We start from the raw sequence: 72,089 nt of genomic DNA on the forward strand, positions 1-72,089 counted from the left end.
AAATTAAATTTGTAGCTAATAATTAAAAGGTTGCAACTAGGTAGGAGAAAGGTGAGATGGATGCACCAGGTGGGTCTGTGTTGGAGGAAGTATGAAGAAAGGAAAACTGGGTTTTTCTGACTTGAAACTCTGTTCCTTCTGGCTATTAACTAATGAGACAGTTCCTACATAACCTAGATTTGGACAAAGCTACCAAGACAAGTGAGGAAAGGTTAGACAGCTTGGTGAGTCTGGATTTAAAAAAAAAAAAAAAAACAGGAAATATAGAATTTTTATTAATTTCTACATTTGTAGAAAGTATCAAAAATTTTGGAAGTGATAGGCTGGAGAGATGGCTTAGTGGTTAAGCACTTGCCTGTGAAGCCTAAGGACCCCAGTTTGAGGCTCCACTCCCCAGGACCCATGTAAGCCAGATGCACAAGGTGGCGCATGCATCTGGAGTTCATTTGCAGTGGCTGGAGGCCCTGGCATGCTCATCCTTTCCCTCGCTCTCTTTCTCTGTTTGTCTCTCTCTCTCTCTGTCTATCTCTCAAATAATTAAATAAAAGTAAACAAAAAATTCTGGAAGTGATTTGTGAGGAGACTCTACCTTTATAGTACTGCTGCAGATAGGCACCATGAGAGCGGATGGTCCAGGGAGATGACTGTGTAGATAAACAACCTACAGTAACAGCATTCATTGTTTTAGGAACACTCTGCCTCTCCCAGATATTTCCCCTCTTTCTTCTATATTTTACTAGCAGGAGCCAGAAAGAGTGAGAGAGAGAAAGAGAGAGAGAGAGAGAGAGAGAGAGAGAGAGAGAAAGAGAGAGAGAGAAAGAGAGAGAGAGAGACAGAGAGAGAGAGAGAGAGAGGTGAGGAAATCGGGTTGCATTCCTTTGTTAAGTATCTTTTCATCTCCCAAAGGTCTAACTGATGGAATCCTGAAAGGTCACCATTGCCCCAGTTCCCATGCCCAAGGACTGATGCCTTCAATGGTCCTTTTTTAATTGCACAAGCTTATTGTATGGGAAGGACCAAGGTGTGACCTGTGGGAGTGTGTAGGTATGGTGTTGTTTATTAGGTAAAGGGAAAGAAAACAATGCAAGAGAGTTCCGAGTTTTTCCTCAGCTAACAGAATCTGCATCATTGTCCTTTTCCCCAGCCCTGTTCCTCTCCTTCTAGGACCCTAGTTGGAAGATCAGAACAAGAGGGATTTTTCTTCCATCTGAAGGATGGCAGCTTAAAAGCTCTGATAGGAGAAGGGAGACCTAGGAATGACAACAGGCCAGTTAGAAATGCAAGGATGCAAGGTTAAAGGATTCACTGCTAAGTGGCGGTTTTTTGAGAAGTGCGAAAAGATTTATTAAGGAAAATCGTCCAAAGGTATGTCAAATGCTGAGTGTGATAAAGCCAGAAGAAATAGGACGGTGGGGGTTGGGGAGATGGCTCAGCATTTCAAAGTGTGCCTGCATAGCCTCCAGCCCCGGTTCTATTCTCCAGCCAAACAGGCATTCCACTCCCCCCAACACACAATTTTTCAAAGAAAAGCAAGATTATGAAAGCTTTCCTGTTTGTAGGTTTTCTGTCAGTCTCTCTAAAGAGACTTCAGCACTGTAATTAATATTAACCTCTTTGTTCCCTTCCTTATGAAGTAAGATTTGCTTTACTTTTGCTTGGTCCATTGTTGTAATTCCAAAATGTCTTTTGTAAAAGGAAAGTAGTTATTCCCATCAAGTATAATTTCTATACCAACACTAGGAACTGTTTGGAGGGAGCAGCTTCTCTCAAGTTCATCTGACTCTCGCTCTATCTCTAACACACTAGCCCGACTTTAATCTCAATTATCTTTCCAGTCATTATTACCAAGACCTCCAGTGCCTCTTCTCCTCCCCTCCTGGTCTCCTTAAGCTATGTGCTGTTCCATTTCAATCTGTCATCAACACACTGATCAATAAACCTTGAACAGTTAGGCATTAAACTCAAGATATTTGAAAATGAAACATCCAGAACAGTGCATATGACTCTATTTTGTCAGCCACATTTAAAGCCACACATCTGAGGAAGTCCTTGGTAGAATCACACTAAATGTATTGCTCAATGTTTAGAAGCCTATTTTGGGTTTTGCTGCTTATTAGCAATGCTGAAAATATGTCATTGGGGAAATATTCAATCTTCCCACCATGAGAAAAAAAATCAGAAAGATGCACAGAAAACAATATGGAAAGAAATAAACATAATCCTTTGTCAGCAGAGTGCAACTAAAAGATAAAGAGAAAACCGTGTTGAAGATTCGAAGTCAGGTGCTAAAAGTCATTATTTGGTGTGTGAGGGTTGCCATACAGCCCAGATGTTTCTAACATCTTTTTCCTCATGGAATTTATCACATGACATGCAGAAAGAATTTTTTTATACTAACAAGTATATGTAATTATACTTCAAGATGAAATATTTTGAGTGAAACTAATATTTTATGAAAGAATTTTAAACTAGTGTATTGGCAGATCAGAATTTTCTTTATAAAAAAATTTCCAAGGGCTGGAGAGATGGCTTAGCAGTTAAAGTGCTTGCCTGCAAAGCCTGATCACTCAGATTTGATTCCCCAGTACCCATGTAAGCCAGATGCACAAAGGGATACACATACATCTGGAGTTTTTTGCAGTGGCTAAAGGCCCTGGCATGCCCATTCTTTCTCTCTCTCTCTCCCTCTCTTACTCTCTCTCTCTCTCTCTCTCTCTGTCTCTCATTCTCACTCTCTCAAATAGTTAGATAATAAAATATTTTTTAAATAAAAGAAAAGTTTTTCAAGAAGACTGACATGAAAGTCGAAGAGGAGGATAAAGGGAGGGCATTGTTAATCAGGAGTGCAGGAGAGGAGGGGACGTGAGGAGTGTTATCCAAACCTGAAGATGTATGAAAAACTAATATGAAAACCTCTTACTTTGTAAGCCTGTTAAAATAACTTAAAAATATTTTTGTTTATTTATTTGCAATGGAGAAAGAGAGAATGGGTGTACCAGGTCCTCCAGACTCTGGAAACTAACACCAGACGCATGCACCATCTTGTGTACCTGGCTTATGTGGGTACTGGGGAATCAAACCTGGGTCCTTAGCCTTCATAGGCAAGTGTCTTAACTGCTGAGCCATCTCTCCAGCTCTAAAATAATGTTTAAATTTTTTTTGTTTATTTTTATTTATTTATTTGAGAGTGACAGAGAGAGAAAGAGGCAGAAAGAGAGAGAGAGAGAGAGAGAGAGAGAGAGAGAGAGAGCGAGAGAGAGAGAAAGAGAGAGAATGGGCATGCCAGGGTCTCCAGCCACTGCAAATGAACTCCAGATGCTTGTGCCCCCTTGTGCATCTGGCTAACATGGGCCCTGGGGAATTGAGCCTCAAACCAGGGTCCTTAGGCTTCACAGGCAAGCACTTAACCACTAAGCCATCTCTCCAGCCCTAAAATAACTTTTAAAAACAGAGTTTGAATGAAATTGCCCTACATGAGTGGATAAAGTGACTCCCAGAAGCCATAAGATATTTACTGGAAATCCCAGTGTCAGGAATGAGATACTCCCCAGTGAGTTCTTACTCATGGTTCGTACAAAATCCTCTCAAACAATATGGGCATTGCTCTTGGTTGCCCACCAAAACTAGACTGTTAGTCTCTATTGCTTAAGGCCATACAATACCCTGCGTTTACGGAACATACAGAAAACAGGCTGGCCTGAGCTAGAAGCTTCCTTCCTGTTGGCCAGCATTCACAGCACCCAAGGGTGCTATACAAGCTGCTGGTGAAGAAAAGCCATGAAGTGTTCTGCATTTGTGGACCATGTGTGCTCTACAACTCATCTGCCAGGCAAAACGTGCCTACCGGTATGATAATGGCATGCTTATTATTGAGATTACACCTATAGATTAGTGCTGCTCTCTGGCTGGCTCCCAGAAGTTTCTTTTTGTATTGGACAGAGGTCACTGCAAAGACACAGCTAGTGAAAGGGCTATGGAAAGTGACCGGTGTGTGCTCAGCCTAAATGAGACAGCTGCACCACCTCCTCCAAAGCTCAGGGGACATCATGACATAGGGGACAGAGAGGTATAAAAACTAACGGATGGGGAGGTGGGCTAGACAATTCTGTCTTCTGGGAACAACGTGACCACTGTGATCATGAACTCACAGCAGCAGTGGCCTCCTGCACAAGACTGTCCACAGTTCATCACAGATGAGGGAGAAGCTCCTGAGGCCCCAGCCCTCTGTTCGGATTTATTGGCAGTTACTGGTTGCCAGGGAGAGGTAGAGCCATTCGTTAGTGGCACAGCCACTGCTAAGTTGCTCAAACTCCAGTAAAAATAACCCCATACATGTTAATGCAAGCAACACTAACTTAACTCAGTGGGACACACACACACACACACACACACACACACACACGAAAATAGAAGAGGGTGATTTGGGAAGAAGAAGGGGTTACCAGGAGTAAGTAAGAGAGGATATTAGAGGATGAATTTGATCAAAATGCACCTTATTTATGCAAAAAATTGACAACAATAAAAGTAAAAGTAAAAATAACTCCAGGTAAGATAACGCAGTTAGGTCTGGACATAAAATTCATCGTGACCAACAAGGAGAGAAAAAGCAAAAACAAAATCCTCAAGACCATGAGTGAGCCAAACTGTTTAAAAGTGGCCATCGATATGCTGAATTTTATAAAATAAAAGATCTTTAAAATTTAACAGGAATGTTATTTTTGTAATGAGATAGTGGCATAAAAATATTTCAAGAGCCAGGTGTGGTGGCGTATGCCTTTAATCCCAGTACTCGGGAGGCAGAGGTAGGAGGATCACCATGAGTTCGAGGCCACCCTGAGACTACATAGTGAATTCCAGGTCAGCCTGAGCTAGAGTGAGACCCTACCTTGAAAAACCAAAAAAAAATCAATATATAGTAAAGAATTTAAATAGCTGATGATGTAAGGTTATTTATTTTCTTTTATAGGTTACAAGTGTTCCAAGTATAGTGAAATTTTATTTTCTGCAATAACACTGGCTTTCAGTGAAAATTTCACCTAACAAATAAAAAGTAACAATAACAGTATTTCTAATAATAAATGATAAGAATCAATCAACACCATCTTTGGCTTCAAACTTAAGGTGGTAATTTAAAACTATAGTCTTCCAGATGAGTGAAATAGGCTATGAAGAATGTGTTTTAAAAATGGATGTTTGGAGAGATGGCCCAGCAGTTAAGGCATTTGCTTGTAAAGCCTAATGACTCCATTTCAATACCCTAGTATCAACATAAAGACAGATGCATAAGTGGTGCATGCATCTGGAGTTCATTTGCAACAGCTACAGGCCCTGACATGCTCATTTCTCCTCTCCCTCTCTCTGATTGTAAGTAAATAAAAATACTTTTGAAAATTAAAGAAATGGAAATCAAGGGCTGGAGAAATTGTGCAGTGATTAAAGATGCTAGTTTGCACAGCCTGATAGCTCAGGTTCAATTCCCCAGTACCCATGGAAAGCCAGATGCACAAAGGAGTGCATGCATCTGGAGCTGGTTTGCAATGGCTGGAGGCCCTGACATGACCATACTCTCTCTCACTCTTTTATTTTTATAAATAAATAAAAATAGACATTAGAGAGGTATAGGTCTATGGTAGAGCACTTACCGAGCATGGGTAAGGGTCTAGGTTCAGTCCCCAGCACTGCCTAAAAGTGAAAGTGAACTGTTTTGAAACATCTCCCTGTTACAAAGTGTGTTGTTAAAAACAATACAAATGTGTTGATTATAGTGCTTTTCATATCCTCATACTTTGAAATGCATACATAAGATCATTTGACTTGCAAAGAATTATTTTAAACCGAATGTAGCAGAAACTGGTGTTGACATTAACCTAAGGCACAACACATTCTGATTAGTTTGTAAAACCATTAATTGACATTGCAAAAGATATTTGCTAGATCATGTTGTGACCTAATTAGTGAATGAAGTGAAATGGGAAAATGAAGGTGAGGATGAGGTAATATACCTCCAGCCACTGCCAATGCCATGCCACAGGATGCACATGCCACTCTGTGCACCTGGCTTATTTATGTGGTTACTGGGGAATCGAACCCTGCCTTCAGGCTTTGCACAAAAGTGCCTAAACCACTGACTCATCTCTCCAGTCCCCAAACAATATTTTTGTTTTCTCTCTCCCTCTCTCTCTCTCTCTCTCTCTCTCTCTCTCTCTCTCTCTCTCTCCCTTCACTCTTTGAGCCCTGCCTGCAACTTACACAATTTAACCTCCTTTCGGCTTCCAGGCTTCCTTTCCTTTTGTCCCTCCTCCACCTCTCCTCGCCTCTTGTTCCCCTCTCACAATCTCCTATTTCAGATTATAGTCCATACTCAGTGTCACATTCCCAAAACAAAGCTGCCAATCAAGCATGGGCCTATGAAATGACTACACAGTCTTCAAAACATGAAACACACGTGTCCGACAGACAACTTTTTAAATGCTCAATATTCTTTGCTGTCAGAGAAATGTAAGTTAAAACCACTATGGGATTTCATTTCACCCAATTCAGAACGGCCAGCCTTAAGAAACCTAAGGACAACAAATTCTGATGAGGGTGTGGGGAAAGGGGAACACTTAGTCACTGTGGGTGGGAGTGCAAACCAGTGTAGCTACGATGAAAATTACCACAGAAGCTACTCAAAAAAGTGAAAAGTTGAGCTACCATATGACCTAGGCATACTACCCCTGGGTGTGCACACTAAGGTCTTGATATCCTGAGGCAGAAGTACCTCCACATCTGTGTTGACTGTGCTCTGCTCACAACAGCAAAGAAACGGAACCACCACAGATACCCATCAGCCGATGACTGGATAATGAAAATTAGTACACACACACACAATAAAGTTTTACTCGGCTCTAAAGAAAAATGAACTTATGAAATTTGCAAAAAACAAATGATGGAGTTGGAAAGAATTATACTAAGTGAAGTAACCCAAGCCCATAAACACAAAACTCACATATTTTTTTTCTTGGTTTGATCTATGGGTCCATACCACTGGGCTTTTGACTTATAACAGGCCACTGCTAGACTTTATTACATCCCGTGGTTCGGCCGTTTAGCTTTCACTGACAAGTCCTTGCCTAGGGTCTCTGGCGCAGTTTGCAATAACCTGCTGCTAGGACCGCCTGAACAACCCGGCTCAGGCTTGCCTGACGCCTGATCTGAGATGACTGTGATGGATGAAATGGTTAGATAGTGTCAAGCGTCTTCTTCCCCAGCAGCCACTGCCCTAGGCCACTTTGGATTCCCTCAAAGCATGGCACACTCGGGACAGCCAGAATTCTCACCCCATAGTTCCTTCCCTCCAAGAGGGAGGGCTGCAAAATACCCAGGTCCATGAGCTGGAGAGATGGCTTAGTGGCTAAGCACTTGCCTGTGAAGCCTAAGGACCCCAGTTCAAGGCTCGATTCCCCAGGACCCACGTTAGCCAGATGCACAAGGGGGCGCACGCATCTGGAGTTCGTTTGCAGTGGCTGGAGGCCCTGGTGTGCCCACTCTCCTCTCTCTCTCTCTCTCTGTCTGTTACTCTCAAATAAATAAATAAAAATAAACAAAACAAACAAACAAACAAACAAAAATGCCCAGGTCCAAGTTCTAAGATTTCTTATAAGATGGATAAGGAATCCCTTGAAAGCTGCTGCTTCTGCTACCTTCTGTTGGTCAAGACGATTGGCAGGGTCAGTTTGGACATTCAGAGTGGGGGAGTTAGACTCTGGGCAGGAGTGAGAAGTGCCAACGGTGCCCAACGAGAAGGAACATAGGCAGCCATCCACTTCTGCGGGGATGAGCCTGGAGCACAGGTCTGGTGCAGCTGCTGCTCGGGATCACCACTGGGGCTGAGATGAAAAGGACAAGCTCAAGTGTTTTCTTAAAGATCACGTGTATTTTTTTTTAATTAAGACACATGTTCTCGCACAGGGTTGGTTTCTCTTTGCTGTTTTTTTTTTCTTTTTTTTTACTATTTGGGGAATCTGATAGTTAAGGTAATATTTGTTGAATATTTCCAAACTACAGAGATGTCTTCATAAATGGTCTAGTTTGAACCTCTTCACAGACCTTCTTGGTAGGTGATTGGTTGCGTTGCATTCTACATGCAGAGAAGAATGAGGCTCAAGGAACCGTGGGAACTTTTTTGGTGGGTCTTTCAGCAAATTGCAGCCCTAGGAGGAGTTACTGCAACTGCGCTCGGGGAGCCTAAGCCAGCACTGCTCAGAGGCTAAACAGCAAAAATGACAACCGTGATAAAGGCGACAGGGTTGGCTCACTAGAAAGCAAATGTTCACTGGTGTGGACACACAGATCACAGTGCAAAAGGAAGGCACCCAGGCCCCATTGCCGCATCTTCACCCTCACCTTCCCATCTCATTTCATTCATCAAATGGCTAAGAGCAATTCCGCACAGCTAACAGCCCATCCCTGCTCCACACTGTGTGGAAAACTTTAAAGTCGGTGTAAAGCTAAACTTGTCCGATGACGTATCATTATACTCTTCACGAATTACAAGTTTTAATTACTTGTCATTTTAATTAGTTAACCTAGTTTATTAAAATAAGCCACAAAAAAATTCATGCAGTATATCCCTCTAAGAAAAACTCGATAACTATCAAAGAGGATGAGGTAGGTGCTTATGCATGTCTTTGAAGACAAAATTATAGTTATAAATACATACATACACATATATATGTATTGGGCCCTAAAGGTTAATGTAAACAATTCATATTCCACTGCAACATTAAAAAAAATATTTTCCCTTCTTTCTTTACAGGCAGAGAGGGAGAGAGAGAGAAAAGAAAGAGACAGAAATAACCACTGCAACACTTTGTAAGAATTTTTTGCAGCTAAAGTGCTCTATGAATTTAGAGAATCTAAAGTGGAAATTCCCATAACAAATATGTTTGTGTTGTTTTTAGCTCTACACATACATATGTAGAGGTGGCAGAGGAGGGAGAGAAAAGAGTGCGTTTGTACAATCGAGCAGAAGCAGTTATATGCAGCTATCACTGGGAAATGGGACTTGGGTTTCATTTCTTTGATAGGAACATGATGGTTTGAATCAGAGGTCCCCCACATCACATCCATATGTTCTGAAGGCTTGGTTCCAGCTGGTGACAATTCTGGAGGTGGACCCTTGCTGAAGGACATGTGTCCACAGACGGGCTCTCTCTCTTACTGCTATTTTCCATCTGCTGTGACCGAGGTGGTGTCCGGCCTCTGCTCATCCATGCCTTCCTTTGCCATCACGAAGCTTCCCCTGAGACTAGAACCCCAAATGAATCCTTTCCTCCCATCAGCTACTTTTGGTCAGGTGCTTCATCCCAGCAATGAGAAGGTACCTACAATAAGAAAGAATCAATTTTCTTTCTTTCTTTCTTCTTTTTATTTTTTAGTTTGATATCTAGCGCCAGGCCAGATGCCTTTCCTTTCCTGCCCATATTTCCTCAGCCTACCTGAAGTCCACCCACAATTTTACCTTCATTGTCCTCATACATGAAACCATGTATTCGACCTTGAACTCCAACTTCAAGTGCTCACTCACTTCCGCCCTCCCTCCCTTTCCCTCTCTCTATATCACCCTCCTCTCTCTCCTTCACTCCCTTCTCCCTTCTAACCATCTCTCCTTCCCCTCCCCTCCGTCTCCCTTTGAACTTGACCTGCTCACTAGGCTCATTCAGACAATTCCCATGGAAGAAGTGTCCTCCTCATGTTTCCCTGAGGGCCTGGGCAGCTCTTCCCTCCAGCAGCATCCTGCCCCCATCCGCCCCTCCTGAACAATTCACACCCTCCCTTCCCTGTCTCACTTCCCAAATACACCACAACATCTGAATTCTTGTCTCAGTGCCTGCCTTGGACAGAACTCAGATTAAGGCACTGTTTGATTTCTTGTTTTGTTTTGCTGTGTGCTCACATTATCCTTGCTTAAACAAGTAAACAAGATGATCCTAAATGTAAGTTAATTAAAAGTCCAGTCCCTGAAGACTCCATGGGTGGTTTTCACCATTGCACATACTAGACTTGAATCTGGGACTCGGAGTCACGTCTGGTCTCCCATGATGAGGACATGTGGGGTGCCAAGGTTGTGCGTGAGGGAAACGGGGCTCTGGTCCAGACTTCTCTAAGGAGGCTTGGAGAGGGCACACCATGCCCACTGTCCTGAAAGTGTGTGCCCTGCTTGCTTTTCTGCTTCCTGTTCCCTCCCCAAGCAGCTTGATTTAACTGCTGTACACTCATCACCGAGCTGTTCCTAAGGGGTGCTTGCTTCACCCAAGCACAGAGGCTGGCCGGAGAGACTGGGGGAACTCATCGTCTGGGACTGACACAGTGCCCTAGGCCCTGGCCCTGCAAAGCTAAACAAAGTCGTCTCAAGATTACAAGCCATTTCAGCACGATCAGGGGTTACGGCCCCAGCTTTTTAACATCTTGCTTTTATTTTCAGGCTATGAAGTGTAATAGTTCACCATTTTGGTTTTAAGCATCACCATAAAAGTCAGTGAGATGGAACAGGCAATGAGTAGTTCTTTTACATAGTGTGGCTGAGGCTGGGAGCTTGCGTCTTCATTAACCCTCAGAAACGGCTTGGAAATAAAATGGAAATGCAACGCTGGGTGGGCGGGCGCTCCTCAATACCAGAGAGCAGCCAGCAAGGGGGAACAGAGCCCATCCCTTCCCGACCCTGTGTGCCTCACCTTGTCCCTTCTGCTTTGGTACTCTGTAAGTTGGGGAAACAGGAAGGAACAGGGCCAGTGACCTTCCTAAGAGTTATTCTGAGTGTGTGGATGAAGCTGCCAGCCTGGGAACACAAAGTGGAAAACTCCCAACCCAAACAGAAGTATTCAAAATGCTAGGACGTGTTCTCGCCTCTTCCCTAAACAGGCTCCCCTTGCACATATGGGCATATTTTCTGTTACCTTGCACTCCGTCGATCCTGGCTTTCTCATCTTTGAATGACCCCTCTGGGGTAGTGAGGCCAGCCATGGGCCTCCCATGTGCAGAGATTAGATAGTGTATTTTCCCATGACGCTACGGGTCACATTTGTCAGTACATATCTTCTCCTGGCGACTAAGAGAGGTTGGCGTGTCTCCCATTGGTGTAAGCTAAAACACAATGAGTTCTTCCAAGGTATAAACAAGGCTTGTCTTCTTCACAGTCCTTCGCAGTAATGACCTCCTTAAATGACTAACTTCATGGTAGTAGTCCATTGCCCTGAGGCCATGCCACAGAGCAGAGCAACACTAAGACCAATGAAGCAAGGCTAAGAGACTCGGGGGTCCAGAACTTCCGACAAACACCAGAGCCCCCCCCCATTCCATTTCTTGAAAATGTCCTACAGAGGTTTCTAAGCTGCAGCCATCTCCCACCATGTTACCAACTGCCCGCCCCCCTTTCTCTGCCCAGATACAAGGAAATGGCTCTCTTGCTGCTCTGTGGCACTTCGTTACTTGACAAGCTTCTGTCCGTGTCTGTCTGTCTACCTCCAGATTGTCTACCTATGCACTGTTCCAGTTGTTCGAGATTTCTGGGAGTCTGAACTCGGATTTACAGAGAGGATGGGGTGATTTAATTCTTCTTGGTTTAGCATGTCACACAATCTGTCCAAATTTAGAAATATCTCAACCCAGTGTCACATAGTACCAGACACAGCCACAGGCCTTGTGTTTCCTGTTTAACTCAGCAACCTGCACAAATGTCTCTTTTACATATTATCAATGTGTCTTTAATAGTCTTGCAATTCTTGAAACAATCCTAGGCTGAATAAACAAAATACAGCAAGCTATGGGTGTAAGGGCCCAGCTACCTCACCCAGCCAAATAGCATTTCAAAATACACTTTCACACTTCACGAAGAGCACATTCTTCATGTCTGTATCTGATCTCTGCTCAAGATTTGTGGTTTGGAAAGAGACCTTCTCACTTTGTTTTCTTTTTTTTTTATTTTTGTTTTCATGTAAGATGGGACTGGATTGACAACTCAGCAAGGTATTCTAACAGAAGTGTACATTTGCACAGTCTGTATCAGTACAATATTTGCTACAAGTAATTTCTACACCCCTCCTTGAAGGCTTCCAACAACTACACAGATGTCTCTCTGTAGCTGTGGAAAGAATAACTGTGCTAAAGACATTTTCCAGTTATAGGGTGAGGCAGAATTACATTCTTAGGGTAAAAGTAATAAATTGAGTCCCATTGTGGTAGCCTTGCTGAGACCTCAATGCCAGAGATTTAAATACCATCTGGTGTCCTCCCCTATCTGCCCAAGCATGACTATCAACGCAGAATATTGGAAATGACACTTAAACAAACTGGAACCAAGAAACAAGATGGTCAGAATTATTCCTTGGAATGGAATTCTTTAAGGAGATTGCTCATGTCCATTCACTAAACAGTTTCTCAATGCCTAACTCAGTTTCTCCTACATAATGATAGCAAAAGAAAAGTAGGCAAGGAGGTTCTTGAGAATAAACAGAGGTAGTTTCCTTACATTGAATGTAGAGGCTATTCTGTTCAGAATCATTTTTCTATGATATATCTGTTTAGTGAGTTTGATTATTATAAGTGGGTTCCAAGTTTGATCATCAGGAGAACAGCTGTTAAGTCGACTCCAGGATGTGAAAACCTTGAGAGGAATGTCAATGAAGATCCCTTCTTGACTCTGACCAATTGGGCTCTCTGGTGGGGAGAATTTGAATCTTGAGACAAGTATAAAAGGTCATAGATCATTGGAACTGAGTATGTCTACAGGTTTCCCCTGTGACTTTCCACGAGTTCTTGCTACTGATACCCCAGAAGTTGCTATGGTTTCTGTCCTCACACTGTGATGGTTCAACTTCTTAGCTTTTATGAGCTGCCCACGATATGCTTTCTAAAAGTACACACGCAAGTCATTGCCTTTTGAATGGGTTTTCAGTACCAAAGCTGTTGGTTACCCATTTAGCCTTCATGCCACTGTTGTACTGGAGAGAAAATATTGCTTGGAGGGTCAGTATTATAGAATGCAGGATTTGTTGCTGGGTGGTATATTCTGTGGTCATACATCATTCTGTTCTAAATAGTTGAAGGGCTAGGGAGGCCAGTACCCTCCCTTATGAACTAATGACAATCAAAAGTTTCTAGGTATCTGGGGAGATTGCTCAATGGTTAAAGTGCTTGCTTGCAAAGCCTGCTGGCCTAGGTTCAATTCCCCAGTAGTCACATAAAACCAGATTCACAAAGTGGCACATACATCTGGAGTTCATATGCAGAGGCAAGAGGCCTTGACATGCCCATTTGTTTTCTCTAGCTCTTTCTCTCTCCCTCTTCCTCTCTCTCTCTCTTTCTCTCTGTCTCTCCCTTTCCCCCCCCCACACACAGAGACACACATTGTCTCTCCCTCCCTCTTTGTAAATAATAAAATAATTTTCAAATCTTACCAAGGAGGGGGAGTCAATCTCTTCTATGATATAACCACTGTAAGAGATGAGAAAGAGGAGTTCAGTAAGACCAAGGGGACTAAGAGAGGTTAATGTGTGGTACATATTATCAAAATGTAACATATAAGCATGAAAATGTCAAAAAAGAGAAAAATCCTATTTAAAAATCATATGGAAAAAAATCACCTTTGTGAGGACTTCCGGCCAAGATGGCGACCGCCTAGCTGCACTCCAGATACCAGGGAGAAAAAGATAGATGCAGATCCTATGGAGAGAGCTGCCCCAACATACCTCAAAAGGGGCCCAACTGAAACTAAGGACAATTGGTGAAACAAGCAAGGGTGATATTTTCCTGTGAACCGGATACCAGCACAAAGGGGAAGGAGACCAACGCAGAGAAAAATCAACTCCTACCAAATCAGAGAGCCAGAGCCTCAGAGGTCCCCAACACCTCAGCACTGAAGCAGACCAAAAATGAACCCAACATGGCTCAGGGAAATTTTGCGGAAGAGGGGGCGGAAAGAATGTCAGAGTCACATGTTGGGTCTTGATTTGCAGAGACACTTAGCATACCAATAACTGGGGACTAACCCCACAGTGCACGACCCATTTACATCAACAAGGAGGGTCTAATGGGAGGGGATAGATCATAGATGAGCCTAAACAATGGTACCAAACTGCCTGTATTTGATGAAAAGAAAACTAATAAATCAAATTTAAAAAATAAATAAATTCAAAAAAAAATCACCTTTGTTTCCATTATCCTGATGTAAATTTGACTTCTTACTCCCTAGAGATTCTTGGGTCCTTTGGGAGCAGCGACACCTTGTATATGCTGGTACCAATCAAGGGACAAGAGAGCTGTGATTTCTTTTCCTGGATTCCAGAACCCAGGGTCAGGACTCCCCAGGCAGAGACAAACCCAGTACTCCACTCAGGCCAGCTGAACCCTATGATTGTCTGAGCCCCATGCAAGGCTCGAGGGGTGGGGGGAGCTGCTGGAGCTTGTCCAGCCAGCCTTGGCTAGCACTGAGCACTGGAGGGCCCTGGGATGAGGACTCCCGCTACACCCTGGGCGGTCTGATGGAAATAACTGTGTCTACTGACTGGTTGTTGCAGCAGTAGCAGCAGCAGCACAGAGAAAGTTCAGACTCCAGATCACACCCCCCCCCCATACACACCCCAAACCCTGAAACAAGGAAATTCCAAACTTTAGCTAAAATTGCAGCTGGCCTCCTGAGTTGAGTTCCTGGCTCACTTGCCCTGCAGACTTGTACACAGAACGGCCCATGTGGGCTGATGAATAATGGAGGGGCAGGACGGCCAAGGCCAGGGCTGTCTATAACTCTCCCACTTCCCGAGCCCTACAGCAAGAAGGATCCTTCACCTGTGGTCTGCATTAATTCTTGGAGGGAGCTGGCTGTTGCTTTTAACCAGAACATACCCATGGGGTTGACCTGCATCCCCAATGAGGAAGGCCCCTTCAGAAAAGGATCACAGAGGAGGGAAAGGATGGTACCAACTGTGATGTTTGCATACAAAATATGTCCATACCTAATAATAAAAATAAATTTACAAAAAGAAATAGGAAGGTAACATTGATTATTGTGGTCCAGAAACTGATCTAGGGATTGGATGAAAATTATCTGTCTACTGTGTTTTCAACAGCACTCTGGTCAAAGTAATATTACCCACATTGCATAGCAGTTGCTCAGACTGGCAAGAGGTGCATGTGTCATGTTCGAAATTTGACCCCAGTTCTCCTGCTTCCAAAAGCCCAGGTGAAACATAAAGTCACCCCAAATATTGACAAAGAATCAAGTTACTTTAGACCTTGGCCCTTGAGTGACATTTACTCTAGTGGAAGGAACATCAAATGTGAGTTCCAGAAACTTGTGAGAGTGCTTGGATGCTGACAGCTTTGTCAGGGTGGAAAGATGAGACATGAACAGGAAGTTCATGGGCCCAGTGAGGTAAAAGTTACGGCTCAGAACACAGAGGCAGCGAGTGTCACAAAGCAAAATATGATGAGCTCACAACTAAGGAGACAGGGAAGGAATGCTCCAGGAAGGCAGCAGAAAGCTGACATCTTGCCTCCTCCATGAACCCTTCCAGCTCAGACAGAACTCTTGGGCTTCCTAAGCCCTTAATCAGTAACCTAAACAGGTGATTTGCTTGATAATTATATGTTTATGGAACATGATGTTTCGGTGAAAGAGTAAGAGATTTGCATCAGGAGACCTGTGTTTATGGCTCAACTTTTCTATTCACTAATTGAATGACAGTGGGTAAGTTCCTAAACCTGTGAGATGGTGTCTTCTCTTCTGCAAGATGGAAATGAGAAACCAGACTCCTCAGACCTGCCAAGATCAGTGAAGGCCTGGGTAGGAAGCATCTATTATCAAGCATGGCTTATACCAAAGGCAGAGCAGTTTTCTTTCCCCCACACGGGATCCAAACTTCCTGAGTCTTGTATGATTTAGCATCTCTCATGGGACCCTCCTAGGCTATCAAGACTTTGTGGATGGAGTTGACTCAAGAGTGGACATAGTCTACAGGAGTCCATCTTGCTGTAGCAAAAGAAAGAGGTTGAACACATGCTCCCTTTCATTGCTGTCAACCAGCATGTGAGCTGCGTTTCTTGACAATCCTTCATGCTTTTAGATCCATAACGTAGCTCTGTCATTACCAAGAAAAAAGATCACCTCGCCAGGGCTGGAGAGATGGATCAGTGGTTAACGTGTTTCCTGAAGAGCCTAACAACACGGGTTCAACTCCCCATGTAAAGTGCCCATGTAAAGCCAAATACACAAAATGGCACATGTGTCTGGAGTTCATTTGTTGTGGCTAGAGGCCCTGGTGTGTCCATTTTCTCTCTTTCTATTTCTCTGCTTTTCCCTCTCTCCTCTCTCTCTCTCTCTCTTTCTCTCTTTCTCTCTCTCTCTCTCTCCCTACAAATGAATAAATGATTTTTTTTTTTGGTATTTCAAGAAAACAATCACCTCTCTAAGCACTCTGGACCCAGGTCACTTTACTTTTTAAATTTCCATATGAATCTTAGCTCACATTTCTTTTCACTGGACTCATAAGCAGATAAAAAAGATCATACACTTGAATAAAATAAATAAGCCAAACCCCAAAAGCAAATCTATCATTGGTCATATGATCATGAATGCAATAAACAAAAATTAGCTTAAAATGCTGAATATTTTATTAAAAGTCATGAGTATTATGCATTATCAAATAAAAATTGAACAACAAAATATGTCCATGTTTAGAGGGTGCACCTATACTCAAAGATTTCTATATAGGGATGCATAAGTAGTTTTCACATAGATGTATGGACAGATGTTCCAAGATGTCCATATTTGGAGCAATTCGCATCCTAATCAGAAAGCAAATGAATGCTTATTTGCCTTGGTTAAAGTGATGTATGTGTATGCAAGCATAAAAAAATGGAAAAGAAAGCACTCATTTACCTTTCCTTATTGTGTGTGTATGATGTGCATATGTGCATGTGTGTTCATGTGTGTGTGTGTGTGTGTGTGTAGATGTGTGTGTGCAGATGCAAGTGGTCAAGTGTGTACATGTGTGAAGCCAGAGTTTCACATGGGATGTCTTTTTGCTCTTCACCTCTTTTGTTTTTGATACTGTCATACATGCATGCAATATATTTTATCTTATTTTCCCCAATGGCCCTTTATTTATTATCCTCCCCCTCCCACTAACACCCTCCTTCTTCCCCATTAATCTCTTGCTTACTTCCATGCCTTTCTTTAAAACCACTGATTGAGTTAAATTAGGCTTGCTTGCATGATTGTGGATGGAAGTTTATTTACTACCAAGTGGGCAACTTAGCAGTGGCAACATCACTAATGAACACTGCTCCTCTCCCAGCAACCACTAGCTTCCATTAGCTGCTCTGGGAAGTGTGGAGTCTTGTGAATCCCTCACTCATCCATGCAGAGATACTTAAGGGCTCAATCCCGTACAGGAAACCACAGTTTCTGTGAGTTGATGCATGTAGCATCCATGTTTCCAGAAGACAGCATTGCACACAGCCCAGCTCCCCATCCTCCCACTCCTACGTCCTCTCCCTGCCTCTCCTGCGAGCTTTCTTGAGCAGCGGAAGCATAGTTCAGTTGCTCTGTTAAGTCAAAAAGACAGCAGCCACTCAACGGTTTTGCCAGCTAAGCATCTGCATTAATCCCTGTCCTTGGGAGCAAGAGACTTCCATGATCTAGGCTTCAAGCACTACCAGTCTATGGGAACAAATATAGATATTTTAGAAGGCAGCTTTATTTTTTTCAGACGGGAACTCACTGAACCTAGATTTTACCAATTTAGCTAGATTAGCTGGCCGGCAAACCTCAGAGAGCCTTCTGTCTCTGCCTCCCCAGTGCTGGGATTTTAGGCTTGAGTCCTCACACCTAGCTTTCACAAGGGCGCTGGGGATCCAGACTCAGGTCATCACGCTTGCACCGCAAACACTTCACTCACTGAGACACCTCCCCGGCCATTAATCGCTTTTCCAATTGTGATGAAAGTTGTGCCAAATTGTGGGAAAGCATAAAATATCAGTTAAGGTCCACACAGGAGTCAAAAATCAGGGCAATTTGAACAGCAAAAGTTAAACATAATGAATTATCAGATATAGTATGAAAAAAAAAAAAAGCCACACCAACGCTTAAAGAGAATTTTCCAAATCACAGATTTGTAACCATTCACTGCAGGGCCAGGCACAGAGCCCAGGAATTGTGGAGGACGACCGCCTCTTCTTAAAGCTGAAATCCACTGCTCACTATGGCTGGGGCTGTGGCCCCCAGATGATGAAGAAATTCTCTGACATGGATAGTTCTGGGGGCACCAGGGGAATACCTCATAGACAAATGTCATGTCCTGGTATTAGAATACCCCTGGACCCTCCTGCCAAAAGAGACTCCACACTGGAACCAGGACGAAGAGCCCACTGCAGTCCAGTATCTTCTGCGCCCTCTACTGGCACAGTTAATCACTGCATAAACTAGAAAGGAGTCCCAGCTTCCAGAGAGCAAGGGAGCATGGAGAGGCAGCCGTGATAAATTTAGCCCACCCAGCAAATACAGAAAATAAAGATCACTGGTAATAGCTATGACATCCAGAAATAAAATCTTCTGTTAAGATTTCAAGAAATAGCCTTCCTGGGCTGGAGAGATGGCTTAGCGGTTTAAGTGCTTGCCTACAAAGACAAAGGACCCAGGTTCAATTCCCTAGACCCACTTAAGGCAGATGCACAAGGTGGTGCATGTGTCTGAGGTTCGTTTGCAGTGGCTAGAGACCCTGGAATGCCAATCCCCCCTCTCTCATAAATAAATAAAAATAAGATACCAAAAACCCCCAGCTTTCCAAAATATTTATTTGTTTGGGAGAAGGGGGATATCTTTACATAGGCACACACACACACACACACACACACACACACACACAATGAGAACTTACTTCATAGATAATATAACTATGTTGGCTTTTTAACTTGATATCTGCAGCCATGTCTTATATCACCAAAAAATGTCCTTTGACATCATGTTACTGAGTATGTAATATTCCACAGTACAATGTTTATGGCCCCTTCTATTGCTAAATATTTTTATGATTTTGATTATTAGAGATGGAATATATCATATTAATTCTCTTAAATGTAGAGCAATGGTGCATTTAACAATTCAAATTTCAAACATATTTAAGACTCCTACTATGTACTTATGCTTGCTTGTCATAGTTTTAAGCCAATGTACTGTCCCCCAAAAGCATATATGTAAATGTCTACTGTCCCTTCAAAGCATATATGTCAATATACACCTTATCATGTCTTCATCAAAAAGCAGTCTCATATTTACATGTATATTTTAGACTGAGAAACGACAGTTTAATATTTATATACTTGATCAGTAATGAAGTCAATGAATTTTTTCATCTTTAAGTTCATTTGGTAATTTGTTTTAGGTAGTTCCATGAAATTGGGGGGTTTTATTTTCATTTTCATATGTTAAAAAGTCATCTGTTAAAATGTTGATAATTAGTTTAAATTATAAAGTATGGAGAAAAACATATAGGATTGACTATGATAGAGGATCCTTTTGTCAGACACAGCAAAGTTGAGAGTTGTGACAATGACAAAAATTGAGTTTTCTAAATTGTCTTCATTATATAGATTTTTAAAATCGGATAAGACATATATTTAAAATCAAAGTGCACACATTGGGTCATGACACACAGATACATTGCCTCCTACTCATAACTGATGGCTAACCCCACAAATCAGGACCCATATTCCACAGCAAGGAGGGTCCCTGTGGAGGGAGGCCGGTCAGGGAGGAGGCTAATGATGGTACCAACTTGACTATATTCACCGAGTACAAAACTAATAAAAATAAAATCAAAGTGCATATTTTTCCAAGTAAGCAGCCCTCTTTATGAATAACATAAGTATACATTCTAAAATATCAGTAACAAATACAATGTCCATTGTTATTAGATGATATTGTTGTGAAAATCAAAGGCAGTGGAAAAATACATCAGTCAGGAAAGAGGTGCACATCTTGGAATGGAATAATAAATGACAGAATTCTTGTTAGCCACCCATGATGTGACCAAGTTAACAATATAGGGGACTTTTACAATGAGAAAAGTTTTAATGTGTGTACATAAAAATAAAGAATTCACACTAAAAACAAATTCAAGAAGGAGGTATGAGCAGTAAGTTGTGGCCAAAAGAAAATTGCTCCTCATACTAAGGTTGAGCACATAAGTAAAACACCCAAGTCTTTGGGAAGTGGAGAGTTTTTCATGAAATATTGTTAAGGTGACTGAGTAGTTAGATCATTTTCCCTCTTCTACCATATACCAGCATGCATTAAAACGGATAGAAAGGCCAATATTACAAAAAAAGAAAACTTGAAAATTAGACTAACATAGAGTGGCTGGTTGTCATACTCTCAAACTGAAAAGAAACTGGAAAACCACACTTGAGCACACGAACATTTCTCAATATCCCAAATACATGGGTTTCAAAATGCAGGATCACATGCACAAGAAAGCAGGTATAAGGCATTGTGGTGGAATGGGTAGTTTTATACTCACCGGATTAACAGAAAAGGTAAGTTCATGAGAAAAACAGCACTAAACAGCACAAGAAGGCAGAGAACATGAGCAGAAAGATTACTCATGCACTGTGAACTAGCATCCCATTAATAATCAGAGAAAACGTCCCCTGTGGTGAAAACAGAGGCGCTGGGTCTTGGTTCATGGCTCTGCTAGATTTTTATTTTTTATTTTTGGCTCCATCTGAATCGCTACTTAAATCAGTTTCAGACAATGACAAATTCCTCAACTCCAAAACATGTTTTTCTTCAACAGGGAATGGCTGTAAGTCATAATTTCTCAAGAGTGTGCCTGTGTGCATGAGAGTGACATGGCAAGGTTCTAAATAGGCATAGGGACAGATGGGAACCACGGTGTGACCTTCATCTCTCTAGGGTGGCTTAAAACCAAGCGGTTGAAATTTGTTTTGAAAAGTCTTCCCTGGAGAAGTATCCCCAAGAGGTCTCTTGTAGACTAAACCTTGGTTCTGTTTGGCATGATGCCCATGGTGGCCAGTCCCTGGGAAATGCTGAGGATCCCTAAAGGGGAAGGAAGGGGAGAGCTGAGAGAGAAGCCCCTCTCCAGGACTGGACCCTTAACTTCTGCTTCTGCTCTGGCCTCTGGGGTGGAGCAGGGCCAGTCTTGCTGCCTATGCTGTGAGATTTATTTCTTTATTGATTTTTGCCTTTCTTTTTTTCCTGTTTCCTTCACACCCACCTACATCTTAAAATAAGGGAAAGAATGCTGGAGTTGGAGAATCCCAGTTCCTTCCTCAAACAGCCTTATGATCATGGCTAAGCACATAAGCACTCAGGGTGTAAATGATAACCTTCTCTCCTAAAAAAAGTGAGCCCAGGCTGGGGAGATGGCTCAGGGATAAAGTACTTACCATGTGAAGTGTGATTTCTAGATCCCAGTTAAAGCCAGACACTATAGCGCTTACAGCTATAATCCCAGCATGCCCAGGACAAGAATGGAGATGGAGACAGGAGAATTGCCCAGTAGCCTGCTGGCCTGATAATCTGTCAAGTGCAGCAGTGCACAAGAAGAGACCCTGCCTCAAACAAGGTGGGACAAGGAGAAGCAAAGCCCAAAGTTGTTCTCCTCTGACCTCCCATGTGAATGGAACCACGCTCCCATATACAGAATGAGGGTCGGGCTGGAGAGATGGCTCAGCAGTTAAATGTACTTGCTTACAAAGCTTTAAAGCCAGGTTTAATTCCCCAGGGTTCATGTAAAGCCAGATGCTGCACTAATGGCACATGCTTCTGGAGTCTGTTTACAGTGACAAAAGGATCTGACAAGCCCTTATTCTCTCTCTCTCTGTCTCTCCCCTTAAAGGTAAATAAATAAATATTTAAAAATGACAAATGAAAATGGGATCAATGCTTGCTTGGTATATTTTTAGTCGATTATTAGGGGAAGAAATGTAGTTAAATTTAAGGTGATTGTGCAAGATGGTTAAGACAGGCTCTTGGCAGGCTGGAGAAATGGCTTAGCAGTTAAGTCACTAACCTGCAAAGCCAAAGGACCCAGGTTCAGTTCCCCAGGACCCATGTAAACCAGATGCACAAGGTGGTACATGCATCTGGAGTTTGCTTGTAGTGGCTGGAAGCCCTGGCAGGCCCATTCTCCCTCTCTCTCTCTCTCTCTCTCTCTCTCTCTCTCTCTCTCTCTCTCTCTCTCTGTCACATGAATAAAAATAAAATATTTTTTAAAAAGAATGCTTGTGAAAAAAAAAAGGCATTTGGTATTCACAGCATAGCATGTCTCTACACCTTTGTACCCTTGAAACATTTACTTAACATCTCTGTGCTCAAGCTCACTACCTGCTATATGGAAAGCATGTTTTGAGGAATTATTCTGATAATCACGTTATTTACTATGCAGCACCGTCACCAGGCCCGGGACTGTGATGTTATTACTGGTCCTTCCACTTGAGCTGTTCCTTCTTTTCTACATCCTCTTCACAACGTAGTCTTATCTAACATTCTCTCACTCTGTTCCTTCAAGCAATATTGCACATTTAATTCTTCCCTACATTTGATGCAGACACAGTGAATGGCATTTTGCCAGCATGCTTGTCATCTGAGATCACATTGGTTCCTTTGTTCATTCGTTCATTCATTCCTTCATTCAATGCACACATTCGTGAGCATCTACTATATCCCAGGCTTTGAGCCCTTGACTAGAACCATAATGTAAAGTCGGCATCTATCATTGAAAATTCTCCTGTCCACATTCTCGCTCCCATGTCAGGCAAGTGAATAAATGATTTCAGCCTCAAGCGGTAAATAGAAAATAGATGCAGAGTGAAAGCTTGGCAAGAAACACAGGAGACAAGATGATGAATCCTTAGCTGGGCTTCGTGGCACATGCTCTGTAATTCCAGTTGTTGAGGAGGCTAAGGCAGGAAAACTGAAAATTCAAGACCAACCTGGCCTACAAAGTGAGTTCAAAGCTATCCTGGTCAAATTAGTGAACCTCTGTCTCAAAATACAAAGAAAAGAGAGGTCTGTGGATGGATGTATCTCAGTGGTGCCGTGCTTGTCTGGCTTGCACAAAGCCCTGGGTCTGATTCCTCAGCTCCAGAAAAGGAAAAAAATTAAAATAAAAAGATTAGAGTACTTCTCCAGGTCACCTGAGAAAGGTGTGAATGAACCAGTCGGAGAGAGAGGCCCAGGGTCAAGGAGCCAGCTGGGCAGACATGCAGGTATGAGCATGAAAGTCTGTTTAGGAGGTGGGAAGTTTGCTCTGAAAAGTACGGTTAGTTATGGAGGAATGGCCGCAGCAAGTCTGATGGACAGAAAGGCATTAACCAGTAGCACAGTTAAAACCTTTGTAAGGGAGTTTGGATATCTCCCTGGAAATTCATAGTTACTAACATGTGGGCACTTGGCAAGCCTAATGTAGCAGAATGTGTGTCTTTTATTTGCACTGACTTCCTAGTTAGATATAGAACTCAGGGCGCCATGTTACCTTCCACAAGATCCCTCCCCGCATACCCTTTATGGGTTCCTGTTTGCAAACCTGCTTAGTCTTAGTTTCAAGAGAATTCGAAGGAGGAATTAACTTCATACACCCTCTCTGAAGTCTGGGAAGAGAAGAGAAGGGAAAGGACAGGAAGGGAGAAGGAAAAGAAGGGGAGGGCAGGGGATGAAAGGAAGGAGTGGATGGGAGAGGAAGGGATAGAAGAGGAGAGGAAAGGAGAAGAGAACAAACAGGGAGGGAAGGGGAGTAGAGAGGAGAGGAGAAAAGAGGAGAGGAGAGGAAGAGATGACAGAAAAGGAGGAGGGAAGGGGGGAGGAGGGGGAGGAGAGGGGGGAGGGAAGAGGGAGGGGAAAGAAGGGGAGGGGAGGAGTTGGGAGGAGTTGAGAGAAGGAGAGGAGAGGAGGGGAAAGGAAGGGAGAAGGGGGAGGGGAGGAGGAGGGGAGGGGAAGGCAGAGGAGGAGAGGAGAAGAGAGAAGAGGAGATAGGAGACGAGTGGAGAGCAGAGGAGAGGAGGAGGGGAGGGGAGGGGAGGAGAGGAGAAGGGAAGGGAAGGGAAAGTAGGGGTGAGATGGATGTGAGGCTGTGTGTGCAGAGCAGCTAAAAAGCCACCACAACAAAATGGAGAAGATAGGAAATTGAGTGTTTGCAAGGATGGGGAGAAACCAAAACTCTCGTCTGCTATAATGTCTGGAATTTTCAGTTGGTACAACTTTGCAAACGTTTTTGTCAGTATTCATTAAGCTGAACATCTGCAGACCTATCTATGACCTCGCAACTCCACCGCCAGATACTAAAGCTCTGGGTACACGTGCGCGCCCAGAGTCACGTACAAGACCATCTACAGCAGCATTCCCCATGATGCTTCCAAATGGAAGCTACCAAAATTGACAGGAAGGACGTATATGTAAATTTATTTATTCACACGGAATCCACAGCCAGCCATATGGATTTCACAGCACATACCATGGCATTTGAAGCCACCCTATGTACAACTGTAGGGGTAAGTCCCATAGCAATATTATGTGGAAGCAGAAAGACTTAAAAGGGCTCATGCTGAACAAGTCTGTGGGTGTAAAAATGTCAGAGCAGACAACGCTGGCATTTGTTGTTCAACAATGTCCCCCTCAGGACAGACATCAGTGCGTACCAGGATGAAAGTACAAAGAGGCCCTCTGACTTCTGGGAGCTTGCCATATTAGTCATGTCCTACTGTCTGAGCTGGGGACTGTACTTTCTGCCTTTTGTTTCTTTTTAATTTGGGGGGACAGAACCTCACTATATTATTTTTTTTTTCCTGAGGTTGATCTGGAATTCATGATGTAGCCCACCCAGGCAGGCCTCCAGCTTATTGCACTTGTCCTGTCTCAGCCTCCTAAGTGCTGGGATTATAGACATACACCACCACAGACTGTTACACTGTTCTGAATGTTTAGCTTTCAATGTTAAAAGTTCTTATCAGTACAAAAAAAAAAAAAAGAGGTCATCACAAATAAGACTATGGCAGAAGACCAGCTGGAAGTCGAGGACACTTGAATCATGGAAATGACTGCAGCAAATTACTCATCTACTTGTTGTTCATATTTTTGAGGGTCTGCATGCATCAGACAGTCTCCCAGTTTCTGAGGAAATCAAGATTGAGGACAGTACATGGAGGAGACAGATAATAAACAGCCACTGATCCAACTTCTGCAAGGAAAAGGCTGCTTATTCACAAAGGTGATAAGGCGTTACCTAACTAGGTAGTAATGGTGAATTTTTGGAGGGGGCACTTTAGATGAGACAAACCCCGTGTTTCATCCTGTCTCAGACTGCTAGGATTAAGTCATTCTGCACAATCAGGGCTGTTCAAACTCACAGAACCTTTGTATTCACAACCAAATGATTTGTCTTCCTGCTGATGAGGAGGTACAGCTTTGACGACAACCCCACAAAGAGAGTGTCTGGTGGCAGACTTAGGATACAGGGCTCCTAATATCAACACCAGGCACCAGAAAGTACTTTTATAAAAATTTAATTTAATTTTTATTTATTTATTTGAAAGAGAGAGAGAAAATGGGCATTCCAGGGCCTTTGGCCACTACAAATAAGCTCCAGACTCATGCATGCCACCTCGTGCTTCTGGCTCACATGAGTCTTGGGAAATTGAACATGGGTTCTTTGGCATTGCAGGCAAAGGCCTTAACCACTAAGCCATCGCTCCAGCCCTGGAAAGTTCTTTTGCTGTGTCCTGAAAAATATTCAATGAATATTATTAAGGGATTGAAGATAAAATGTCTCCCACATGTTCCTGTTTTGAATGTTGGGCCTCCAGATGTTGGTAGGATTTTGGGAGGTTCTAGAAACCTTGGATGGTGAGAGCCTAGCTGGAAGGAATAAATCACTGGATGAAGGCCATTGGAAGGGGTAGGGTTAGAGACACAATCCCTAGCCACTTCCTACCTTATCCTCTGCCTCCTGGCCCACCATGATGTAAACTGCTCTTTTCCACCAAGTTTTCCTAGCCAAGATGGATTGAACTTTTAAAAAGCATGAGCCAGAATAAATATTTCCTCCTTTAAATTGTTCACATTGGTAGTTTTGTTACAGTGACACAAAAGTAACCAATACAAACATTATCTGCTTACTGCTTGGCAAGTGTTCAGAATATCCTCAGGTGTTGGCTTCCAAAGTTGACTATACTTCCAGAAAATTCTGATGTCATATTTACCAAGTTCTCATCTCAATATTTTTTTCTTGTACTTTTTTTTTTGTGTGTGTGTGCAAATCCATGGTATTTCTTTACATAATTGTTACCAGGGTGTTTCAGCAAACTTTTACTTTTCAAAAGAGTTCCTAAACCTCATTCTTTTTTGATTTTCTAATATCTAAATAATTTTGGATTTCACAGTTAGTCCAAACATCCCACTAATCTGAGATGCGTTAGAGAGCTTACTGGAAGAAGAGGTACATATATATATTTTTTTTTAAAAGAAGGGCCAACATTAATATTGAAGAATTTAGCTTCTAACATCATCTCTAATAACATCACTAGAGCCTCTAAAAATAAATGTGCAAAAAATGTAAAATGCAAATCACAATTTTTCATGACAGAACATACAGCAAAGTAAAGACAACTTGAAAATATCTTAGCTTCTCAGAAGGCATTATTATATCCATGTTTGATTTTACTCCATCAATACTGGCCCTTACATCTTCAAAGCCTACATATTTAGGGGTTCAGCTTATGTAATAACACTTCATGGAATTCTCTCCTTGTAACTCCAAGTGAGAGTGCTTTCTACAAACTGAATCATAGCACCTGTTGTTACACCTTTCTCAGAAAAGAGCAGGAAAGGGGCCTGACCACCGCCCGGCAGGCCAGTAAGTGTTGTAAAAAGAGACTTAATTCCACATCATCCCTACCAACTACAGCGGCAGCAACATTATCTTTGGTAACACGACCCAGTGAGCCAGTATCCTTGGAAGTACAGGACTGTGCTCAGCCCATCAAATGATCCTTACTTTAGTCTCTCAATAAGCTCATAACGAGAGCATTGAACCACTCTTTACAGATGAGGCTCTCAGTGAGGAGAAGAGACAAGTAACTTTCTTCAGCTCTTTGGTGTTAGAACTCAGTCCCTAGAGAGAGTGGCTCAAGTCTAGTTACTACCGTGTCTCCCATGTAGTACACAGCGAGGTGCTGTGGAAGTTCATAAGCACTTATTCAAAAAGTTGATCCCCACAGCATTGATGGTGGCTGTGAAAAAAAAAAAAATGCGGCACAAATCCAGCTTCACAAATGTTTTGTGGTGATTCTGAGATCGACTCGGGGCGCTGGTACTCATTCCAAGCGCTCCCTTTTTGAAATGCCATATGTGATATGTGCTCTCGGTGACCCAGTGTTCCCATGCGGGTGGCACTCCTGTCCAATAGACTCCCTGCCACTCTCTCATAAAGTGTCTTCCCAGCTGCCGGGAGGATTCCCCCAGAGGCATGCTGTGAGGACAGGTGGGGTTCTCAGGAAGGCATGGCTGCACGCTGAAGCAGTTGGCAGAGACGCACTTTTTCCATTCCCTTTATTAACTCCCATTGACTTCCATTATACAGATGAAGATGCATTCCCATGGGATCAAGCATTTGGCCCCGCTACGAGACAAGAATGACCTGTACAAAGGAAACAAATCCTTTTCAATCAGCTGTTTAAGGGAAGAATGATAATGGATGAGAGAACCTGAAGGAATCATCTTTGGAAAGCCGTGCTGAGCAGCATAAAGCACTTGGCATGAGAAAAATTTTTTTTTAAAAAAAGCCTTTCAGGGAAAATGGAGGGAGGTTGCTAGGCCCACCAAAGAAATGAAAGGAGATACACACATTATTTAGCTTTCTTTTAAAGTATTTTTGATGTATTTATCTGAGAAAGAGAAGGGAAGAGGCAGGTAGGAGGAGAGAAAATGGGCACATCGGGGTCTCCAGCCACTGCAAACGAACTCCAGATGCATGTGCCATCTTGTGTATCTAGCTTATGTGTGTACACATATTTATTTGTAATCAGAGAGAGGTAGAGAGACAGAGAAAAAGAGAATGGGTGAACCAGGGCCTCCAGCTGCTGCAAATGAATTCCAGGTGTGTGTGCCACTTGGTGCATCTGGTTTTACATGAATACTGACTGGGTAATTGAACCCAGGTTGTTAAGCTTTTCAGGCAAGCACCTTAACTTCTAAGCCATCTCTCTAGCCCTAATTTAGGTTTTTTTTTTTTTTTTTTTTTTTTTTTTTTGGTTTGGTTTGTTTTTGTTATTGCTGTTTTGCTTTGTTTTTATATTTTTGGTTTCTTTGAGGTAGGTTTTGCTGTAGCCCAGGGTGATCTTGGATTCACTATGCAGTCTCAGGGTGGTCTCAAACTCATGCGATCCTCCTACTTCTGCCTCCCAAGTGCTGGGATTAAAGGTGTCCACCACCATGCCTGGCTTAGGTTTTTCACTCATTTGTTTGCTTGTTGCCATGTTTATTCAACATATGCTACTGATGTGTGCTGTGTCCATTCTGCTCAATAATAAAGAGATAGGATCAGAAGGACATACACGGGTGGGGATGTGGAAAAGTCACCACAGCCCACCAGGTATCTTGTGGGCTTGAGCATTTCTGAGACATTACAGTGCAGACTCAGCTGGGGTGGGATGGGGTGAGGCTCCACGCTTACTCCTGGGAGGTTCCTCACTGCAAAGCAAAGTGTCGTAGTATCTGACAGCCAAAGATGTTGTTAGGGATGAAATTAGTTCTTCTTAGTCAATCACTTAGAAATTGAGTATCAAGTCTATGTTTACCATTTGTTATCTGGACTTGTTTGTGAACAATGAAAATTATATTTCCTATATATGTAACTATGCAAATAGGTCACATATGTATATACAAACTCCCACACGTAGGGTGAGTTCATAACACGTTACCCTGAAACCTGCTCCTCTGGCATAGTCACAAATTTAAGTTAAAGAAACTTAAAAAACAGCAGAAGCAAACACACTCTGCTCCCCTCTGTTGCCTTAAAAATATGAGAAATGGGGCTGGAGAAATGACTTAGTGGTTAAGGCATTTGTCTGCAAATCCAAAGGATCCTGGTTTGACTCTCCAGGAACCATGTAAGCCAAATGCACAAGGGGGCGCATGCATCTGGAGTTCATTGTAGTGGCTGGAGGGCCTGGCATGCCCAGTCTCTCTCTCTCTCTCTGCCTCTTTCTGTCTCTCAAGTAAATAAATAAATAAATAAAATATATTTTATATAAAACCTTAAAAAATAAAAAAAACATGTGAAATGAGGCCCAAGTATTATGAGATCCTCTCTTCCTATAAAAGGAGGAAAACACAAACATTCTTTCTTAACTTTTCTTAATTATAATTTTAATCACCAACAAGGACAGGAAGTTGAGAAGAAGAGAATTCTGTGCAAACAGACATGGTAAAAATAATTCTTATCTTCTTTTTGCCTCCTCATATAGTTCAGTTAAATTACTATAATTGCCCATCTTTGCTCTACCTAGTATAAATGCATGTTTTTCGGGTTTGCCAGTTCTGTGGGTTCATTGTGAGAGCGCCCATGTCATGTAAAACATATATTAAATAAGTCAATATGCTTTTCCCATATTAATCCATCTTATGGTAGATTATTTCTCAGGCTCAGCCAAAGTATTGAAGAGAGTAAAAGTTAAATTTTATCTTCCAAACATACAAGCAGCACATTACTACACATACATACCAATATGTGTGTGTGTGTGTGTGTGTGTATGTATAAGACATGAAAACATTCAAGTGCTTATATATTAAGAGTTATATTGAGCTCTACACACTGAGCCCCTATGATATGTATTAGGGATTCCATACTGAAAAGAGAGATATAGTCACTACAGATATTTCATTTCAGCTGGTCACTCTGGCTTGTGCAGAAGAGACATGGAAATGCTCACACAGAACTTTAGGAAGGAGAGGAATTTGGTGGGGAAGTTAGTTATGTCAGGAAGAGGCAGGTGAGGGTAAGAGGAGGAGCTGACAGGAACCTATGCTGATTTGGAATATGGTAGAAGGAGAGCATGGCTCTACTGTATACTTGGAGGTCATCAGAAGTTGGGTGGAGGAGCATGTGAACAGCATAGATGAAACAAATTGAGAGAGCAGCAGCGGTAGTCTAAGGACGGAACTCTAAAATTGTAAGTTTCTTATAAAGAAAAGGTTACAGTGATGGGTAGTGACTGAGGGGGAAAGCTCAGAAAAGTATGGGAGACAGGATTAGATAAAGACAGAGAAAGACAGAATAAACTTTATCCTGTGGCTATAGCTTAGGAAAGCATGAAATTCTCATCATCACATTGTCTGGATTTATAACCATTTGGGAGGCATACCTCCTTTAATAAATTAACAGGTAAGAGAAAGAGAAGGCTCAAGAGAATGTGACACATGGAAGGATTGGCCACTTGGGCCCTGATTTCTACCTGGTTTAACAATATCTGAGAAAACAAGAGAGAAGGCCCTCTGAGTAATTTTGAGGGAGGTACCAAAGAGATTTAGGTAAGAGAGGAAGACCCTCTCCGAGTGTGAGTGGCACCATCCGTGGGCTGGTGTCTTAGACTGAATATAAAGAGAAAGCTAGAGGAGTTCTGGCATCTCTCTCTCTCTCTCTCTCTCTCTCTCTCTCTCTCTCTCTCTCTCTCTCACTCTCTCTCTTTCTCTCTCTCTCTCTCTCTCTTTCTCTCTCTCTCTCTCTCTCTCTCTCTCTTTCTCTCTCTCTCTCTCTCTTTCTCTCTCTCTCTCTCTCTTTCTCTCTCTCTCTCTCTCTCTCTCTCTCTCTCTCTCTCTCTCTTTCTCTCTCTGTCTGTCTGTCTCTCTCTCTCCCCACGCATGAGTTCACACATGTGCAGGTACATTTGGAGACCAAAGGTCACCATCAGGTATTTTACTGAGTTCCTCTCCATATTATTTTTGTGGGCAGGGTCTCTCACTGAGCCTGAAGTTCACCCCTTCTAGCAGACTAGATTGCCAGCAAGCCGCAATGATCCTCCTGTCTTGACTCCTCAGCGCTGGGGTGACAGGCGTGTGCATTGACCTGGGTACTGGAGATCTGACTTCAGGTACTCACCCTTGTGAGTACAAACAGAGCCATTTCCCCAGCTCCTGATATTCCCCTTTCTCTGATTCCTAGTACTTCAGGCTGTGAGTAATATCAGCCACATGCTCCCACATCCATGAACATTGCTCTGCCTTGATGCTGCCCTCTCAAACAACAAATCCAACCCATCCTTCCTTCCCTAAGTGTTTTTCTTTCCTTTTTCTTTTTTTTTTGTCAAGTTTTTGTCAATCACAGCAATGAGTAAAGAGGCGGATACAGAAAGTAAAGACATTGAACCCAGCAACCGGGAGAGCTTTTGTTAAGTAGAACATTTTGATAGCGATGTAAAAGGTCAGGCTCAGAGACATTTCCTATGTCACAAGACTCTTGCTGTCCAGCAGAATCTCATTTCCTGAAATTTGCTCACATTCTGCTCATAATAACTCTTCACTTTATAGTTTACCATGCGCTCTCACATCTTCTTGCCTGAGCCTTGCCAGTGAAAATCAGGCAGAGCCATGATCATTATCTCCATTTACAGATGAGGAGGAAATGGGTTCAGAGAAGCTAAATAAAGCGTCTGAGGTCTTTCAGATTTATTGACATCCTGCAAAACACTTGCTATTCTCTACCTGATCCAAGTGTTAAAGGACTATGTCTACTGAGATACATTCTCAGAAATAATCTACTAGACAAGGCTTTAAAGGGGCATTTTGGGTCCATATAGTCCATGCCATTTGGAGAGTCACCATTCTTAAATGCTTTTGGAAATTAATAAATAAATAAAATAAAAAAAAGGAAAATTGGCAAGGACTGCCCACATCAGTTATTAGGGACATTTTCAGTTATAGAGAGACAAAGGCAGATAAGCCCACTCTTGAATATCTTTATACCCACCCTGCCCCACAAATGACAGACAACTGGTCTGGGTGATATCTCTATTTAGTGAACAAGGCATTTCCTCCACCCACTGGCCCAGGACAAGTGTTGTCTCTTGTGTGTTTCTATATCACTGCTGCTGACATAGGTTGTTGGTTCCAACCCCAGGACCCGCCCACCTGTCACTCAGTCAGGCCTTCCCATTTCTGAAGTTGGCAGCTTCCCTCACCTCTCATGAAGACAAGGACGTCATAACTCCATTGCCAAACAGGTGCCAACTGGGAGAGGAGGAGTGGGGCTGTGCTGGAGCTCAAGTGGAAGGAGACATGGGAACAGGAGCCCTGGGGAGAAGGAAACACCAAAGAGACTGCGTATGTTGCATCTTGTAGCTAGTCTGCAAACCCCAAGGAATCCCTTCCTGATTTAACTTAAGAACTCCGAAGTATTAAGTAACGAAAGGGGCTTTTACTCTCTGGAACCTTGTCTACACAGACCTGTTCTGTAAAGGGGATGACACAAAGTCTCCAGCTTGCCCATGAAAGCCTGTGGAGAGCGCTTTGATCGTGTAAACGTGAGGCAAGGCTGTCAGCAGTGGCTGCGATGCTGCGTAGTAGCTCAGAAGTGAGCCTGTGTCTGGGCAAGTGGCCTGCCTCCCCGTACCTGACTGCCGTCCTGCACACCTTCCCTCTGTGCTCTGGGCCAGCCCCCAGCATGGGAAGAGAGGTGTCTGCCCCGAGCATGTGGCTTCATCTGCACAGTCCCCGCAGAGTGCTTGGCTCAGTTCTGCTGTAGAGGATGGGTACGTCAGGATTCGTAGGAGTTGGTTTCAGGAAGTTTGGAGCTCAGAGTTGACTCCTGAGGATTAAAATGGGGCAGAGGCTTGGAGAAATAGCTTGGTCATTAAAGTACCTGCCTGCAAAGCCAAAAGACCCAGGTTTAATTCCCCAGACCTGCATAAACCACATGCATAAGGTGGCATATGTGTCTGGAGTTCATTTGCAGCACTGAAGGCCCTGTTATGCCCCTCTCTCTCTGTCTCTTAAATATATAATATAATATAGTATAATATAATACATATATAATGTAATACAATACAATATAATAGGCAGAGGAAATACACAGGGTTCCTTTGTAACTCTATTCAATGCTTTCCAATATTTTCTGGGGTGATTCTCAAAATTATACATACACACACTTACACATACATACATACATACATACATACACACATGTATACATAGATACACAAACACACATACTTACACACACGCACATACAGCATATGGCCCTGGTCACTTAAGGTTTACAGTCTGTCACACTCCTCATTTACAACCTTCACCCCGAACATGCATCTTCATCTGCATCCAGCTACACACCCATCCCCCAGTCGGTATTCAGTGAGTGCCAAGTGGACTTCAAGTCCTTCATACTAAAATCTATGGCTGACCTTCATCTACAATTGAGTAAAGTGGTACATGCAAGGGCTTACACGATTCCTTCTGTCACTCCATGGAGAGAAGACAACGGGCTGCCACAAGACTACCGAGTGGTGAGAAATGTTAGTGGTGAGAGCCTTGGAGGCCTCTCCCACAGGACTCGCTGTATGTCCTTATACACCCCAAAGACTCAGTAGCTATGTGCTTCAGAGGACTCACCCGATCCTCTTGATCAATGTCTATTGACTTACCAGTGCTAAATGGACAATGTGCCAAATATGTTTCCCCATAATCCCAGCCTGGGAGAGGCTACTGTTATGCTGAAGGTCTCTCTAACAGAAGAAGAAAATTAGTCAATGACTCCTAGGATTCTTTAGATTGTCAGGGACACCACCATCGAGGTGAAAACTCTGAACAGCAGAGAGGGTGGAAAATAATCTCCTGTTTTAGAGGTGACACTAATTATTATAACAACATTCATAATATCTAGCATCGATGAATACGCTTAGAGTGCTAAGTGTGAAATGGGTGGCCAGTGTCGTCATACATGAAGGGTCTCACGCCAGATCTGAACCTCACCCCATCACTGATAGGCAGTAGAGCCTGAGAAAAGTCATGCACCTTGCTGAGCTATACCTCCATGTCTATACAAGGGGGGTAACAATAGCACAGACTTTTTTGCAATTGTGAAGACAGATCTAAATACAAGGTGTTTAGTACAATGCTTAGCTCAAAGTATCAAACAAGTACAGGTGCTAATATTATTGCATGCACATTTCACGTCTGTATATTGCATGCTGGGAAGCTCCTGTACATGGTGCTTGCTGACCCCAGAGAGCCAAGAGTATTTTTGAGGTTGAATTGGTAGATTGAAGTTAAGTATCATGGGAGTTGTTTACACCATGAAAATTGAAAGTGCTGAAAATCTGCATCAGTGTTTGCTTCCCTTGCTTACAAGAAGATATCAGCTCACCAGGATCCTCTTGCTTCAGGGTTATTGAATCTGCTTCGGCTTAGCTCACCTACAAGCAGTTCCTGACATGAGAATCACATGCAACAGAGCAACTGAGAAAGAGCTCCCAAGTCAAAGCCGCAGGGACGTGCGGGGAGGAGGAGAGGCTAGAGCAAAAAGGATAGCAAAGATGTGGAGATGTGGGTGCATAAAGTTTGAGTGCCTCCATGGGCTTGTCTGATTGAGGTATGGTCTGTGGAGCAGTGCCATTGAGAGAAGTGGGCTAGTGAGAGGTCCTTAGATCACTGGGGGGAGAGGGAGTATTTCTTAGAAGTTACATCTCAAACAACTCTTTGGTTTATTCTCTCAAGCAAGTTGTTAGAAAAGAGACAAGCCTGGATTCATTCTCTCTCTCCCTCCCTCTCTCTCTCTATCTATCTATCTATCTATCTATCTATCTATCTATCTATCTATCTCTATCTCTCTTTCTCTCTCTTTCTTTCTCTCCCTCTTCTCTCTGACTTAAGATGTGACTGCTTCACCCAGTACCCACTCTCCTATGATGTGCCGGCATCTTCCATTAGGTCCTTACTGTAGGCTAAGCCAAGCCTGTTCTGTGCACTTCCAAAACCATGAAATCAAACATCTTTTCTTTGTAAGTAGCTAGCCTAAGTCAGGTATTTTGTTATGGCGAGGAAAAGTTAGCTAATACATGGATTTACTGGTCTAACCTCAGCCTGGTACAAAAGACAGTAGATGAGTCTGAGGCAAGGAGGCGATTTTACCAACTTCTGGGGAGAATGTAGCTTCCTAGGCACTTTTGGATGAGACTGCTTCTGATCCCCAAGTTATTCTACAAAGAAAACAAAGCCAGAAGTTCTTGACCTCCAGTCCACCCAAAACAAGGGTGCACCCGCTCAGTAAGGGGGATCTCAAGTGGGCAATAGTGTCGACGACAATATGGAGTCAGATTGCTGGTCTGGACATTGGAACTACCACAGATTTGGGAACTCACTCGTCCTATGTGTATACTCTAACACAGAAGGGTTATTTATCCCATCATCAAATATTTATTGAATGTGAACTGCTTTCCTGGTAAGGGGCTGCATGCTGGGGGTGTACAAATGAATATAATCAGACGTGGGATCCCTACATCGAAGGAGTTTACATTCCAGCTACTAGGACAGACATTAGCCAAACACTCCCACAAATAAACACAGGTTTACAACTCTGTGGTTATTGTGAAAGGGAAAAGAAACATAATACTCTTGAATGTAAAGAGCAGGGTTTCGTTTGGTGGATAGCAAAGTGCCCTTTAAAATTCAGCAATGAAGCAGAGATCTAAGCATTGGCTTACCAGCTGTGGGAGGAGCTGAGGTGATCTAGGGAGCTGGAGGGACTAAAAGTGGACAGGAAGATGGACTTTGCTTTGGATCAACTCCAGGACCCTTGTTACTAGTCCCTGAAGGGTAACAATAGGGGATGGATCTTGCAAGCCAAGGAACTAGGGAAACTGAGGAAGACAAGGAGTTCCCTTGGCCTTTCAGAGAATGTCACTAACAAGGCAGGCAGGCCAGCTTTTTACTATTTTCACTGAGATTGCAAAATTCCCTGTTTTGAAAACAAGACTAGTTTTATGCTCTTTTTTTTTTTTTACACTGGGTATATTTTGTTTGCCTTTGATGTGCATTTTTTTTTTGTTTGTTTGTTAATGCCTTTTGAAAATCCCTACCTGATTTTGCTGTGCCAAGGAAAGGGAGTATGTCCTGACGAAGTCCTGAAGCAAAATGGAGTGGGGGGGGCGGGGCTTGTGGTGGGAGGTGATGAGCGTGTACACTGTACAAAAGTGTGTGTAATCCTGTGGGCCTATGCTCATGCGTACCTTGGTATGTGTGTGTGTTTGTGTGTGTGTGTGTGTATGCATGTTAGCACTCTGTGGATGTTTGTGTGTGTGTGTGTATGCACATTAACACTCTGTGGATGTGTGTGTGTGTTCGTGTATGCACGTTAGCACTCTGTGCGTGTGTGCGGATGTGCTGGTGTGTGCCTGCTCTGGTGACCTGGGCAGGAGGAGGAGAGTGGAGGTGGGAGAAGAAAGCTCAGGGCAAGTGAGAGGGAGGGAGAAGGAGGGGAGTGCTCATTGCTGCTGCTCAGCCCATTATTAAAGAGAAACAACATTCCCAGCAGGAGGCAGAAGGGTAATAAAACCAGTGGCTCCACAATTTATGATGCTAACTGAGATTCCATAGTTTGAAGCAAGACTATCCCCAGAGCATCAAGGTCAACAAGCCAGCAATGCCCAAGCTTTCAAAGAACTCCCCCGTGCCCACCTATTAATCAGCCCATTGCTGAAAATGCACCAATGAGCTCCATTCTGGAAACATCATTAATAAGCAGGGACAGGCCAAATTGCTAAGAATTCCAGGATAAGGGCAGTAAGGCAAGGGGAAAAAATATTTATATACACATATGTGTGTGTTTGTGCATGGGGTGTAGCCTATTAAGTGTGCTTGGGCCATCTATTACAGGGGTCATATATAAGTGTGCCTATCCATTCTCCATATATTTTATATTCTGTGAGAAATTTTCAGGCTTTCGAAACATGCCAGATGGAATTAGAGCAATTGTTCTTCTGCCGAGACTTTAGGAAATTAATGAGGTTCGCACACAAAGTCATGAGAAAATAGATTTTTTTTTTTTTAAAGTGCTCAGTTTCCAAAAATACAGCAGCCACAATCCCAGAGAGAGCGATCAGTTTAGTGGCTAATCTTAAGGCCCATCAGTGGCCCAGGCATAGCTTTTGGGTTATTGCACTCCTGAATGGAACTTTAATCAGCTTAGCCCAGCCTGGGCGCCAAGGGCCTGCAGGCAAAGGGCAATTCTGGGCAGATTCTCCACAAAGAATCTCTCCTCTCTTCTCTAAATAAATGGATCATTCTCTCCCTCGCTCCATCCCAAAAGTGCCCAGCTGAACTTTCTTTTGTGTTTAGGAAAGTAGTAATAAAGAGGCAACCTACACCATTGAACCCCAAAGGGGGAAAGATGTGGGGTCTTTTTTTGGTATAAAGCCTTTCATAGTCTCTATTTGGACCCCGAATTAGAAATCTCATGACCCCCAAAAATATGTTTCTGTTTTAGTGTTCTCTCATCCAAACTTCTGGATTCTCCAATCCTGTCAGAGACCACCCTGGAAAAGAACTGTGTTCCACGATTGTCACTCTGCAAGGCCCAAGGGACAAGCCTCTGGCCAATATGGCGACCTCCCATCCTGGTGGCTTCCCTCACAGAGTGCCAGGGGTGGGGAGCAAAGCCTGGCCCTGGATCCCTGCCTCCCTCAGTCAGACGAGCCAGTGGGTCCTGGCTTCCTTCCTCTGTCTGCTCTGGTATTTGCCTCCAGTTGGGAACAGGAAAGTTTGAAAGGTTTTTGTTTTTTTTTTTTTTTGGTGTTTTTTCTTTCCTCAGCAATCACCCCCAAAGGACATTTTACAATTTCTTAACAGATTTTAGAACCAGAAAGGCCGCCTGTTTTCCTAGTTCTCTGACTCCATACAACTCTGTCTTCTGTTGAGACTGCCTTGGAGGGACACAAGGGAACTTACACGGCTCTGTGGAAGACTTTCCACGGGGCTTGTCTTGCTAGCAACGAAAGTCAGGGCATACATTTGTTTTCTATCTGTTGGTATTAAAATGGCATGTGATGAATTTCTCAAGCACTATTTATTGAGTATGGACAACACGGTAACGCTATTAAATTTTTAAATTCATCGTATCATATCCTTTGATGAAATAGAGACATGGTGGGTACATTCCTGAGTTCTGAAGGAATTGGGGTTTGATCCAGTTATGTCTGACTCAGAGGGTTTTCTATGTCCCCATGGATGTAACTTCAGGGTCATCAAGCTTCAGAGTTTCCAGAAGACTAAGTGAACCTGGTCCTTCCATATGTTAACAACTGGCCCTGTCAGTTACCAATACTAGAAAAGATCCTAGAACCCAAACAACGTACGGCTCTCTGCTGGTTGTGTCTGTGTGGCTGAATCATGTTGGAAGGGGGGACTTTGCCCCCTCTGTCCTAGTCTTTGCAAAGAGTCCTTGTGTTTCCCCTTGACTCAGACACCAGGATTCTAAGTGCAAATTCATCCACTCGGTTACCCCAAATGTATGCTGGGCAGGAGTGATCATCTGAGCCGGGAGAACTAAGGGCCGCCTCCGCCAGTACCAAGCTCAGTGCCCAGTGCTCTGAGGTCAACTTCTTTGTCATGGGGACCCCTGCCAGGGTCTGGTACTCTACAGACATGGGCCAGCTCAGTGCCACATCAGAATTCACAGGCTTTCTAAGGAGAGACAGACCCAAGTGGCAGACAAGAGAGACGGGGAGGACAACAGATGCTATTGTTAACCCTTTCTTCACCTTACCAAGGCTAGTGAGGACCTGCTGTACCTCTAACAGCTATTCTCATGTGAGGGGCTCACAAATGCACACTTTTGGTTCTAATTCCAAACACAATTTAGAGGGTTGGGAAGATAGCTCAGTAAGTAAAGTGCTTGTCTCATAATCATGAGGATCTGAGTTCAATCCCCAGAAACTAATTAGAAATGCCGGGTGTGGGGGTGTGCATGTGAGCCCAGTGCTGGGGAAGCAGAGGCAGGAGCATCCCTGAGGCTTGCTGACCAGGCAGTCTAGACCAATTGGTGGTCTTTAGCCCAGCAAGAAAGCCTGTCTTGCAAGGTAAAAAAGGTAGATGATGTTCCCATAGAAAGACATCTGAACTTGTCCTCTGGCCTCTGCACATGTGTGCACATGCGCGCACACACACACACACCACACACATGCATGCACACACATATGTATCTTCAAAGTAGTTCTGGAGAACCTGTGTTTGAGTCCGGTGACAAAGTGCCATGGTCTAGAACAAGCCATCAGGTTTTTGCTATGCGTTGGTGCACCACTTTTTGGGCTTCAGTCACTCTTGTTGATCTAAAGTGTTGTCATTCCTTCCCAAACTAACTCTATGCAAAGCATTTGGCTACCGTGGTTGCTCCTTAGAAGCAAGGGGAATCCGACAGGGGCTCCCAAGCACTTAATCCGAACCACGACCCCTGTGGTAGTAGGTGGTATATCATTTAAACATACTTCACCAGCAATAACCCAGTTTCATCTTCTTGTTCTATGTTGTAAACCTGATGTATAGATGACGTCTAGAAAGAGTTCCAGTTGTTTTTTTTTTTTTCTATTATTGCCAGCTTTCAGCTGGAGAGTTGTATGCTGACCCAAGTCTACCCATCCCTTGTCTGTCTCTGACACTCAGCAGGCATCACATGTGCATTTTTACAGTCTTGTCCAAGACAGGAGATAGCTCCTTCCCTAGAGCTTGGCAGGTCTCTGTCTTTCTTATTTTGCAGAACTTCCAAATGCACATGAATCCTGCTCATTCAACTGTGCCATTTATTCACAACTACTGTCTTATCTCTCATTATTCAAAAGGACTGCAGGACAATTCTGCTAGCGCCATCTCACTTGGAACTCAATGGTCCAAGTCCAACTTGGCTTTGGGCCTGGAGCTAAGTCCAGGGTGCTGAAGTCCACAGAGCAGGTGCCTAGGGGTTGGTACAACAAGCGAGCATGCCTCACGCCATGCTCCTCACCCACTTGCCCTCCTGACTTCCTGCTCCTGGTCAACACGATGACGCTCCCCATCATAGGCTGATGGTTCTGGTTCAATGGCATGCAGGCCTTCTCCTCAGCAGGACATGGGCCCAGCGGCTGTCCAGAGGATCCCAGGATGGTTAATGGAGGCAGCTTAGCAGGTGTGGTGACTCAGAAGTACAGAAACTTCAGGAAGGGAAAATTAACTCAGTGGCTGTATGGCAACAGGCAAGTGGTCATCCGTCAGTAAAAAGACATTAGGGACTCGGCTTTGCAAGATGAACGCGTCACCCGTACCTACAGAAGACTAAATAATAATAATAATAATAATAATAATAATAATAATAAATAATAATAATAATAACCTCCAGGTCCAAACTGGGCACTTTATCATTCAGCTAACTCCTTCTACCTGTAGATTTTTCACTGGCCTCTCTTGCTACTTTTATTGCCTCAACAGGGACTTATTTTCATGTGATGGAGAATCAAGGCTCCAGGGTTTCAGGGCCATGTGTCTATTACTTTCTTGTTTCCTGAGAGACAGCATAGCTCAAGGAACCCTGGAGAACTTAGAATTTGATTTATTTCTTTCTTTCTTCTTCTTCTTCTTCCTCTTCTTCTTCTTCCTCCTCCTCCTCCTCCTCCTCCTCCTCCTCCTCCTCTTCTTCTTCTTCTTCTTCTTCTTCTTCTTTTTCCTCCTCCTCCTCCTCCTCCTCCTCCTCCTCCTCCTCTTCTTCTTCTTCTTCTTCCTCTTCCTCCTCCTCCTCCTCCTCCTCCTCCTCCTCCTCCTCCTCCTCCTCCTCCTCCTCCTCCTCCTCCTCCTCCTCCTCTTCTTCTTCTTCTTCTTCTTCTTCTTCTTCTTCTTTTTTCTTCCCTTTCAGAGCAGGCTCCTGCTTTGCTTGGCTCTATCTGGTGGTGTCTGGCCCCACTTAGTCTCTCTAAATGATTTCCCTGCTTCGGTTCTCCTTCCCTTTTCTGGAGCCAGTCCCCACTCTTGCTTCTCTGCTGCTTTTCTGGGGGAGCCCCGTGATGTCCTCTCCAGCTGTTTATAATTACCTCCTCCTCCGGGCTGCTTGGGGCCAGTGACTCAGCACTCTGTCCTGTTTTCCACTTTTTTTTTTTCCTCCAAAGAACCAGATATTTGTTTAACATAGTCCATCCACTATCCAAGCCATGGAATGTTCCTTTGTTTTCCATATAGAGCAAGCACCCACAGTCCTCAAGTCACTGCATAAATAGGTTAGATGTTAAAGTCTGAAGTAATTGGATCTGAAGTCTACTTCAGTCTCTTGGAGCCAATCACTTTGCCTCTCTGAGCCTCAGTTTGCTGTTCTGCAAATGGGAGTGAGGGCATGCATTTCACAGTTGTTATAAAGACAAAGTTACAAAGGTCAATGGTGAATGTAAAAGACCTAATGCATTGCTTACTTGCTGATTTTAACTTTTTCTAAAACTTCAAATATGCGTTTTCTGCCTCAGTCATTCAGCAATCAAATCATGCAAATTCTCCCTTCAAATTGCCTCTCATATATTGCCATTTATACTTTCAAATCCTTTTAAGTCAGGTCATAATACACACTTCAGACCTTTTTACAATAATCCCTGGCTCACTTTTTAGTTTCTGATTTTTGTGTTTTGACATGATTTTTTTTAATTATGCATTTTCTCCCTGCTCCAGTATCAGCACTTGAGCCTTCCAAATCACTCTCACCTCCAGCTCTGAATGTTACCACAGTGGACTGAGTGTGGCCCACCCAATCTTCTGGGCTAGCTGAAACCATAGTAGGGTGTCTGTGGTTATTTTATGACAAGCACACCCAAGTCACTCTGGCAAAGACTTCCTACGACCACAAAGACTTCACTGATCTCTAGACTTTTCACAACCTGACACTCCTCTATTCATTACTCATTTACCTCCCACTTATCAAGTCTTATTGTTGTGCCTGGAATATCTTCAATATTAAAATAGTGAAATGTTACAATTTCCAAAAGATATTTTTATATTATTATTTTAAAAGTATTTTTATTTATTTATTTGAGAGAGAGAGAGAGAGAGACAGAGAAAAAGAGGCAGACAGACAGATATTGAGTATGAGTATGCCAGGGCCTCTTGCCACTGCAAACTCATTCCAGACAAACACACCACTTTGTGCATCTGGTTTTAAGAGGGTAATGGGGAATCAGAAGCCAGGCTCTCAGGCTTTGCAAGCAAGTGCCTTTTACTGCTGAGCCATCTCCCAGGCCCCAAAATGCATTTTTCAAATATAAATAAAATGAGATGTTGATATTGTTCTAAAACACTGTTGTATTAAGAATATTAGAGGGGCTGGAGGAATGGATTAGTGGTTAAGGTACTTGCCTGCAAAGCCAAAGGACCCAGGTTCAATTCCCCAGAACCCACATAAGCCAGAGGATCAAGGTGGCACATGTTTCTGGAGTTTGTTTGCTGTGGCTGGAGGTCCTTGCATATGGTCTCTTGTTCTCTCACTCTCTCTCTCTCTCTCTCTTTCAAATAAATGAAAATTTTTTTTAAAAGTTCGAGCAAAAGTACTAGCCCTCAGCATAGAACATTTGATTGATAACCATCTTTGTCCTTTCCACTTCCATGTTCTATGTTTCATAGCTAGGCTAATACCATGTGCCTTTTGATATTTCTTTGATACCACCCATCTGTTTGTCATGTTCCATGTTTCCCTCACTGACTATATATTGACCTAAACTACTCAATAGAGAAAATGGGCACAAAATGCTGGGCAAATACTCATCTACCAAATAGGATAGTATTAAAATGAACAAGGAAGCAACTATAGAAATAACAAGGCTGCATTGGCACAAACATTCATAGGAGGAAGACATGGGACCCACCTTCTGCAGTTAAATCTGCCCCTGAAAATAATATGCATAGATTAAAAGAAGAAAATATTGTCTCTGTCAAATGGCCACATAGCAACTACAAATACTGCATAAACACTACCTATGTTGATAGAAAATCTCAATAAGTTACTCATTCAAATGGCCAATTAACAACAAATTATTGACACTGTTCATAATATTCATAATTCTTTTTCAACTTTCAGAGACTCTTCTATGGGAAAGATCATGGTAAATGAACTTTGCTACATTTTGAAAACCCACTTGTCTTTGTCCCTTATTCAAAGGGCTTCCATAGCACCTAAATGCATGATTCTGTCCTGTCTTAAAAAAAAAATAATAAATCTAAATCTTTGTTTCATGCATTCATTAGTCCATTTGTCTATTTGGTATTTCACTTACTTAGCTATTCATTCTTCAAATTGATCCATACACACATTTAATATAAATAATCACACAAAGGCATTCCTAATTACTAATCCTTAATCTAGGGATCACCCTATGCCCACCCCTAGATGGCTTGTGACTTAGTAACTCTTTGTAAGCAACTCATATGCCAACCATCTTGTTATATAGGGTTTAATGTTGGGAATAGTAAATTGGGACACATGCTTCATGAAGGAAGTGGGAATGGCATTTATGTCATCTCTGCCACTTATTTTATTGTGCTAAGAGAGCTTTAACTTTTGGCCACTTCTCAGTAGCAGTGGGGATCCAAGTCTCCCACTGGTCTCCTGTTGCTCATCAAATAAGTATTAACATCTTATGTGGCCTTGGGCTCTTGCCTGGTCTTTCTATGATCTGATCCTCTCTCTTAAAGCTCTGTGTGTGTCTTCTCCTCTGGGCTTGCTTACCACATGCCATGTCTAGAACGACTCCATGCTCTGGTCGTCCCCTATGTCTAGACTTCCCAGCCTGTTTCAAGTATTATCCATAAAAATCACCATTTTGCAAATAAAGTTGTGCCTTCTTTGTATGGGTTCTAGACAAAACTGGCTCAGCCCCACCGGGGAGTGAGCTCTTGAATGGGCTTTATATCTGAGGCCTTGATTTGGCTGCTTCAATACACGCTTGTCCATGGGGAAGATAACCATTCCCTACAAAGTGTCAGTTGTCATCTTGAGTCCACAGATGACTGAGATACAGCGTAGGCCTTGCAAAGTATTAGTAGGTTGGTAGGAAAGATAAACTCCTTTCAAAATATTGTAATAAAGGCAGTCAAACCTGATGAGGACTAGGGTAATGATATGCATGCTCTTCAACTTGGTCTGCCATTTAGAAGCCACATTCATCTCTAATCCTTATTTATCCTTTCATTCAAGTGTTGACTGAGCACCAAACATAGGCTTGGTATTGAGGATGCACCACTGAAAATCTAGACACAGTCTTCACTTTCACAGAGCCTGTAGTCTACTGGTAGAAAGAGACAATAGACAATTTGAAAAAAAAAAAATTAAACTTGTGACGAATAGATTCAACATTTGTTGAGTGTGAACAACATCCTAAATGCTAACAAAATGATATTACATTTTTCCCAATTTCCCAGAAAGGCATTTGACAAAATAACAAAATAACTCATATTGTAGGTTAGTGGTAAAAGTTTAAACCAAGCAAAGGGGTTAATAAAAGTTTAGGGGAAGGAGATGGCTTAAAATTGTGACTAGATAGCTTCCTGAGCAATATATTTCTGTAAAAGTCTTAATGAGGGGGCAAAGAAAGACATCAAGATAGTGGGAGATAGAGATCCTGGAAGAGAAAATGCAAAGGTCTTGAAGTCGGAGTCAATAAAGTGCACCCCTCATCTAGAGAAGAGCAGGAGCGTCTACTGGAGTGTTCAACACAAGCTTGGGTGACAGATGATCCATGCGCAGATGTGCCAAGGCCATCTCGGCCCTGTCACCTGGATTTATGAAACAACGCATCCCGTCTCAGTTGGAGCTTCTGCTTTTCACTCTGGCTGCTTCTTTTGCCTCCAACTTATTCCTGAGAACCAATCTGTCCCACCAATAGACAAAACCTTCCAGTTCTCTCTCCCTAGGACCTCTGTGCAGTGTCTTGTCCGGAACAAGAAAGTCTCCCACCCTGGCCCTCCTCACCTGCCCACTCATCATGGCTGGGATTGTCATGATGCTCAGCCCACACTCCCAACTCCAACCTCAACAATGTCCCACTGACATTCCAGCTAGGCAAGTTCCCTCAAGTTCATTTCCGGTTCCTTCTCCTCTTCCAGGTGCCTCTGCTCCTGAGTTCCCAATGGGCCCTGCAGTTAATCCTGGACAAGTTATGACACACTCACACTTCCCTGACAAAGAAAAAAGCGCAGCGGTATAGCTTCTGGAGACTTGATTATTTATGGGGCTTCAGTCGACTTGGAACACCTACAGAGAAAAATGACAATGGAGCTGGAGTGATGTCACGTTGGGTTCAATTCTCTTTTGCCATTTAATGGCTATATGTCTGTAGGAAAGTGAACCTCACTGAGCCTTAGTTTTGTTATTTTAACACTGGGAAGTCCTTTTCTACTTCATAGCTTTTGAAGGAGTCAATAAAATAAATTAATTGAAGTACCTGACATATAATAAGTGTTCCAATGAATGTTTGTTGAATCTGAGACTTCAGTCTCCTCTTTGGTTTATGCCAACTGTCAGAAAACTATTGCTGAGAGGTCAAACCCACCCCATGGCTTTAATTTACAAGTTAACTTTATTGAGACCCATACACTTCACTCATTTCCGTATTGTTGAACACTTATGTACCACAAAGTATTTGCCATAATGACCATATGGCTGCAAAAACAGATATTTTCTATCTTGGCCTTTGCACACACACACAAGAAAATAATATGCAACCATTGTTTATACCATTATGGTACATGGAGCCAGGCAGCCTGGATTGAAATGTTGGCTTTATTGTTTACTAACTTGGAATCTCAACAAGTTCTTTAACTTTTCTATACCTTAGTTTCCACATCTATAAAATATGAATACTAATTTATTCCAGCAGGATGACAAAACAATAAGATGAGCCAAGCTTGTAAGTGTATGGCATGCTACTGGGTGAATGGTTAGTATTAATCAACAAAACAGCTGCTATTGTAAATGATATGTGAGACAGTGCAGTGATCTTCTCATTGCTGGTCCAAAACACCTTACTGAAAGCAGTATATAAAGGGGAAAGGATTTTGTGGTCTTTTGAATAGATACCCCCCAACATATTCAGTATATATGGTGTCAAATGTCTTAAGGTGCAGTGGTGGGTTTGAGATTCCAATATATAGATATGCAAAGTGTGCCTAGCTAGAGTTCCCGAAGTGTACTGTGCAGTGTGGCTTTTGGCTTTTGGCTTGTGCTTCTCTCTCTGCTTGGTCTTGTGAAGGCAGTCCAGCTTCTTCTGCCATTATGGACCTTCCCCTGGATCTGTAAGCTTCAATAAATCCTTCCTGCTTAACTGTGTCTGGCCTGGAAGTTCATCTCAGTGAACCTTAAGCTGTTTGCTACAGTTTTGTTTTGGCCTACAGGCTCAAGAGGAAGTTCCACCATGGAATAGCACAGCAGAGAGGCTGGGTATCACATCTTGTCACAGCAACTGGTAGGAAGCAGCAGGAGTGTAAACTGGCTCTGGCAAGCTGAGGCTATAACCCAAGGCCTGTTCCAAGAGCAACACCTCCTCCAGCAAGGCTCCACCTCTCATGTTGCCACCAGCGGGGAACGGTGAGGGCTCATCACCAACACAAGAGGCTATGGGGGACATTTTTACATTCAAAATGCCACAGAATATTATTACACATGCTATCCAAGCAGTCTCTCCATTAAAGTGGAACCACAGACTCTTTGAAAATCAACCTAACACTAACGGCTCATGACAAAAATGCTTTTTGACACAAAGTGGCCTACGTATGGCCCCAGGCCCTGGGATCATGTCTCAACCCATGTACTTATGGCCACGGTGGCTCCCCTCCTTCTGTTCCTTCTACAGACCTGGTTGGTGACATGACCTGAGGACTAAGGCTCTGAGATTGAAGCTTCTCTTAACATGTCCTTCGCAGGCATGAGCATGAGTCATTATGAGCCCAGGGCCTCTGCTGGTGAGGAAGCACCTTTCTCGGCCAATGGTAAGAACACCTGTGACAGTCACTGCACATCGTCATCAGCCTTGAAGTTGACCCGAAGGGAGAAGTAGGCCCTGGAGGCCCCTGTGGGCTGTTGAGGACAGACTGAGCAGAACTTACAGCAAAGGGTCAAGGATTTGAATGACAGCACAGCCAGGAGAGGCAGTATGGAGTAGAAGAGATGTCTAATGCTCCTAGTGGGGCCACTTCAGCTTTGAGTGTACTAAGGTTTAAACACAAGACCCCTGTTAAACAACTGAGACCAGGCAGGTGTGGGTCTCTAGTGCCAAAAGAATGATGAATCTAAGAATTGTAGTCTATTTCCAAGACCACTTTGCATGAGATGATAGAAGGCTATCTAAGGGTACTAAGAAGTGTGTGTGTGTGTGTGTGTGTGTGTGTGTGTGTGTGTGTGTGTGTTAGCACATGTGTGCATAAACATCTACATCCTATAGCTATTAGAAAGCAAAATGCAACAAGCAACATATGAGCATTGATTCACATTGTAAAATTCCTAATTCGTTTAAAGCAGTTTAGTCTAATTTGCCTCCCACACTTGTACTACGTTTAAATCAATGTAAATTATTAAAATATTTTTTAAAAATTAGAGGGGCTGGAGAGACAGCTTAGCAGTGAAGGATCCTGCTGAAAAGCCAAAGGATTCATATTTGATTCCCCAGTACCCACAGAAAGCCAGATGCACATGGTGTCTCATATGTCTGGAGTTTGTTTACAGTGGCTAGAAGCCCTGGTGTATCCATGTTCTCCCTCTCTCTCTTTCTCTCTCTCTCTCTCTCTCTCTCTCTCTCTCTCTCTCTCTCTCCCTCCCCCTCTCTCTCCCTCTCTCTCTCTCTCTCCCTCCCTCTCTCTCTGCCTCTGTGTGTGTGCCTTAAATAAACAAGTAAATAAAATATTTTAAAAAATTAGAATAACATACAAAAAGTCTTACTGCCGGGCGTGGTGGCGCACGCCTTTAATCCCAGCACTCGGGAGGCAGAGGTAGGAGGATTGCCATGAGTTCAAGGCCACCCTGAGATGACAGAGTTAATTCCAGGTCAGCCTGGATCAGAGTGAGACCCTACCTCGAAAAACCAAAAAAAAAAAAAAAAAAAAGTCTTACAAACTTAACTTGATCACACAGACTTACATATTCATATTGTTTTTATGGCAAGATCACAGCCCCATGGTATCTTCTGACTCACAATGACAGCCACATGGGCAAGATGGGCATTTTTTGATCAACTGTCAGTAAATCCTGGAGAAGACTTTCCATGTGGATCAAAGAGAGTTTGATCAAGAGCCAAGCCACCTGCAGGGAATGCTGCAGAGGCTGCCTTCACCTCATCACCCAGCACACACCCCAGGTGTGGCAACACTGGGGAGGAATCGCCCTGGGAGGGGGCTGCAAGTAACTGTTGGATTGGTTTGCTTAGCATAAAAAAGTCTTAACCCAGTGGGGACACCTTCTTGTAAAATGAAGATCTCAGACCAAAATGTCAAGAACTCTCTTGCATCCAGATTTAAGCTAACTTATAAAATAGCTTATAAGAAATACTGTATAATTTCTCACACTGGTCTTTTCTTTCCTTGGCTTTCTTACTATTCCAGAAACAAAGCTCAGCGTGGGTGAAGTGAGCGCCATAGAAGAATAGCCCTAGTTCCCGAACAAGATTTAGTATAGCTCGGGCTCCCAGTACATTTCCGTAGACTTCATGACTGTGCTCGGTTAGCGCAGGAAGCTCAAACCATTGATGACTACCTGACGCCATCCCGATGGAGCATTCACCAAACCTATTCCGCAACAGTCTTCATGCTGGCAGGAATTAAATTCATCACAATTTAATAGCCTCACACTGAATCTAGAGCTCGCTGATTCAACTAAACTAGCTGGCCACCTAGCTGTGGGGATCCTGCCACCTCTCTCTTCCCAGCACTGGATGACATGCACATGTTGCCACACCTGGCTTTTATATGGGTCCCAGGACCCAAACTCAGGTCCTTGTGCTTGAGCAAAAAGTACCGTACCCACTGAGCCATCTCTCCAGCAGATCCTCTTTAGTACTTTTTGAATAGACATCACATTTCCTAAATGCATCGGATTCACCAGTGTAGGGATGGGGTGCCTGGTGTATCTTTGCACACACACACACACACACACACACACACACACACCCCACATGTACTCGTAAGCCCTTCGCAGTTGACAGTCGGAGTGTGAAGGGGATGTGAGAAGGCTCCTGCGAGCCTCAGTCTGAGGCTGGCACTCCTCTCCCCTCATTTCAGTTTCTCTGCAAGTACAGAAGCTGAAGAAAGAAAGGGAAGAACACTCAGCCTGAAGCCATTCTCTGTCTCCTTCTTCTTAGAGAGGCTGGAGAGATGGCTTAGTGGTGAAGGCACTTGCCTGAAAAGCCAAAGGATCCAGGTTCAATTCCCCAGACCCCAGTGTAAAGCCACATGCACTTCGGAGACTTTCTACTGGAGACCTGAGGCTGAAGGTTGAAGGTGGCTTAGCTGTCTGAACACAGTGATGGAGGCCTTCCTTCTTACACAGATTGATGGATGGATCTGCCTCAGAAGATCTGACAGGCATCTACAATGAGCAGGTGCTTTGGGGAATACCTTCCTGAAGGATGATCTATGGAGTGTCTGGTCCACAAGACTGGCCTGCTTAAAAAAAATGAGGTCCTTTGGCTTAGCAGATAAGGTGCTAGCCTGGAAAGCCTAAGGACCCATGTTCAATCTCTCTCCAGATCCCATGTAAGCCAGATGCACAAAGGTGACGCCAGCAGAAGGTTGCACATGCGCACTAGGTGGCACAAGCTTCTGGAGCTCGTTTGCAAAGGATGGGGTCCTGACGCACCAATTCTCTCTCTGTCTCTTTCTCTTGTTCTCACTCTCTCTAAAGCTTTAAAAAGAAGAGGTCCCTGCCTTTCAATTCTTGTCATTAAATCCAAAAATGTTTTCTGATGGCTGCGAGGTGAGGGTCTCCACACATGGTTGCTCATGCAGTACTGAGGAATCACTGAGAATGAGGTCATTCAGGTCCCCATAGCGTGACTACCTTGAGCAGAAACATTTCCCAAGTTCTCCCTGTGATTCTAGAACAGTTGTGGGTTGTTTTTTTTTTTTTTTTTCCTCTCCTCAGGAACCACCTACTATTTCAAGTTCTTTATCTTGATCCTCTGGGAACCCTCTCATGCATGGACTACGGGGATATCCTTGGCCAGGGTCCAAAGGCAGGTAGGTGCTGGAGATAAGAGGATGAGTAAATATCAAGATGAATAACTCAGAATGTGGACGTGGTTACTCATCAAAGACTCTGCTCAACCCATGCACTATGCCTCACCGAGGCAGGACCTTAGAAGGAGACAACCAAGGTCCTAGGCAAGTTCCAGGAAAAGAGGGCAATGATTGAGGTCAGAGATGTTGGAGGTGTCTGCTCGGGTGCTGAGCTCAGCTCAGTCAGCTCTGCTATGAGACCTTGGCCCCGTCATTTCACCTTTCTGCACATCCTCTGTAAAATGAGGATAATAATAGCATCTGCCTCGGGCTGTCATTATGGGATTAGGTGAGAGGGTATTCGTATGATGCCTGGAATACTAAGTACCAAGTGTCATGAAGAATCATGCAGCGAGAGGTTCTGAGGGAGGCAGAGCCCTATCATCAGTTGGCCCGTGATGAAACTGGCATTCAGATGGCCTGTCTACTCCAAGGGGCACATCCTCTGGGTCCTGGGCAGTGACATCTGCTTGCCCCTCCCTCAAATCTGACAATCCACTGCCTTCGCCATGCTGCCTCCTGACTTGGCAAAGGGAGCTGTCAGGGAGCCCCAGCCTCGGGCAGGGCTCTGCTATCCCTGCCACAGAAGCAACCTTGCTATCATAACACATCTCTGTTTAAGAAACATAAGCCACCCTCTGGCAGCTTCTCAAGTACATGTCAGAGCCATTAGAAAGATCCCTCCGCTCACCCTGCTTTTCTGCCTCGACTATAAGAACGAACCTTACAGGGAAACACACAGGAACTTACCCAGCAGGTTTGTCCATCAGCCATGCTGAAGCAGGCAGGCCCCAAGGAGCCCAGACCTGGGAGAACCTGCTCTCCTGGCTGCCAGCGCCCCCTCTGACCCAGGCACAGGCAGCCTCCCTGTCCTCCTGTCTGAACCTGCTGCCTGGGAGGGGCTGAAATCAACAATCTTGCCTTCCTAGCTGTAAGCCATCTCAGGCTCCTGACAGCCATGGCCCCTACCAGCTCCACATAGCCCTGCCTCCCTCCTGCTGGCATCACCCCAGTGGTGGCCAAGAGCCCAGCTCAGCGAAGGGAATGGCCTGGCCCAGCGATGACTGTCCCAGCCGAGCAATTTGGCCCACGCCTGACAAGAAGCATCTGGACTTGTCCAGCCTGGCAGAGAGAGCCAGGTCAAAGAGACAGGTTCCAAGACTGGGCCTTTAGAGGACAGAAGGGACTTGGGAAATGATGACAAAATCAGAACTAGGCATAAGGATCCAAGGAGTTATTCTAAGAAGAAATCACACCCAGTTCCCAACCTGTGAGTGTAAATGACTACCAGGAAAATCATTAGCTGTACCCAGCCTTCCATTTCTAATTAGCCATCTCCTTGCACCCATGAACTATATCAAGTACGTATCATGTTCACATACTCCTAAGGTGATGGGAGCTAAGGCCATGCCCCAAATTGCCCGTGGTTCTCCTGAGGATAGTGAAGGTGACGAGAGGGCAAGTGCCTGGACGAGCGTTAACAGAACAACCCAGGGACTCCAGAGCACACCACACACACACACACACACACACACACACACACACACACACACACAAATAAAAGAATAGCTTAATTTTGCTAAGCTCACATTCTGTCTCAAGAACTGCGAAACACATCCAGTGCACATGACACCATTAGAACCTCACAACCATCCAGTAAGGTGGAATATTGGTATTTTCAACTTTGCAGGTGAGGAAACCTGACTCTTTAAAAAAAAAAAAATCACTAGGGCTGGAGAGATGGCTTAGCAGTTAAGCCCTTGCCTATGAAGCCTAAGGACCCCAGTTCGAGGCTCCACTCCCCAGGACCCACGTAAGCCAGATGCACAATGTGGCACATGCATTTGGAGTTCATTTGCAGTGACTGGAGGTCCTGGAGTGCCCATTCTCTCTCTCTCTTTCTATCTGCCTCTTTCTCTCTCTGTCTGTCACTCTCAAATAAATAAATAAAAATAAACAAAAAAAATTTAAAAATCATTAAGCTTTACTCTATGAACATATTGCATATTGGTCATATGTCCATTGGGTTATATTTGATGTTTCCTCAACCCCATTCCACTGAGGGGTCTCCTCATCTTAGTTATCAGTATTCACTCTGATGTCATGAATGCACCAGTCAGTCTCTGCGGGGTGAGGGGTACAATATTTCAGGATTCTCCCTCCCACACTGTGGCTCTCACGATCTTTCCACTCCCTCTTCTGCAGCATTGTCTGATCCTTGGAGGGCGTGTTAACTCCTTAACTGTTGACCTCCAGCAGCCTCTGATTTTCTGCTCAGATGACTTTTGAGTCTTGTCAGTGTCGACCACCATCTTCCTGGAGGAGGGTTTCAGGCTAGCGGTGAGAACAGCACCCCTGTTGAATCTGCCACTTCCTATGAAAGGCGGCCTCGACCCTGGCCCATGTGATGGAGCTGACTCGTCTTGGACTAGGCAATTAGCTTTCTCTTCTTATCCGACTGATGGGTCCTGAGTGTCCCCACTAGTCACTGTGCAAAGAAGCTTCTCTAACCAAGAATGAAGCAGCATGGACCAAAGGGAGTAAGCACAGACATTTAGAAGATTTCTGACCGGCATATGCTCTCATTTTAGCCAAAGAACAGCCAGAGCTTCCCTCTAGGGCCTGTGGCTCTTCAAGCCATAAGCTTCTGGCTTGGTTTTCAGTACCAGCTATAAATTCCCTCCCACTGAGCAGACCTCATACTTAACCAGAGAACAATTGATTACCCTATAAACTCTGGGCCACTACTTCACAGTTGTATACAACTTGCCTGGCTAGTTAAACCTGGCTCTTTTTTGAAAAAAAAATATATATTTTAAAATTATTTTTATTTATTTATTTGAAAGAGCAAGAAAAAGGCAGATAGAGAGAGAGAAAGAGTAGGTACAGCAGGGCCTCCAGGCCCTGCAAATGAACTACAGACACATGTGCCACCTTGTGCATCTGGCTTACATGGGTCCTGGGGAATCGAACCTGGGTCCTTTGGCTTTGCAAGCAAGTGCCTCAGTGGCTAAGCCATCCATCTCTCCAGCCTCAAAGCTGCTTCTTGTAGATAAAAAGTGAGTTATCTAAAGCTATTTGGTTGCAAAATAGCAGACTTGAGATTCAAATCCTGATCCATCTTCCCCAGGGCTCCAGTGGATAGTAGAGCCTAGTCTACTCAGGGCTTGTAGCATTGTGGCCTAACGAACAGTGGGAACCAACTTCTTTGCATTTGCTACCCTCCCTCACATTGCTAATGCTTGAAATCTATTAGCACTGGGTGGGTTAGAAATACCACAAACTAGTTATCAGCAGGGTAATAGTCAATGCAGAAGCTTTGAGTCAGACATAAGATTGTTTCCCAGCTGTGAAATAAGGAGTGCAAGTGGCCTTATTGGAGTTCATACAATTCTTTGAGACATATGCATCTTATCTTGAAGTCATTATTGTATTAATGGCCAGGACAGACATGGGAGCAGGACAGAATATACATGTGAAATATATGATGAAATAAAATTGCATGCTTTACAGAGAAGGCAGGAAGAAATTATTTTTTCTTTTTTCTTTTTTCTTTCTTTCTTTTTTTTTTTGTTGTTATTTTTTTGTTTTCTGAGATAGCGTCTCACTCTGGCTCATACTGACCTGGAATTCACTATGTAGTCTCAGTGTGACCTTGAACTCACAGTGATCCTCCTACCTCTGCCTCCAGAGCACTGGGATTAAAGGCATGTGCCTCCACACCCAGTTTAGCAATTACTTCTTGTTCCTACAGTATTCATGACATCGAAACCCTTAACTGATAGATTCTTTGCTCAAAAATCTCTGGTGAAGAATGAAGAATGTATTTTGCAAAATAACTTGTAATTATACTTAAACATATATTCACTGGGCCACATGTACAATTAGTAGCAAATAGTACATGTGTTTAGGAGTAGGGTGTAGCTAAGCAAATGTGAACAGTGGCATAGAGTATAACACTAAGTAGCCCTTAAAAAGTGAGGCAAGGGCTAGAGAGATGGCTTAGCGGTTGAGCGCTTGCCTGTGAAGCCTAAGGACCCCGGTTCGAGGCTCGGTTCCCCAGGTCCCACGTTAGCCAGACGCACAAGGGGGCGCACGCGTCTGGAGTTTGTTTGCAGAGCCTGGAAGCTCTGGCACGCCCACTCTCTCTCTCCCTCTATCTGTCTTTCTCTCTGTGTCTGTTGCTCTCAAATAAATAAATAAATAAAAATACTTAAAAAAAAAAAAAGAATGACTCCTCCTGTCCACAGAATTTTAAAAAAAAAAAAAAAAAGTGAGGCAAGCTGGGTGTGGTGGTGCACATCTTTAATCCCAACACTTGAGAAGCAGAGGTACGATGATGCAGTGAGTTCAAGGCCAGCTGAGACTACACAGGGAATTCCAGCTCAGCCAGGGCTAGAGTGAGACGCTGTATAAAAAATAAAATAAAATAAAAAATGAGGCAGATCCATCTGTAATTGGGTAGAAATATAAGCACTGTAAAAAAAAAATAGGATGACGGATGGGATTTCAGAACAATTCACACTGTGGTAAAGTGCTTTAAAAAAATGTCAAGAGGGCTGGAGAGATGGTTTAGCGGTTAAGTGCTTGCCTGTAAAGCCTAAGGTCCCTGGTTCGAGGCTCAATTCTCCAAGACCCACGTTAGCCAGATGCACGAGGGGCCGCATGCGTCTGGAGTTCATTTGCAGTGGCTGGAAGCCCTGGAGCGCCCATTCTCTCTCTCTCTCTCTCTCTCTCTCTCTCTCTCTCTCTCTCTCTTTCTCTCTCTTTCTCTCTCTTTCTCTCTCTGTCACTCCCAAATAAATAAATAAAAATGAACAAAAAAAAATTTTTTTTAAATGTCAAGAGAAGAATCCATGCTAGTCTGTGCAAACTGCTTACCTCTACTTGAGATTGAAGTTACAAAAGAAAGGACGAGGGGAGAAGGTGTGTTTGATGATGCAGGGATGGCTTAACTTTTTTCCTTGTCCCTTTATTTTGCTTTATATGTTTGGGCAATGAGTCTGACCTTATTTTTGTTATGAAAAGTAAAAATTATTCTTAGATCTTTGATAACCAAATAGAAAATCTAAATATCTCAAGTGCCAGGCATCAAAGGAGATCCACAAACACCTCTTTCTCTCCATCCCCCTCAAAGAGTATCAATCCCAGCTCTGACTCTCTGTATTCAGAGTAAGGCATTCAAAGATATGCAAAAATCTTACTGGAGTTAGTTTGGTCCATCAGTGTGTGTGGCCTTGCGAAATCACACCCAGCCTTGCTGGGGTTTCTGGCTGTGTCTTAAAAGGACAAATGAGCTGAAAGCAATCCATTGGTTTGCTCCAAAGGAGGAACAAAAAACTTGGATTCTCTGGGCAAATGCTAAATAAAAGGAGTGGGTGGGCTCCTGGGGCATCTGGATTAGGAAAAATTCTGATCTGTTCTGCCATCTCCTCATGCCAAGGAATGTTCATTACCATGGACCTAGTGTCTCTCACCAGAGAGTCATTACTCTAGTTTACAGAAACATTCAGACCAAAGACAGAAGCAAGAGGGTAAGTGGCAAGGCAGGAAAATCACTCCCAGAATCAGTAGGCAGTCACTCAGCACAGCAGGATGCTGCTACAAAATAAATGGCTTGGGTTGGCTGCATTTATGTATCTAATTAGCCAGAGAATTGGACAACTTCCATGTTGGGTCTCTATGACCTAGGTCCAGTCAGCACCAAATAGACATTGAACTTAGTGGAATAAGACCATGGAAGTCAGAACAAAGGTTAGGGAAATGAGAAGGCTGAGGTTTCTGGTACTATTTCAGGTATTCAGGATAGAAGGTCTCATAGAACTTCAGGGTATCTCACAAAGCAAATTATTAACAGCTAACCTGATTTTACAGATTTTCAAAATTGCTAAATAATGGAACATAGGAACTTCATAGAAAACCCAGGAAGGAGTTAAGGGTTATGTATGTTGACTCCAGAGATCATCCTCACTAACAAAATACATTTAACATACACAGAACAAGAGTATATACACACACATGCTCTTGCACGGACACACACACACATGCACACACATATCTTTATTCACTGTAATTAGTGAATTAGACTAGATTATGGGAGGGAGATATTTTCCTCACAATGTTTCATGACTTCTGGTACTAAAAGACCTAGAAACTTGGCAGGAAGATCAAACCATCTTCATGTAGCATGCTATTGTTAAATTCCTAGGAATCACATTGATATTATATTTAGAGGCCCATAGATGTTCATGTTCCTAATATCCTTATACCTAGGTACTGTTTGATGCTGTCTGAAGGGCTTTGAGCCAGACCTTGGTGCCTCATCAAAGGTAAACAACTTCACAGTAATTATGGTGAAATAACACCAATAACCATTATCACTGTTTTTTATGTGTTATGGGTGCTGAAAATTTCTGAGGAAGTGTCAGTCTGGAAACTTCCACTTCCAGAGGAGGAAACCACAAACAGATAAAGAAGTCCTTTTTCATTATTACACAGCAAATTGGTGGAAGTTTCTGGAGTAACTTGTCCTCTATGACTCTCTGACTCCAGGTAGTCAAACATCTCAATAAAGATGCAAGCCTACTGTGTGTCTTTTAAATAGCTATATCGAAGTGAAATCTAGATAAAGTTGAGTTCATCTGATTTAAATTACAAATTCAATGACTTTTTGTAAGTGTGTGAAAGGGTGTACCTATCACCACCCTCTAATTACAGAATATTTCCATCATTCCCTCTAATAAATTTTGAGCCCACTTGCAGTTGGTCTTTCTTTATAGTCCTAGTTGCAGAAAGCTGATAATCTACCTACTGTCTGTATATTTTCCTGTTCTGGGCATTTCATATATAAACATTCATTCAATATTTGGTCTTAAATGTTTGGATTGTTTTCTTAGTATATTTGTGACTCAGGAAGAATGCACCTCTTATCCAAATTCCATTGTTTTTACTGGCAAATAGTTTACCATTCAATGCGTATTTTCTTCATCTGCTCGTTCTTTAGTGAATGTTTGGATTGTTTTCACTTTGGGTGTATTGGAAATTGACAAGTGTCTCAATTCCAAATGACTAGCTGTGGACACCATCTATGTCAGCGATTCTTATGGCCACAGTGGAGTGTCCTTAATAACTAGTTCTTGTGTCTTGAGGGAGTAGAAAATTGTGACATACAAAGTATGATGATACCTTTTGCAAGGAGGTGACTTCCTGCCTGTATTCACTACTTTTGTATTCCTGTGACCAAAATCCCAGACAGAAATAAAGTCAGAGAGGAAAGACTAACTTCATCAGTGAGTTTGAGTAGATGTCCCATTCATCCTGGTAGGAAAGACATGAAGGAGTGTGTTGTGGCAGAAGCTTGTGGTCCAGTATCCTCACGTCGTTGTGGGCCAGAAAGCAGAAAGAGCAAGGGCCAGTAGTTGGTCCACAACTTTCAAAGGCCATCTCCTCATGAACGACTTCCACAAGCTAGACCCCAGCATCAGAAGGCTCCACCGTCTCCCAAAATGGTGGCACCCACTGGAGAATAATTGTTCAATACTTGTGGGGAACATATTTGTTTGTTTGTTTGTTTGTTTAAGAGAGAAAGGAAAAGCATGGGCACACCAGGGCCTCTTACCACACTGCAAACAATACGGCCCTACATGGGCACTGGGGAACCAAACACGGATCTTCATGCTTTGCTAAGCAAGTGCCTTCAACCGCTGAGCCATCCCTTCAGCCCAACATTTTAAATTCAAACCACACCACAGTGCTAAGTGAAGTAGTCACATTGTTCCCAAGAAAACATTAAAAGACGCGAAGCCATGGCATCTCTGCCGAGGGACATGCCTTTTACAGTTCACTCGTCAATCAGTGACTAGGGCTTCTTTGACATATTTTTTCTGGAATGGCAATAGAACCACAGCTGCCATGCCTCCTTCATTCCAAGCTCTTACCAGACACGGGAGTGGCATCATTTATGGGGCCAAGGATTGGTAAGCGCAACCACAGTGACAGCTTTATGTGGTTGGTGACTTAGCAGTCTGGATGAGAGCATTCATAGCCACATTGTATTGTTTTTTGTTGTTGTTTTTATTTTGCCTTTAGGTGCAAGTAGAAGTATCTGTTATCCACTTTCTACTTAGGAATGAAGTATAGGCTTAGCTGGTTCAAAACTCATTATGTTGGATTTATATTGTATTGCCAGTGATGAGAAAGGAGGTGAGAATTTGAATGGGCCTCATGGAACAAATGAGAACAGTGGGATTTGTGTCTCAACCCCCCCCCCAAAATCTGATTCTACTTTACAGTAATACAAATAAACATTATGAGAATCATTATTAGTGTCAAGAGAAACAGGTGGATAATATTAGATGCTAAGGAAAGAGATATAAATTGATAGGTAAGGGATAAAATAAATCATAAATGTCAAACTGGTAGTTAGCCAAGTGTAGCCTGCAACTGTGGTTTCATTGTTCCAAACTTTTCCAAAGAAAGTGAGTTAGTTTAGTTCCAACTCTTAAAACTCAGGTGACATTGTGAGCACATTTCTAGGCTTGTTATTGGTTTGACAAAAGAAAAAAAATGTTTTCTATGTGTTTGAAAAAGAAAGTGATGTTATAGAAATACTTCCAGCAGCAGAACAATGGCTGTTCCATGTGGATGGGGCATGAATGCTTCAGCTTGCCACAGTCCCACCACACCTTACTGGCTTCCATTCAGCATAGTACCCTCTGGTTTACATTCATCTTTGTGCCAGAAACCAATATGTCCATATTAACTCCATCACTCCATCCATCTTGATGGGTGGCTGGATTGTCTCTTGTCTCTTGTCTCCATCAGAGAATTAAATGAAACCTCTAGAGGTTAAGTGACAACTCCAATGTCACTATCGGTAAGATTCAAAATTATTTCTCCAACTGGACTAATGGCTCAGTGGTTAAAGGCACTTGTCTGCAAAGCCTAAAGGCCCAGGTTCAATGCCTCGGTTCCCTAGGAAAGCCAGATGCACAAAGTAGCACATTCATCTGTAGTTCATCTGCAGTTGAAAGAAGCTATGATGTGCCTATTCTCATCTCCTCTTTTACTCTCCTCTTTCTTTCCCTCTATCTTTCTCTCTCTTCTTATAAGTAAATACATTTTTTTTAAAAAAAATAAGATTTCTCATTTTAACATAAGTGTTGTGTTCTCCAGTCTATCATGTGCCTTGCCCATCTGAACAAAGAATAGAAAAAGCAAAGAGTAGGAATGAAGGAAAATCCAAGGCACAGGGACAGGTAGGGTCTTTCAGATGCATACTTTATTTAGTGATGGGAAATCAAGCTATAGCTTGGACTCACGACAAGGGGCCACACACAAACCTGGTTGGACATACATGTACTTTGCCCATGTCCCAGACACAGCCTAGACCTCCCAGACAGAAAGAATTTTTTTTTCCTTGACTCATAAAGTCAGCCTTGAAAAGCATTTGGGAGTTGTCTTTGGAAGAAAATAACTTGTTCAAACTAACAAATATTTCCCAAATATTTCTTAGAGGAGGAGGCTCTCACCTCTCACTCTCAAATCTCACTGTATTAGCAAGGTCTCCAGGTAGCTCCAGAATTGCAGCTTGGGCCAACATTCCAATGCGGTGGTATAAGCCATCTCTAAATCGGTCTCTGGAACACTCCTGGGTGCTATTTTCTATCAGAGTTTATTGGGGGAACAAAAGACTCTGTTGCCCACTTCTTTGGCCCTCTCTAGAAAACCTGAGACCTCCCCTGAGAGTCACCACGTGTATAGAAATGGAGGAGAGCAGAGAAAACAAGAATTTCTTCTAGCGACTTCATGATCTATTTCAGGGGTTGAACAGAAGCCACTAAGACATTCCCATGACTCTGTGCCAAGCCCCCAAATTACTAATGACAGACACGCCAGCTCAAAGGGAGGCATTTCTGGCAAATATCCCTCTGGTATCTTGTTAACAGTAATAACCCCGAGCCTTTTATTGAAAGATCTCAAAGCATAATGCAAGCCCTAATTGACTCTTCCTCCCCACCTCCGAACTCCATCACCGGTAAAGGTAATTATCATCATGTTCCTCAGACAGTTTACACAGGGGTTAAATGGACGGTGAAAGTTGAATGACTTATCCCTGTTTCATATTCTAAGTTGAAAGGCAAAGTCTAAATAACATCATAACTTGGGATGAACTTGCTGTACAACTTGCTGGAACCAGTGTTATAGGAGAAGCAGACACAATGAGATTTGCGTGAAGCTTATGCCATTAGCGATGTCTCTGATCAGAGGCCACAGGCCAACAGCTATATGGATCAGCCTAAGGGCTGGACCCGGTCATGGAACGTAGAGAGGGAGAGCCAGACTCCTGGAAACAGGACACCCTCAGCATCATGTAAACAAAGTCTGAAATGCAAATCCATCCGCAGCAGCTTGAAGCAAAATGAAAATAAAGCAGCGACATTTCATAGGCGAGAGTCAATGGCAAAGCACCAGAAGTGTGACCTGGGTTCCCAACAGGGAAGAGAACTTGAACTTCTCCCCGCGGGGCATCTGGGATGGGTATCCAGATCTGAGGACTAAGCTATCACGAGCATGGGTAAGACTGAACTCACACACTGATGCACCTGCAAATGCCCACCTCGGAACAAAGGGGGGCTGTCCTCATTCACTGGACGCAGCCAACGTTCAAGAAGCCATCACTGCGTGTGCACCCCACCCTGAGTTCTGTTGAAGAGGCGTGTCTGCCCAAGAACCCTCTCAGCACCACAGCCACCGCCCCACAGACTCATTTAAAACCTCGCTGCATCACCCCTGGAGAAGGGTAACAGTCTTTTTTGAGGCAAGGTCTTACTACACAGCCCATGGTGACATTGAACTTGTGATTCGCTTGCCTCAGCCTCCTTAGGGCTGGTATTGCAGGTCGATGGTAACATGTTTGGCCTCATTGGATTATTAACAGCTTCCTTATTGTTCCTGTCACTTCCAGACATTTCCTGAGCCAAACAATTATTTCTATGACTCTCTAAAGGGCAGTCCTGAAACACAAGTATAATCACGACATTTATAAACTTCTAAATCAGCCCTTCTAGTCCCCTTCTATGGAAAAAATGAAAAACTTCTATGGAAAAAAGTAGAAATATTGCCAACTCAAAATTCTATACCAATAAAATTTATATTTCAAAGTATAGATTGTTCAGATAAATATATGTAAAAATAATTTATCACTAGAAGACCCTAAGAGAAAAGTTAAAGGATGTGCTTCAGGCAGAGGACAAAGATGCTAGTTGTGAGCTTATCTACATAATTAGGAATGGCAGTTACTAGAAATATTTGAGAATACATGTTCACATACATATGTATAGTCATGTGTTTTTCTTCCTAAATAGGCAGACATTTGAAGCAAAAATATTTATAAAATGTATATAAATAAGTTTGAAAGACAATTAAAGAGGTTATGGGATAGGTGGAAGCACATAAGTTTTACTTTTTTGTGATGTGATATGATGATATTTTAAGATGGGATGAGACCAGTTATAATTTCTGTGGATGGGCTGTAGAGATTGTTCAGTGGTAAAAGGTGCTTGTTCATAAAGTATGTGTGGTATTCTCACAATACAAAAATAAAACAAAGGTATTTTTAATAATCCTATAATGGAATAAATGATTATCACAAAAAAAATAAGCAGAAAATGGAATAAGTAAAAAATAACAAGATTAAAAGCTTATATGAGGCTGAGGTAAGAGGATCATCATAAGTTCAAGGCTACCCTGAGACTACATAGTGAACTCCTTGTCAGCCTGGGCTGGGATAGACTGAGACCCTACCTCAAAAACAAACAAACAAACAAAAAATTTATAAAACTTCTACCTACCATCCCAATAATTCCACTACATTTTGATGATCTTGATATCCAATTAAAAGACAACTTGTGAGCTGGAGAGATAGCTTAGTGGTTCAGGTATTTGCCTGTGAAGGCTGAGAACCCAGGTTCTATTCCTCAGGACCCATGTAAGCCAGATGCACAAGGTGACACATGCATCTGGAGTTTGCTTGCAGTGGCTGGAGGCCTTGGCACACCCATTGTCTCTCTCTCACTCTCAAATAATAAATAAATAAATAAATAAATAAATAAATAAATAAATAAATAAATAAATAAATTTTAAAAAGACTTCTGGGCAGAATAAAAAAGAAATAACCAAAGGCAAAATATTTATGCCAAGCTCATCTTGAATACAGTCATGAGGGTGAAGAGTTGTATTAGAGTCAAACACTATACTGAGGTGCAAGTTTGATTCCAAGATTATATAAATAGACTTTAGTATGAAGAATATCATCAGAGATAAGGTTATAAATTCCACCATGAGAAACTGGCCCATACATTCAAAGGACATACACTTCCAATATGCAAGCTTGTCATATAATAGAGCTTTAGCAACACAAAAACTATGGATTGTTTGCATGGAAAAGAGAATGAGGCAAGTTCAAAATTGTACTCAGAGATTTCAACACGATTCACTTTATAATTTTATAACATGCAATAATGATACAGATCATTATATAATAACAATGTTGGATAACATTGTATGTCAACTGGAAGTAAGTGGTATCATTTGACGACTCTATTTAATTAGGAGAATATGCAGTTTTTTCAGGTACACATAGACTACATTATGTTAGGTTATACTATGCCCTAAAATCAGGTTTTGATAAAATTATTCATCCTCTATTTTATGAAAACGAAAATGATACAGCTGGGTCCACACCCAGCCTTTTATCCCAGAACTTGGGAGGCAGAGGGAAGAGGATCACCATGAGTTCAAGGCCACCCCGAGACTACATAGTGAATTCCAGGTCAGCCTGAGCTAGAGTGAGACCCTACCTCAAAAAACCTAAAATAAATAAATTAAATTAAATGATATTAGAAATTTATATTAAAAATGTTCAAAACTTGGCAACATTCTTCTACATAATCCATGAGGAAAAGGAAAAAAAATCACCCAAAAATGTGAAAACATTTAAATGAATGATAATGACATCAGAAAATATTTTAAAACTGTGACAAGTTTATGAATAAAGGGTCACCAGGAATTATGATTTTTATTATGATTTGAACATAAAGGTGATGTGTAACAAACAACCTGAGCTTCATCTTCAGAAGTAATAGAAGAGCAAGATAATCTCAGGTGGGTAGTGAGGATGTAATCAGTGTATGATGAAGCCAATAAAACAAAAATCACTCAGAGAAAAATCAATGAACCAAAGCAATGTCATTAAAAATATCTAGAAAACTGGCAAACTCCTGAATGGACCCACAAAATTTTAACTAAAGATTACCTATTTCCCATCATTAGATACAAGCAAGGACTTACTTGCAAGACTATATTTTTTAAGTAGTAATAAGTGTGATAATAAATTTATGCTAATAAATTTAAACAATATAGGTGAAATGACCAATTTTTAAAAAGGTATAAATTACCAAAACCAACCCAATTTAAAAATAAGTTTCTAGGGCTGGAGAGATGGCTTAGCATTTAAGGTGTTTCCCTGCAAATTTTAAGGACCCTGTTCAATTCTCCAGCTCCCACGTAAGCCAGATGCACAAGGGGCACATGCATCTGGAGTTCATTTGCAATGACTGCAGGCCCTGACATACCCATTCTCTTTCTCTTTCTCCCTCTCTCTGTCTTTAATAAATAAATAATTGTTAACAATTTTAAAACCATTTTTAAAAATTTCTAATTTACAATATTGTCACAAAGAAAATGCCAAGCCAAGAAGACTTACTAGGTGCATTCTATAAAACATTTATGAGACAAATACTTCTATACATACTTTTCCAAAAGAAATAATTTTGGAATTCTCCCCCATAAAAAGAAGAGAAAGAGAATATGGGGAAGATTTCCAAAACTGTTTTAAGGTGAATTTTGCCCTTATGCCCACAACAAACATATGATAAGGAGAGAAAATTTCAGACAAATATCCACTGTGAAAAATATTCTTAATCCCTAGGAAATTATAATAGAGCTACATCAAAAGTATAGAATGCCATGACAAACTGTAGGTTTTCTCAGAAATTCAAACTTGCATTAACATTTGACAATATTCACTGCATTTCACTATGTGATCAGAATAGAGAAAAAATATAATTACATTGAGCATCCACACATCTCTACAAAATTTAGCACCTTTTATGACAAAAACTTAAAAAAAAAAAAAACTAGGAACAGAGGAAAATTGACGAACTATTGTAAGAGAAGAAGGCTGGGGAGATAGCTCTGGGGGAAGAATGCTTGCCACAAGGATGGAGCCCGAGGGGTCTGAGAGGACCTGAGTTCAAGTCCCCAGCATTCTTGTAAACTGCTGGGTGCAACCACGCACGTTTGCAAGCTCAGTTCTATGGAGAGCATAGACCAGAGAGTTGCTGGATCTTGCAAAAGCTGCAGCTCTATGTTTGGATAGGAGCCCTGTCTCAAGGAAATAAATAGGTAAGTGATAGAGGAGGGGCATCATGTTCTCTTCTGCCTTCTCCATTTTAAATAGATATGTATATACAACAGACACACACACACCACAATCACCACCACCACCACCATGCACACTACACACATACAAAAATAAGTAAAGATTGCCAAGGGAATATCTACTTCTAATGTAATAGACAAGGATGAAAGACAAAGTTCTTATCCCCTAAGTTCTAGAAAAGGGATGATATCAGTTTCCACCACTTCTGCTATTGCTATTAAATTCAAACAAAAACCATAAAATTTATAGACAACTTTGCCTTTATGTGACAACAACATGATCCCTTACGAAGAATATCCTAAAAATTCTACAAAAATGTTATCAGAAGTAACAAGATCACAGAATATAACATCAACACTTTAAAGTCAATTTAAATCCGTATGTTATCACGTTTAAAATATTTCTACTAGTTACTTCATAACAATTATATGGACCCCTTTTAAATTATAACAAATTTCGTACAAGTCGTCTAAACCTAAAACCACAAATTAAAGGCCTAAATAAGTTGAAAGTTATACCTTGTCCATGGATTAGAAGACTTGGTATTATAAATGATAGTTCTCCCAAAAATGATCTACATACTCAGTAAAATACCTTATCTGCTTATTTTGATGGCAGTTGACAAAACATTGATTTAAGTCAAACAAATCGTATTTTTTTTTTGTTTATTTTTATTTGAGAGCGACAGACAGAGAGAGAAAGAGGCAGAGAGAGAGAGAAAGAGGATGGGAGCACCAGGGCCTCCAGCCACTGCAAACAAACCAGACATGTGCGCCTCCTTGTGCATATGGCTAGCGTGGGTCCTGGGGAGGAGAGCCTCGAACTGGGGTCCTTAGGCTTCACAGCAAGTGCTTAACCGCTAAGCCATCTCTCCAGCCCCAAATCGTATTTTTATATGTTGCATACCGTAAAGTACATAGCAGAAACAAAAGCAAACCTGTGCTGCTAGCAGCACAAAGGTAACCACAGATCCCCAGTTGGTGGCAATGGTTTCATTAGACTAGCCATTGAGGAAGGAGAAGGAGGACCTGGCCTTTGACTTAGACAAGAAGATGGTGATGCATTGCCCAAGACAGGTGGAAGTAACACAGTCTATCTCGGACAGATGAGAAAGACTTAGCTTGGGAGATGAAGAATGTGTTCATCTTTCCTGGGCCTGAAATGATGGGCAATGGGAGTGAAAGCTAGGACATGGGTACTTCTACAAGGCCGAGCTTTAGAACCTGGGGTTTGTGTTACAAATTTCGGACACTCGACTCCAGGTGACAGGTAAGGTGTAAGGTGCTGAGCAGAACAGTGGTGGTCATGACTGACTGTTTTGGTATGTGGTGGTTTAAATCAGATGTCCTCCATGAGCTCATGGGTTTTCAATGCTTGGTCCCCAGTTGGTGGCAATTTCCGAGGTGGAGTCTTGATCAAGGAAGTGTGCTGCAGGGGGAGGGGTGGACTTAGGGGTGTTAGAGGCACCTCCCCCTCACCAGAAATTGCCTCAACTCTTTTACTGCTGTTTCTACCTGCTGTGGCCCCTCTGCTTCTGCCATGCTTTCCCCTCCCATCATGAAATTTCCCCTCAAGGCTGGAAGCCGACATAAAATTTTCCCTTCCATCATCTGCTTCTGGTCCGGGTTTTGTCCCAGCAGCGTGAAGGTAACTACATCATGGCACCGATCTGAAAGCTCCCCAGCAGCCCATGTTCTAAACACGAATACCAGCCGTGGTCCTATCCCGAAGACCATGGATGGAGCCTTTAGGAAGTAGTGCCTGGCTGGAAGAGTGAGTCACCGGGGATGGGTCTTCGAAGGCTACACCTGTCTCTCGTGCAATCTAGCTCTCTGTGCTTCTGGGTGGGTGCCTTGGGCACACATCATCACAGCCTCGTGGTCCCACCACCACAGACTTGCTTCATCCTTTCCCTGCTAGGATGGGTTGAAGTCCCTCTGAAGCTGTCGTCCAAAACACACCTTTCCTCCAGAACGTGTTCTGTCCAGTATTTCGTCAGAGCAACGGGGAAAGTAACTGCTGCACACAGTAAAGGGCAGACTAAAGAGGACAGACAAGGAGGCTCAGGGCCAGGTTTGCCTGAGTAAGCGTTGACATGAAGACGGTGAGCGTGAGGAGAGATGGGAGGCTCTCTGCGGGAGCGCACGGAGGTCAACTAATACCAGTAAAGTTAGATAGGAAAATTGTACCTGGCAAGTCTGACTCCCAACACATAAGGAAGTGTTCACTATGAGACTTGCAGACGTGTGTTATATATGATTAAAACGGGGCTGGAGAGATGGCTTAGCGGTTGAGCGCTTGCCTGTGAAGCCTAAGGACCCCGGTTCGAGGCTCGGTTCCCCAGGTCCCACGTTAGCCAGATGCACAAGGGGGCGCACGCGTCTGGAGTTCGTTTGCAGAGGCTGGAGGCCCTGGCGCGCCCATTCTCTCTCTCTCCCTCTATCTGTCTTTCTCTGTGTCTGTCGCTCTCAAATAAATAAATAAATAAAAATTTAAAAAAAAAACCATGCCTTAAAGAGATTTGTTGTAGCTCTTTAACTTTTCGTATTTCTCCAGTTATATCAAATTGTAACATAAAGAAACCTAAGAGATATTTCTACCTGAAGCCGGGCGTGGGGATGGGACTTGCCTTTAATCTCAGCACTTGGGAGGTTGAAGTGGGAGGATCACTGTGAGTTCGAGGCCAGCCTGAGACTACGCGGTGGATTCCAGGTCAGCCTGGGATACAGCAAGATCCTCCCTTGAAAAACCGAAATAAACTAAAACGTTACCTGGAGCAACATTTCAGCTTACAGGGCGTGGAAACCATATTGGAAAGATGCAAAGGTGACTAGAAAAGCAAGTCAGGGAATCGAACTTCCTGACCACACTGGACAGTAACAGGGCTGACACTGAAATCCACACAGAGGAGGTCTGGCAAAGGCTCCTACTTCCTAAATGCTTTCTTCAGTGGTTCCCACTTACCCTTCCCCCTCCTTATATTTTTTGCCTGGACTCTTCTATCATGATAGTCATGGTAGAAGGTCTAGATATTTCATTTTTTATGCATTCATTTGTTTTTACTTCTTTATTTTTAATTTACTTTTATTATTGACAACTTCCAAAATTGTAGACAATAACCCATGGTAATTCCCCCCCCCATTCCCACTTTCCCCCTTGAAACTCCACTCTCCATCATACTCCTTTCCTCTCTCAATCAGTCTCTCTTTTATTTTGATACCATGGTACTGAGAAGAGGTGACAGAGGAGTGCTCAGCACTGCAGTATCTCTATCACACCTTCCAAGGCTCAGAGTCCATTGCAGAAGAGATGGCAGAAAGAATATAAGAGCCAAAGGAAGAGTAGGACTCCTTACAACGTGCTCCCTCCAACACAAAATGGCCTGGATATCCATGACCTCACAGTGCCTGACACTACCTACACAAGAGCATCATAATAGGAGGAAAAGAACATTCATTAATTTATTGAAAGGTATATCCCTTAGTGCCAAACACAAAGGTATTTGGTTAGGTTACCTGTCTCAACTCAAAAATAAACACTGAGGTTTCCAAATATGGAAGTATATGAGCCTTTTGGGAAATGGAATAGTTAAAAGATATGGTTTACGGGCTGGAGAGATGGCTTAGTGGTTAAGCGCTTGCCTGTGAAGTCTAAGGACCCCGGTTCGAGGCTTGATTCCTCAGGACCCATGGACCCATGTTATCCATATACACAAGGGGGCGCAAGCATCTGGAGTTCGTTTGCAGTGGCTGGAAGCCCTGGCGTGCCCATTCTCTCTATCTCTCCCTCTTCCCCACCCCCGTCACTCTCAAATAAATAAATAAACAAGATACGGTTTACAAAAGTTAGGGATAAAATGCACTGGCTCTTTGGTTTATTTTGCACCACTCATTTTTCCATAGAATTATGCCAAAACTACTTACAGCCATTCTGGGTGAACTCAGGCTGTCCTCTACACTGAGTTCCATCTACAACACACGAACACTACATATCTCCTCACATTCATTGGCCGGCATGGAAAATCCTAAATGCTAACTATCTCAGAGATATCATATGAAAAAGCCTACTTACTTTCCTTAAGATGCCTTAAGGAATTTCTACAAGCATATTCTGTTTCTTTTTAAACAAAATTCTATATTAAAATAGATATTGCAATTTTTATCTTGGCAAAATAACTAAATAAATTCAGGGGCTACAGAGATGGCTCAGTGGTTAATGGTACTTACTGCCCCCCCTTTCTGAAACTTATAAATAAAAATATTTTAAAATTAATCAGTTAATCTAATTGCCAGTCAGCATCATAATTAGTGCTCCAAAGCCCTGAAACTAGCCTACTAGACCATGAGTCCGCACCTACAGGGCTTTGAGAGGAACCCCTGGTTCTGGTTGTTATTCATGTCAATTTTGATTTAAAGGGGAAATACCAGATCCCAGTTCTAAATAGGTCCATTCTAGCTCTTCCAGCCTTCCAGCCTGGGCTCCACGCTGTTCTTTTCCTGAGAAAGTAGGAGAGCTTGGAATTGCTCTCTCTGCCGTAAATCCGATATACCTTGAAGTCAAAGTGGGGCTACCCAGGGCTGAACTGGGGGCTCTGGAGAACTGGGCTTTGTCTCGGGCTTGCTTTGTACTCGCGTACCTTTTTTAGAACTGAAGCCCCATCTTGACCTCCAGTCCACTTGGCTGGGGCTCAAACACCTGTCTGGCCTGAAGATCCTCTCCCTACACATTGATGTCATTCCTCAACCCGGGCAGCCTGCCCGCAGCCTGACCCGGCTTGACTGCCCCTTGTAGGAGGTTCCCGCTGTCCTCTTCCGCCCTCAGCTCAGACCTCTGTGGATTTTCCTTCCAGACTGGCTAGAGTCATGGTCACCACTTGCCGTTTGATACAAGCCCTGTGCCATCCTGCTGGCCTGTGTTTCTGTACAATGAGTTTCTGGTCCATTAAGGCATGAGATGGGGAGTCTTGGAAATGCAAATTCTCCACGCTAGGTGAAGACGGTGGCCCAGAGAAGGGAAGCACATCCCCACCCCCACCCATGCCACACCGAGTGTGATAAAACTTCAGCCCCAGAGCAATATGGGTCTTGGAACATTGTTACAGTTCCACACCCAGGGTTTATTTCTTCTGTGTCCTTATATACCTACAAGGGAATTTTAGCGAGGCATGATGGCAGTTGCCTATAATCCCAGCTCTTGGGAGGCAGAAGCAGGAAGATGACTGCAAATGCTAGGTTAGCCTGGAGAACACAGTAAGTCCTAGGCCAGCCAAGGATACATAGTGAGACCCTGTATCAAAAAAAAAAAGGGGAGGGGGCTGGAGAGATGGCTTAGTGATTAAGGCACTCACCTACAAAGCCAAAGGATCCTGGTTTGACTCTCCTGGACACACAAAAGCCAGATGCACAAAGGGGCACATGTATTCATTTGCAGTGGCTGGAGCCACTGGCATGCCCATTCTCTCTCTCCCCGCCATGCCTGCCTCTTTCTCTCCCTCAAACAAATAAACAATATATATAGGATAAGTTTTTTTCTAAGACCGTGTACTTAACAGGTAATTTTTTTTTCACAAAAGTAGTCAAGATCCTTCATTGTTTTGTTTTTAATTTTTTTAATTAATTTATTTTTTATTAATTAGTTTTGTACTCAGCAAATACAGTCAATTTGGTACCATTATTAGGCTCATCCATTACCTACCCCCTCCCCTTGGCCCCTTCTTGTTGAGATATATGGGTCATGCATTCTGGAGTTAGCCCAGAGTTATGGGTAGGATAAATGTCTGCACATCATGACCCAACATGTGGCTCTGACATTCTTTCCACCTCCTCTTCCGCAAAATTTCCCTGAGCCATGTTGGGTTCAATTTTGGTCTGCTTCAATGATGAGGTGTTGGGGGCCTCTGGGTCTCTGGATCTCTGATTTGATAGGAGTTGACTTTTCTCTGTGTTGAGCTCCTTCACCCTTGTGCTGGTACCCGGTTCACCAAGGAAACAGCACCCTTGCTTGTTTCGCCCATTGTTCTTAGTGTCAGCTGGGGCCCTTTTGAGGTATGATGGGGTGGCTCTCTCCTTAGGATCTACATCTATCTGAAAAAGAGAAGCAGATTCTCCAACAGAGAGTAAGTTAGCACCAGACAAATGAGATAACCCTTATGTTTTTATAGAGAATTTAATAGGTGTAGGCCCTCTTGTAGCTCACAATTGGTGGTAGCTTGATAATGGAGAGCAGGCTTATGTTTGGCTATGGTTATGACTTGTTTCCCAGCTCCAGCTATGGGTCCTGTACCACTGAGGGGATCAATTAGCCAAATCAAGAGCAGTTGGTTTCCCACCATGGCTGTGTGCCACTATTGCACTTGTGTGGGCATCACAACAGGTAATTTGCTACTAAGTAGGTTAGCCCATGAGTTGCTTGTACAGATCTTGGTCATTTTCCCCCAGTCGCCCATGTAGCACCTTCTGGCACTAGACAGTCTGGGGACTGACTCTTTTCCAGCTTCTAGCCACATTAGCCAGCTGCACAAGGGGCACATGAGTCTGGGGTTCATTTGCAGTGGCTACAGGCCCTGGCACACCCATTCTCTCTCTGTCTGTCTCTTTTCTACCTCTTTCTCTGCTTGCAAATAAATAATTTTTAAAAATTAACGAACAACTTCTGTTTTGCTTTAGACCCAGAAGTTAACCATCTAGCTAAACCAAGAACAGAAATGTGTTTTGCCTTATAGATGTTAAAAGAAATACATTCAACTTCCCTTTTAAAAAATATTTATTATTTATTTGACAGAGAAAGAGGGAGAGAGAGAGAGAGAGAGAAAATGGGTGCTCCAGGCCCTCCAGCCACTGCAAGCAAACTCCAGATGCACGCACCCCCTTGTGCATCTGGCTAACATGAGTCCTGGGGAATCAAACCTGGGTCCTTTGGCTCTGCAGGGAAACACCTTAACCACTAAGTCATCCCTCCAGCCCTCAACTTCCTTTTGAATACATAACAGGAGGGTGTCAATGAGGAAGAGTGGTAGCCTGTCTCATCTGTGTTCAGTATCCCCCTGTCACGTGGGAGCAAGAGTTGAGACAGTTCATGAGAGGCCTTCAGATCCAGATGATAATGATGGTCATGATGGATTTCAAAATAAAAACACTTTCATAAATAATCAAAAAAAAAGTAATGGCAAGGTATATAGAGACTATTTTTAAAATATAAGTCATATTTTCAAACATGACCTCAGGAGCCTTCTTTGCTGCTCTGGGTGATCTTGGGAGGAGCAACCACCTCTATACTGTTCTCGATGAGCTACGGCCC

Source organism: Jaculus jaculus, chromosome 8 (assembly GCF_020740685.1).
Source record: "Jaculus jaculus isolate mJacJac1 chromosome 8, mJacJac1.mat.Y.cur, whole genome shotgun sequence".
Taxonomy (NCBI): domain Eukaryota; kingdom Metazoa; phylum Chordata; class Mammalia; order Rodentia; family Dipodidae; genus Jaculus; species Jaculus jaculus.